The sequence below is a fragment of the Halichoerus grypus genome, chromosome X, assembly GCF_964656455.1.
Source record: "Halichoerus grypus chromosome X, mHalGry1.hap1.1, whole genome shotgun sequence".
Taxonomy (NCBI): domain Eukaryota; kingdom Metazoa; phylum Chordata; class Mammalia; order Carnivora; family Phocidae; genus Halichoerus; species Halichoerus grypus.
The window spans coordinates 94,755,874-94,827,962 of NC_135727.1; the positions used below are offsets into that span (position 1 = coordinate 94,755,874).

Below are 72,089 nucleotides of genomic sequence, written 5' to 3' on the forward strand. Positions count from 1 at the left end.
CATCAAGTGAGTTAATCTTTGGAAGGACAGCTTCATTTGTGACACAGAGCACTGTTGAAAAACAGCCTGGCCTGATTTTTGACCAGTCTTTCCTTGGCCACAAACCACTTGTGCCCTGTGCCCGTGAATGTTAAAAAGCTAAAGTTCACGGCTTGCAATCCCTTTGGTTTTCTATTTCTGTTCTGCCTTATTTCTCATCCTTAGGTCCGAAAATTTGGGAAACAAATGAGAAAACTTAACTGCTTTTCTTTTTCTTCAGTAAGTCTCTCTAAAATACTCTGATTCAGACTTCACTTTTTACCCCCAAGTGACTGTTTCCCTTTTTTTTTTTAAAGATTTTATTTATTTATTTGAGAAAGAGAGAGAGAAGGAGCAGTGGGGAGGGGCAGAGGGGGAGAGAGAAAGAGAGAAGCCGACTCTCCACTGAGCAGGGAGTCCAATGTGGGGCTGGATCCCAGGACCCTGAGATCATGACCTCAGCTGAAGGCCGACCACAGCCGAAGGCAGACTCTCAACCGACTGAGCCACCCAGGCGCCCCCACAAGTGACTGTTTCTAACTCTTAAAACTCCCATATGCTATTATAAACTACCCAAGCAACCAGTTGTGGAGAAAAATCGAATCTCAAGTCACAGAATTGGGTCCTATCCTTTAAGGTGTTCGGGGCCTGCCCTTTGCCTGCAAGGACTTTGACTTTGCTTTTATCTTACTGTGTTACCTGGCACATGTTTCTTTCCTTCTCAGTTTAAAAGTCCGTGAAAGGGTGAATTGTTTCATTCTGTGTGCCTGAGCTTCGTTAGACCCTGGAATTTTGCCGGACTTCTGTTTGTTTTCCGGGTGCAGCTTTGCTCTTTGGCGGTTTGCCCAGCTGCACGGCCACTCCTTAACACGTGAGGGCGCTGTGCGGCTGCCTTTCCCCTTGAGTCTCTCTGGGCCTCCCGGAAAGAGCTACTCTTGCAGGCAGTTGTGGGTAATATTAAGCCATCAGCACTTTCGTCTCACGACAGGGGCTGAGTTCTGCTGTAGCCATGTTGTGTTAGACCTGGGGGCTGAAAACCAGTGGGGGAACCCTTAGGGATAGAAGAGGCCTATGGGGTAGGATACCGGTGAGGGTGTGGAAAGCCTGGTTGGTTGTGGAGCTGAGGGTGCCTGGTAGGCCCGAGTGGCTCCACAAGAGGGCCAGATGCTGATGGAAGCCGAGGGAGGGCTGGACCCGCGAGCACCTCGTGCTGTGTCAGACTTGAATGTAAGAAATCTTAAAGGCCAATGGCTGGTTCCAAAGTCAAGTTGCCAAATCTGATGAAGGATAATGCACTCTTTTCACAAGGGTGATTAGTCCAGAAAGCCAGGAAGTCGTGAGCAATAGAGCCTGTCGATGTGAGGAGACTAAGTGACTGGGGGCTGCTGGGAACTTCTAGGTCCTAGGATACTGGGGAGGAGTCGTCTCCCCCAGGTACTGTCTCTCTGGTGAGCATTCACTGGTAGATGCCAGAGGGATAGAAGCTGTAGTTGGTGTGGAACTGTTTTGGGGCTGAGCAATTACCCCCTAAAGTGGAATGGGCGCAACATTCATGTTTGTGGGAAACAAAATGGCATGGGTATTCCTCAAACCCCACTAATGTACCTTAGATGCCTGGGGGTGATGGGGGAGGAGATATAGGTACAGACACTTTTTTTTAAGATTTTAATTTAATTTTATTTGACAGAGCGCGTGCATGCGTGCATGAATGGGGCAGGGGCAGAGGCAGAGGAAGAAGCCAACTCCCCACCCAGCAGGGAGTCCCCCCATGCGGGGCTGGATCCCAAGACCCTGGGATCATGACCTGAGTTGAAGGTGGGCACTTAGCTGACTGAGCCACCTGGGCACCCTTAGGTACAGACTTTTGAAGAGCCTTGAGCTTATCCTCAAAATATGACTTGGACTGGAAATGAAGTGGTTTAGTCCACAAGTGGTAAAGTTTTGCTAAGCAAGGTGGTGGTGGCTAGGGTCAATGTGGTACCTGTGTTAAGTCTGAAATAGGCCATTTCTTTGAAGATGTCCGAAAGGCTATTGCCAGGATAGCCATGAGAAAATTCATACAAGAGCCAGAGATGTTCAGAGCTTGGACGAATACCAGATCTTCATGTTCCTACGCCCTGTTCTCAGCCAAATTCAGGTGTCACAAAGAGTTTCTCAAAGGTTACCTATTCTGTCAAGTATAATCACGAAGGATCTCTTTATTCCAGGTGTGTCAGAAGGAAGAGGTGAGCGCAAGCCTCTTGGAGCTATTGACACTACCTGAAACAAGATCCTAAGGAGCCTACTGCTCAGGTAAATTGCCCTAATTTCCTCCATAGCCTTGCATTTTTTTCTTTGCTTTGGGTGTGCATCCATTTGTTGTTCAAACCAGGTTGTTCTCTCCAGTTTTAGTAATAGCTGAAAGCCCTTCCTGAAGGCTGGCAAGGCTAGGGGTATCCCGGAAGTATAGTTTAATGAAGACCTATGACCTTCAGATGTGAAAGATCAAGAGCAATTAAAGGATGGGTAATGCTTTGATCTTTTTTTTTAAGATTTTATTTATTTGACAAAGAGAGAGCAGAGTGAGAGAGAGAGAGAGAGCATGAATGGGGCAGGGAAGGGCAGAGGGAGAGAGAGAAGCCGACTCCCCACTGAGCAGGGAGACCGACACGGGGCTGAATCCCAGGACTCCAGGATCATGACCTGAGCTGAAGGCAGATGCTTAACCGACTGAGCCACCCAGGCGCCCCTGAAGAATTTTTTTTAAGGATTTTATTTACCTGAGAGAGAGAGAGAGTGAGAGAACAGGAGGGAGGGGCAGAGGGAGAGGAAGAGAGAGAATATCAAGCAGACTCTTGATCTCATGACCCCGAGATCATGACCTGAGCTGAAACCAAGAGTCAGATCCTTAATTGACTGAGCCACCCAGGTGCCCTAAGAATTTTGAATAAGGAGAAAAGTGGAAGAAAATAGGCAAAAGGGCTGGATTATGTAGAGTCTTGTGGGCTGTGGTAAGGAGGTGGGAATTTCCTTTTAAGTATACTGTCAAGTCATTGGGAGGGTTTAAGTGGGGCATGCTATTTGACCTACATGGTAGAAAGGTCACCCTGACTTGTGCAGGGGTAACAGTGGAACGGGACCAGTGGGGAGGATTTGGCACTAGTCTGTCAGATGGTGGTAATCCAGGCAGACGTGATGATTGGTAGTGAGAAGTGGATCTAAATTTGAAAACTCTGAAGCATGAACTTCCATGACTACTGATGGATTGATTGTGGCATGAGTGTTGAATCAGGGTAATGCAAATTTTTTCCCCAACAACTGGGTGGTTGGTGACATTGGCTGAGATGGGTAAGGCTGTGTCTGTTTTGGGGGGTATTGCATGGGGATCCTGGAGTTTTCTTTGGAATGTGTTGATTCTGATATGCCTACATATGCAAAATGGCATCCTACAAACTCACTGAGGTCAAGGGCATCATTTATCTTTGTATCTTCAGCAGGCACTAAAATGGGAGAAATAACTATTTCTTTTTTTAAAAAGATTTTTTTTTTTAAAGATTTATTTATTTGACAGAGACACAGCGAGAGAGGGAACACAAGCAGGGGGAGTGGGAGAGGGAGAAGCAGGCCTCCCACGGAGCAGGGAGCCCGATGCGGGACTCGATCCCAGGACTCCGGGATCACGACCTGAGCTGAAGGCAGATGCTTAACCGACTGAGTCACCCATGCGCCCTTAAAAAGATTTTATTTATTTATTTGAGAGAGAGAGAGAGGGAGCATGAGTGGGGGGGAGGGGCAGAGGGAGAGGGAGAAGCAGGCTCCCTGATGAGCAGGGAGACCATCGAGGGGCTCCATCCCAGGACCCTGGGATCACGACCTGAGCCGAAAGCAGACACTTAACCAACTGAGCCACCCAGGCGCCCCAAAATAACTATTTCTGCCCACGCACCATGCCCTGCAGTAGGAAGCCCTCTCCTCTCCATCCTTTGTTTTCAGATTATCTAGTTTTCCTAGTGTGTAAACTTTCATTCTTTCTTGACTCATTCTTCTTGTCTCTGAGACCACGGGATAGGGACCTTGTCAATTAAATCGTGGTGGCTTCTTTTCACTGTATTTGAAGTATCTATATGTATCGTCTGTGAGTCCAGATTCTGGGGCTTCCCTGAGGAATCGGCCCATAACTCCCAGCTGCCCTAGGCACAGAGCTAATGAACCCAGGATTGTCATGCTTTGCTCTATAAGTTTTTTGTTGTTGTTGTTTTTTTGTTTGATTTTTTTTTTTTTTTTACTTGAGTGGGAGCATTCAGTTAGATGCCTTCAATCCCAGGGACATTGGCTTCTATTTCTACTATCTGACTTAGTTGGAAAAACTCCTCTTCCTTACATCCATAAGACAGCAGTGAAGACGTACAGACTAGCATCATGTTTGCTACCCATAGTGGTGGTGCTAAAAAAGGTGAGAGATTTTTCTGAAAAATCACATGTAGCTCTGCAGACATTGCCATTTTGGGCTGATAGAAGAATCTGCTTTACAGACTTGCTTGGAATCATTACAAACAAGCTATCTCGGAAATAGCTATTTGGTTGCATCTTTAAAGGTGAAAGACTTTTCATGTAGAAGAGCTTCAACTTCTCCTTTGCTCCCAATCAAATTGGCAATATTGGCCATTCCAGTATACAACATGAGATCGAGGTTGGAAAAATCCAGAAGCTCATTGTCACTAGCTATATTTTGGTATAACATTAAGAAAAAAATGCCGTAGTGCCCCCTCCTGCCCTTCGGAAGGTTATGTTCCCCTGTGCAGTTGGCAGCAAGGGCTTGGTTTCTTTTTCCCATGGACCAGTTTGGCAGTCTGAGATCTGTTCAGAATCCTGTGTCTAAAGGTCTAAATAAAACACATGGGATTTCAAAGAAAAGAATTTGAAAGGTACCGATTTTAAAACAAGCTTGTGATAGAAAAATATGTGCCTGAATGCATTAAATAAGAAGATAGTACAGTTTATTTATTTTTAAAATTTTATGTATCTAACTAATCTCTATGCCCAGCGTGGGGCTTGAACTCCTGACCCCTGAGATCCGGAGTCTTATGCTCCTCCGACTGAGCCAGCCAAGTGCCCCAATACAGTACGTTTTAAGCAGAGGCAAATTAAAGTTGAAAGACACCAGTGTGAAGGCTGCTTAGCTTGAATCACAACATTAAATTGGGGTGGTCTTTGGATAAGACAATATGCATGTCCTATTGGACAACCAATCAGTTCAAATTTTCTTGTTTTAATGGACTGCAGGGTTGAAAAATCTCAATTTCACAAATTGTTTCCAAAGGAATTAGAGCTTCTCTAATTCATATTGCAGGGTAAAAACACTTTTTCTCCAAGGTTTTTTGAGTTAAATTCCAATTGTATTAAAGCATTCACACTAAGATCAATAGGCTCTTTTACAACTCAACAATAGAGAAATAACCCAATTAAGAAATGGGCAAAGGATTTGAATAGACATTTCTCCCAAGAATATATACAAATGGCTAATAAGTACATCAGCCATTTGAGAAATGGAAATCAAAACCCCAATGAAATACCACTTCACACCCACTAGGATGGCTGAAATTAAAAAAAAAAAAAAAAGACCACAACAAGTATTAACAAGGATTTGGAGAATTGGACCCTCATACATTGTTGCTGGGAATGTAAAATGGTGTCACTGCTGTGGAAAACAGTCAGTTCCTTTAAATGTTCAGTATAGAATTACCGCGTGACCCAGCAATTCCACTCCTAGGTGTATATCCAAGAAAACTTAAAGTATCTGTCCACACAAAAACCTGTACATAAATGCTCATGGCAGCATTTTTCATAATAGCCAAAAAGTGGAAGCAACCCAAATGTCCATCAAGTGATAAATGGATAACCAAAACTTAGCATATCTGTACTGTGGAATATTATTCACCAGTAAAAGGGATAAACCTTGAAAACATCATGCTAAGGGAAAGAAGCCAGTCACAAAAGGCCACATCTTCTGTGTTTCCACTTGTAGAGACAAATCCAGGAAAACAGAGTAGATTAGTGGTTGCCAGGGGCTCGGGGGTGGGAGGAATGGGGAATGATTGCTAATGGGTATGGGATTTCTTTTGGGGGATGATAAAATGTTTGGAAATTGGTGATGGTTACACAACCTTGTGACTCTGCTAATAAACCACTGAATTGTATACTTAATTTTTTAATTTTTGAATTAAATCTCAAAGCCATTATTTAAAAGGAAATTAATAGGTCATCTTTGGCTAGGCCAAATTCTTTGATATACTTTCAGATTTAAGAAAAGATTATGGACCCATGGTTTAAGTTTACCACCAAGAAAACTCCTTTTGAAAGAGTTGTGCAATGTTTCCAAGTATTAGCAGCTGTCTTTTGTCAAAGAAATAGAATTTTGAATTGCAGCTTCATCTTGGTTAAGAACTTCTAGCATTCCGGTAATGTGGCCTTCTGTGCCTTCCTGGAAAAATTGTTTCCATGTGATTGGTTTTCATGCAGAAATTATTCTTTTTTAATGTGGGGTATTTCCACAGAATAATATATGAATACCCTTCCTAAAATAACTCGTATTACTCTGGTGCATGTCTTTACTTCTTAACTGTGCAAAAAGGGGCGTTTGGCCAACTCAGTTGATAAACTCTTGATGTTGGGGTCATGAGTTCAAGCCCCATATGTTACACACATACACACCTACACACACACAACTCACACACACATACACAGTTGTGTGCAGAAAAAGAGTATAAGAAGAAAAACATGTGTTATTCAGCACATTTACACCATGCATGACCTCTATCAGTGCATAATCTGTTAAAATGTATTAAATTTACCTCAACAGTCAGATGTGTTTGAACTTGCCTAGTCTATCCTTATAGTCAATGTACTGTCTGTTAGAAAAGTCCTGCTGACTCGTGGGGAGTTGTATTTTCATTTGAGAGTGTTAGTTTTGCAAAAACTGAATGAGAATGACTCCCCACCTTCCATGTATGGATTGAAAAGTAATTGTAGATAGGGATTACTGGAAAGCAACATGGCAGTCTTGGTCAGCCATGAAATGGCTTTCTATTTCATTCTTTAGTAGCTGAAAATCTGCTCAACCCAGCATTGGGCAACTGCCCAGCTGCTTTGTACTAATATCTGCAGGCACAAAGATAGTGATCATGTGACATCTGGTGGCTAGTCTAATTACTATCGTAATTTTGAGGTGGTGATAAACACAGATTTGAGCTCTGCAGCAGGGTGATATGGAATGAAAATAGCTCATTTCTATTGTGACAAATTCATGGATTCTACGAATGGTGCGGTGGTTTGAGTATATGAGCTGAAAAGAGTGCTAAATTTAAGTTAGAGGTTAATAAAAATAAAGCTGAATGCTTTCCCAAATTAAGATTCCATGGATATTATAATATTTTGGGTCCTGAAATTAAGAATACCTACAGTAAAAGAGAGATTGCGTATTTGGGCCTACAGCATGTGGATGGGGGTGACCCCTACTCTGGCAGTGTATTTTATAAAGGCTAATTAATCAGATAAGTTATTGTGTCAGGCCTGGGATCTAATTACATGTTTTCAAAGGCTCTATGACCTTGGGAAAGATCTCTGAGACCCCTTTACTGCATTAAAACAATAACAATAAAAAGTTATGTTTTGAGGTCATTATAGATTCATGAGAAATTACAAAAATAGAACAATGTCTCATGTACCCTTCACCCTCTTACCCTAGTGGTATCATCTTATTTAACTCTAGTCTAGGGTCAAAGCCGGGAGAGGGACATTGGTACAATTCTTTTTCACTAGAGCACTCGGGATTTGATGGGCATCCTGTGCTTACTTGGCTGCAGCCTTGGACTTGCCCAATCTTTGGGTGGAACTTCGTCTTCCCCAAGAGGCAGGGAACAGCTGAAAGCAAGTAGTTGTGCCCCAAATAGAGCTCCCTGGGGCCTTGAGAAAGCCTGCCGCCTGCTTCCAAGATGTCCTATGAAAACGGACTGCTTAAATTTCTTGCTTTACTGACTTAAGTTCTGGTTCCTGTGACAGCCTGAGCTACTATCTTCTGGAGCATGAATTGCTCAGTAAGACTTTTCTAATATCTAAGTATATGCCAAGTAATACCTGGCAGCCTGTCCAGTCATTTGGCTTTGTATAGGGCAGGCAGAGACCTCAGGTGCCATTCTGAGTACCCTCTCCTTCATGTAGCACCACCAAACATTTGTTTTGCCTTGGTAAACACTTCATATGCCAGCATCGAAATTCAGTATATTAGTCTGTCTCAGCTACTGGACATAATAACTCTTGAGAGGCAGGGGACCATCGTAGTCATCTCTCTCCTTGTGTGTGAAAGCTACTTGAGGTCTGTGGGAATGCAGAGATGTATATTAGCAGAAAGCCAGAGTTGGGCCTTTCCTGTGTCTCTTTTTTCTTTTTAAAGATTTTATTTATTTATTTGAGAGAGAGAGAGTGAGCGAGAAAGCAGAAGTGGGGGGGAAGGGAGAGGCAGAGGGAGAAGTAGACTCCCCCCCACTGAACCACCCAGGTACCCATGTGTCTATCTTCTGAAGGAATATAATCCTTTTCAACTGCTTAAAGTATCTTCTGAGGGGGCACCTGGGTGGCTCAGTCAGTTATGCATCTGCCTTCGGCTCAGGTCGTGATTCCGGGGTTCTGGGATCGAACCCTGTATCGGGGTCCCTGCTCATTGGGGAGCCTGCTTCTCCCTCTCCTTCTGCCCCTCCCTGCCACTGGTGCGCTCTCTCTCTTTGTCTCTCTCTCAAATAAATAAATAAAATCTTTAAAAAAAATCTCCCGAAGCTGTTTGACCACATTTTCCAGATACCCTCGGGAATCCAGGCTGTGGCTGTGTTGTCCCATCCACTTGGTGTGACTATGACTTTTAACTCAGCTGGAGAAATTTGAGGGTGGGCTTGAAAGATGTGAGCGTGGTGGCCACATAGGCATGATGCTTAAACAGTCGCGTAGTTCATATTAAATGGGCCACGTGAGCCCGCCTAGGAAAAGTCCACTGAATGAGCCCTAGAAAATGGTATTAACCTTTGCCTGGGGGAGACTCTCCACTGAGTATTCCTGCGTCCTTTCCCGCAGCTCTTGGTGTTCCCTTTGTGAACCAGCAGCCTTCTCGCAAGGAGCCACATGGTACTTTCAGGTGTTCTGAGATTGTGCTTTGATCTAGGGCTTGCCATTTCTGTTTTTGTGATCTCTTTTGAGATGACCGGAGGCCAAACTCCTCTGCTGCCTTTGGTATTAATCATGCTGGTGAGAGTAGACCACCAACACTGAGCCCTTGTTTCACTTCTGTGAGATCACGGGATCCTGTGTCAGTGCTGTAGATTGGAAAGCCATGTCTGATTCATTGGTGAGTCTGACACTAGCTAAGCCAGCATTCTCCTAATGAAGGATGATGAACCTATTAGCTTTGTTCCACGAATAAACATTTGATATCCTTGTTCTTTCTTTTTTTAAGGATTTTATTTATTTATTTGAGAGAGAGAGAGAGCACCAACAGGGAAGGGGCAGAAGGAGAGGGAGAAGCAGACTCCCCACTAAGCAGGGAGCCCAGTGCGGGGTTTGATCCCAGGACCCTGGGAGCATGACCCGAACTGAAGGCAGGTGCTTAACCGACTGAGCCACCCAGGCGCCCCATATATCCTTGTCCTTTACATCAACTTGGTTCCTACTGGTACAAAATCGTAAAGGACATTACTGGTAGGATGAACATCCTGCCAGAATACTGTTATTTTCCTTAGTGCTGATCATTTTGAGTTAAGGATACTAAAAAGTACTACTGCATTTTAGTGCTTTTCCAATGCCAAGTGAATATTGGTGTGAGTGCCAAAAATTCGTAAGGTCTCTGCAAAAGCATTGTAACCTATTTTTTTTTTTTAATTCCAATAGTTCTAGGTCCCAAGGTAGTAATAGTTAACTCATAAGAGGATGATGACCTAATTAGCCTGTTGGTATTCTGAATGTATTGGACACACAATAGTGCTTTACAAATAACTAGTCCTCCAAAGCAAGGTTTACCATTTACCCAAGTAAAAAATGTCTAGGCAGTCGGTAGTTTAAAGTCTAGGAAGAATTAAAATACAAATTAAGAGTTGGGAAGAGGGCTCTCTAGCCCTCATGCGGAAAATCTTGGTACCAAACTGAGGTTTCATGTCCATGCATCTCCCATTTCTGAGTCCAATTTGTTCCTGAAAACGTGCTTATAGCAAAATTTGGAAATGAAAGATCGATTACTTCAAATGGGAAAAATATGTTATCATTCCATCCCCAAATCCTAATCTGTTTCCCCCAGTTCCACTAAAAACAAAATAAAGCAAAGTCCTGAATACTTGTAACAATTCATAAAGGATTTGTATGTAATAGCATATTCAACTGCTATTTCTAGTTACTGCACATCTAATGAATCCATTAGCTAGGTGTACTTATTTTCGGGGTTCAACAAATATGAGTTGCTTTCCTTCTACATCACAACAAACATCTAGGAGGAAGATGCATAAGACCTGGCATTATTTCCCATAGGCTTCTTTTAAGTAGGCTTCACGCCCAATGTGGGGCTTGAACTCATGACCCCGAGATCAAAAGTCACAAGCTCTACTGACTGAGCCAGCCAGGCGCCCCTCCCATAGATTTCTTGCCCTAGCCCTGCAGACTGCACTCTCTTGGCCTCTGTGGACGCTGGCTCCTGGCTGGGTTTGGCCAATGGGAGACATTGGTAGGAGATCAAAGATGGGCAGGTGGGGAGAAGCACCTCCCCTCTCGTTCTCTGCTTCAGGTGCTCCTTTGGCAGCGGTTCTGTCTCTTCCTGAAACCTACCTCTGGCTGTAGTTTCAGCTTCTGCCAGCTGACCTTGACCTCTGACAATTTTCTTCCTTTCTCTTGATCTTCTAGGCTAACGGTTGTTGTTGGTTCCCGGGTTTGCTCCTCTCCAGGTTCCTTCTCCACTCTCTTTGCTTCTCATTTCCTCTACCATTTGGGTGGACAGTTCACTGTCAAATTCCATCCACTGTAAATACTTGAAGTGGCTTCCATTTTCCTGTTTAGACTAATGTGCCCTCTGCTGCTTGGTGTTCATAGATGAGAAGGTGTGAGCCTGTGAAGGAATGAGTGAGACAGTAAATGCCTGCAGTTCAACCACGTCTGAATCAAAGGAACTAATGAACAGTCTTTTGTTTTCTTGGCGCTCAAGCACTGCGAGTAGATGGGGGTAAACCATCACTGGAACCATAAATAAAGTGACTGACATTGGACAATTGTTTGTATTTCTTTTGCTTGCAGTGACACTGCTCCTGATAACAAGATTGCATTTATAATTGCATCTTGGAATGTGTTGATTCTGTTTAGGTCATGATTACATAGAACTGATTGCTGTTGAAAATAAATCCTAACAATTTGGCATCAAGTATCTATGCCTCATCTTCCTTTAATTAATGGGATCACATTAAACATGTTCTTAAAATGCTTTTCGGCTTATTCAGATGGTGTTGTGGATTGAATTCTATTCCCCAGAAAGATATGTTGAACTCCTAACCCCGGGTACCTGTGACTGAGAATTTCTTTGGAAATCGGGTCTTTGAAGATGTAATCAAGTTAAGATGAAGTCATACTGGGTTAGAGTTTGCTTTTTCAACAATTTTCAAATTTTATTTTATTTTATTATGTTAGTCACCATACAGTACATCATTAGTCTTTGATGTATGTTCCATGATTCATTGTTTTCGTATAACACCCAGTGCTCCATGCAATACATACCCTCCTTAATACCCATCACCGGGCTAACCCATCCCCCCCCCCAAAACCTTCAGTTTGTTTCTCGGAGTCCATAGTCTCTCATGGTTCATCTCCCCCTTTGATTTCCTCCCCTTTATTTTTCCCTTCCTTCTCCTAATGTCCTCCATGCTATTCCTTATGTTCCACAAATAAGTGAAACCATATGATAATTGACTTTCTCTGCTTGACTTATTTCACTTAGCATAATCTCCTCCAGTCCCATCCATGTTGATTTAAAAGTTGGATATTCATCCTTTCTGATGGCTGAGTAATATTCCATTGTATATATGGACCACATCTTCTTTATCCATTCGTCTGTTGAAGGGCATCTCGGCTCTTTCCACAGTTTGGCTATTGCGGACATTGCTGCTATGAACATTGGGGTGCATATGGCCCTTCTTTTCACTATATCTGTGTCTTTGGGGTAAATACCCAGTAGTGCAATTGCTGGGTCATAGGGTAGCTCTATTTTTAATTTTTTGAGGAATCTCCACACTGTTTTCCAAAGTGGCTGTACCAACTTGCATTCCCACCAACAGTGTAAGAGGGTTCCCCTTTCTCCACAACCTCTCCAACATTTGTTGTTTCTTGCCTTGTCAATTTTTGCCATTCTAACTGGTGTAAGGTGGTATCTCAATGTGGCTTTGATTTGAATTTCCCTGATGGCTAATGATGATGAACATTTTTTCATGTGTCTGTTAGCCATTTGTATGTCTTCTACAGACAAAGGGCTGATATCCAAGATCTATAAAGAACTTCTCAAACTCAACACCCAAAAAACAAATAATCAAGTCAAAAAATGGGCAGAAGACATGAACAGACACTTCTCAAAAGAAGACATACAAATGGCTAACAGACACATGAAAAAATGTTCATCATCATTAGCCATCAGGGAAATTCAAATCAAAACCACATTTTTCAACAATTTTGTATTAATGAATCATAGACTATGCACTTTTGGGGGAGGGAGTCTGGCTTCCTCTCCTTAGAAAAATTATTTTGAGGTACATGTTGTTGTAATGTGTTGATTCATATATTGTGTATCAATAGTTCATTCCTTTTTATTGCTGAGTAGTATTTTGCTTTATAAGTCTACCACAATTTGTTGATCTGTTTACCCACTGATGGAGATTTAGGTTGTTCCCAGTTCTTAACTATTATAAATCTGTTATGAACAGTTTTGTATTCATGTACATGTCTTTGTATAGATATCTGCTTTCACCTCTTCTATTTAAGAGCAGAGTTGGTGGATCACAGGGTATGTATATGTTTAATTCCTTAGAAAACTGCCAAACTGTGTTTGACTGTGGATAGTTTTTATTGCTACATCTTCAAAAGTTTACTTTTTCTTTGGCAGTATCGAGTCTGCTGGCAATCTTATTCAGTGTGTGTTTCATCTCAGACATTGTATTTCATTTCTTTTTTTAATCTTTAATTTAATTTAATTTTTTTTTAGAGAGAGAGCATGTGCATGAGTTGGGGGGCAGGGGCAGAGGGAGAGAGAGAGAGAATCTTAAGCAGGTTCCATGTCCAGCATGGAGCCTGATGCGGGACTCAGTCCCACGACCCTGAGATCATGACCTGAGCCAAAATCAAGAGTTGGATGCTTAACTGACTGAACCACCAGGCGCCCCTGTATTTCATTTCTATAACTCGATTTAGGCCCTTTTTAATCTTATATGTCTATATCTTTTGAACATGGCACTGAGTTATAATAACTTGTAATGTCCTTTTTACCAATTCTAGTATTTGTATCATTCTGGGTCTATTTTGATTTATTTTTCCTCATTATGAGATGTATTTTCCTGCTTCCTTGCACATGTCTGGTAATTATTGATTGGATGCTGGACATTGTGAGTTTTACTGCGTTGAGTATTGCTACAAATCTTCTTGAGGTTGATTCTAAGATCTAGTTATGGTACTTGATAACAATTTACTCTTTTCTGGTCTTGCTTTTATGATTTGTTAGGAGGTTCTGGAGTGCCATACAGTCTTGGTCTAATTATTCTCCATTACTAAGGCAAGATTTTAATATCTTCCTGAGTATGCTTCCCCAGTGCCCCATAAATTGTTATTTTTCCAGTCTGGTAGGTGGAGTCAGGCAATGTTTTTGGCCCTGTCTGAGCACCAGGTACTGTTTGCATTCAGATGGTATTGAATATTCAAGAGGGACCCTCTGCAAATCTCTGTAGTTTTCTCTCTCTGAAGCGCTCTCCTCTGTGGTACTCTGTCTACAAACTCTAGCCTCCTTGGTCTCCCTGGACTCTCAGCCCAGTTTTTTTGTTCGTTTGTTTGAGGTTGGACGATAAATACAGTCCTTGTTACTCCATTTTGGCCGGAGTGGAAGTCTGGACCAGAGCTTTTGAATACTCGAGATAAATCTCTCACATAGTTAAGAGGGTCCTAGCCAGTGGTTCTCTCATGGCATGGGCATCAACTGTAGCTCACTCTCACCCTGGCCTCCCAGTTGAATACTTTTCTAAACCTTTCCCTCTTCCTTCCACAATTAATTAGACTAATAAACAGTGTATTGGAAAATGGTGAGAATTTTTTCTCCCAGATACCAAATATGGGGTATCTTTTCCAACCTCAGTCCTTCGGTTCTCCAACACCAATTGGTGTCCAACAATTGAATTAAGTTCTGATACTAACTCTTTTTAAAAAAGATTTATTTAGGGTGCCTGGGTGGCTCAGTCATTAAGCATCTGCTTTCAGCTCAGGTCGTGATCCCAGGGTCCTGGAATTGAGCCCCGCATCAGGCTCCCTGCTCCCCACAGGGAGCATGCTTCTCCGTCTCCCTCTGCTCATCCCCCTGCTTATGCTCTCTCTCTGTGTGTCAAATAAATAAATAAAATTCTTAAAAAAAATTAAAAGGGGGCACCTTGGTGGCTCAGTCATTAAGCGTCTGCCTTCAGCTCAGGTCATGATCCCAGGGTCCTGGGATCGAGTCCTACATTGGGCTCCCAGCTCGGTGGGAAGCCTGCTTCTCCCTCTCCCACTCCCCCTGCTTGTGTTCCCTCTCTTGCTGTGTCTCTCTCTGTCAAATAAATAGAATCTTAAAAAAAATTAAAAGATTTATTTATTTATTTCAGAGAGAGAGAGAGAGTGAATGTGTAGGGAGGGGCAGAGGGAGAAGAAGAGAAGAAGAGAGAATGACAAGCAGACTTCCCACTCAGTGCAGGGCCTGATGCAGGGCTCGATCTCACGACCCTGAGATCGTGACCTGAGCCGAAACCAAGAGTAGGATGCTTAACCGACTGAGCCACCCAAGCACCCCATCAATTCTGATACTAACTCTTGGAGTTAGGGTCAGACTCCAAAGATGAAGGGCTCAGTCCCACAAGACTGCCCCCACTTCAGATAGCAGCTATAGATGGAGTACACAGGCAGTTCACATTTCTGCCTAGCTAGCTACAAATTCAGAGCTTCCCCCAACCTTCACTCAGGTTTGATAATTTGCTAGAACTAGTTAACCGAACTCAGGAAAATGCTTTACTTACTGTACCATTACCAGTTTATTATAAAGGATACAACTCTGGAACAGCCAACTAGAATTGATGTGTAGGACAAAGTATGGGGGGAGGGGCACAGAGCTTCCACATCTTCTCTGGCATGCCACCCCTGCCAGCATTTCAGGCTGTTCAGCAACCTAGAAGCTCTCTGAATTCCATTGTTTTGGGGTTCTTATTGAGGTTTCATTATGTAGCTATGACTTCTTAAATCTTCGGCGGTAGGTGATTGAACACAACCTCCAGCCCCTCTACCTTCGTTGGAGATCAGGGGGTGGGGCCATAAGTTTCAAACCTCTAATCACAGGGTTGGTTCCCTTGGCAACCAGCCCCACCCCATCCTGAAGTTATTTAGGAGCCAACCAATAGTAACCCAATTAGCATAAATACAGTTCATTGTGAATAACAAAAGACACTCCTATCAAGAAATTGCAAGGGTTTGAGGAGCTCTTTGCAAGGAACTGGAGGCAAAGGCCAAATATAAGTTTCTCTCATACCATGGATGGAGAAAGGCATTCAAACAGAAAGTAAACTCAACAGTTGAAAAGTGAACTGAGTAAGGGCAGAGATTGAGTACTTTGTTCAATGCTGTATGTCTAGCCCTTGGAATGGTCCTTGTTTGAGTGTTGGACTACGATGGAATCAAGGCTCAGATCACTATGTACTGATGTTGACATTTTTACTACCTCAAGTGAAATGGAGAAAACTTACCTCCATTTTATTCTTTGTCTTCCTCCTTGATAATGTCATTGTTTTAAATATATTGAAAACTGCATCAGATAATACAACTTTTGCTTCAACCATCAAACATAATTTAACAAACTTAACAAGAGGAGGGTAGTCCTTTATATTTACCTATATTTTTACCCTTTCTGTCATTCATTCCTCCTGATTTTCTAAGTTTCATAGTTGTACCATTTCCTTTCTGCTTGAAGAACTTTCTTTAGCCATTCTTTCAGCGTAGATCTCCAATGACACATACTTTGTTTTCTTTCATGTAAGAAGATTCTTTTACTTTGATTCCTGAAGAACCTTCTCACTGTATATAGAATTCTGGGTTAAGAAGTATTTTTTTCTTTTATTACTTTAAAAAATGTTCCCATGTCTTTTGGCTTCCATGATTGCCAAAGAGAAATCCTCTGCTGTTCAAATCATTATTGCACTGTTGGTAACGTGTTATTTCTTTAGCTGCTTTCACCGTTTTCTTTAGAGTTCAGCTCACTATGTCACTACCCCTAAGTGGAGATGGAAGGCCATCCACGCTCTACTCCATCTCTGCTCACGTGGGGACAAGAGAGATTCATTTTTTTTCTCAGGAGTGTTTGATTGCAGTTGGGTGACTATTGTCAAAATGTTTCTGTCTTGTGGGGCGCCTGGATGGCGCAGTCGGCTGGAGGGTCTGACTCTTGGTTTCGGCTCAGGTCATGATCTCGGGGTCGTGGGATTGAGCCCTCACGTTGGGCTCCACACTCAGTGCAGAGTCTGCTTAAGGCTCTCTCTCCCTCTCCCTCTGCCCCTACCTGGTCTCTCTCAAATCAATCAATCAATCAATCAATCAATCTTTTAAAGAACATTTCTGACATGACAGAATGAGCACTAGGGTGTTAACATGCAACTGCTGAATTATTGAACTCTACATCTGAAACTAATCATGTACTATATGTTGGCTAATTGAATTTAAAAAGAAATACAAAACATTTCTGTCTTGTGAGACTACCTGTTACTGTTCTTTTGGCCAGAGACTGCAAACTTTTCCCGGGACATTTTTGTCTTGCTCATTTCTCTGTCTGGATTGTGGACTTTGGAGCCCAATCCAGTGAATATTGGAGGCAAAAACAAAACCCACGGAATTCCTGTCCTTGTCATCCCTCAACTCCTAAGGTCCTTAGATGGTTGTCTTCTCATTGTCACTCAGCACCTTTTAATATTTGTGGTTCCAGAATTTTTAGCTGTATTTATTGTGGAGAATAAGGTTATCATACCTCTTCCATCTTGTCCAGAATTAGACATCTAATTTTTTGTTTTAACGTCCTGATTGCCTAATCTTGGTCACAGTATATATATTTTAAAAATGTTAAAAAATGCATTTATATATAATGTGGCAAGTTCATGTCAAATATTTAACTCATTATTGAGGGATCTAGCAGGTGGTGATAAAGCTGGTTCAAAGGACAATTCAAGAGATTTAATATATGTAGGTCCTGAAAGAACGTTGGAATAAGATGGCTACATTTGATACCAAACTGTTTAATGGCAACAAAATGCCTGTGGGGTTATTTTTCTACTGGAAAAGAAAATCACTTGCATCTCTATAGGACAAAAGTCTGTATGTTAATGTGTAACTACATGGTCTTAAACCACAATATCAGTAAATGGAATTGAATGGTATGTTTTCCTAGCTAATTTTTTTTAATTCTGTTAGCCAATGTATAGTACATCATTAGTCTCAGATGTAGTGTTCAATAAGTCATCAGTTGCATATAACACCCAGTGCTCATCACATCACATGCCCTCCTTAATGCCCATCACCCAATTACCCCATCTCCCCACCCGCCTCCCCTCCAGCAACCCTCAGTTTGTTTCCTAGAGTTAAGAGTCCCTCATGGTTTGTCTCCCTCTCTGATGACTTCCCATTCAGTTTTCACTCTCTTTTTCCTAGATAATGAAATAATCAATGAATGGCTCTCTTAGAACACACTTCAGTGTGACATTCGAAAGCAACATGCATCCATTCTGCTGCATTATTTCCAAGTTTTGCCTAATTTTTCTCAACATCTGTAGACCTGTCCTGTTCTTTTTGGCGGTATCCTTAGAAGTGGAATCTCTAGAATGTGGATGTTCACTTTCACTTGGTTCTTATGCTCTTGGGGACAGTTCCCCTACAAGCCCAGACATAGAAGAAGAGGTGGGGTGGGGGTTGGGGAGCAGGAAAGCAAGTACAGCTGACAGTCTGTTCCTCTTCTTCAATGGGCAAGGTTTTGCCAGTAAATCATCCTTGGTTTCCATTGTTAACAATGCCCAATTAGAGTAATGGCTTTGTTTTCAGTCTGTTGGTGATAAGACTTTTTGCTTAATTTAGGACCTTCAAGTCTAACAACAGGGTTTGACTGCCACTCATTCACTAAAGCAGACCGTTCTAAAATAGAAATCTCCCCGACATCTGCTTGTCTGCCTTGGGCAGCAAAACCTCCTGCTTATGTAGGCTTGGCCCTGGAGAAAGCCTTTCAGCTCTCATTCGTCTCACTGACTGATGGGGTCCACGCTGCCGTTCACCTGCATCTGCAGTCTGCCCGGACTAGGCCTTTCACACTGCTGTCTCCCCACGGTTTTGTTTCCTTGCTGTTTTTTTTCATTTTCCTAATCCTAAGGGGAAAGGATATGAAACATCTTTGTTGTTAGGAGAGTATGCTTGATTAAATGATTTTAAAACTTTCTCTGGAATCAAGGGCTGTCTTTCCAAGGCCTTATTTATTTTTTTAAAAAAGATTTTATTTACTTACTTGAGAGAGAGAGAGAGCATGAGCAGAGGAAGGAGCAAAGGGAGAGGGAGAAGCAGACTCTGCACTGGGCACAGAGCCCGACGTGGGGCTCGATCCCAGGACCCTGAGATCATGACCTGAGCTGAAGTCAGACGCTTAACCAACTGAGCCACCCTCCAAGTCCTTCGTTAAATCAAAGAAGTGATTCATAGAGATTGTGGTACAATGACTGGGTAGATAGGGAACAGACAGAAGAGCAGGTGTGTGTGGGGGTCCCACAGACATGACTGTGTGCCTTAGAAGTGTAGCCTGATCTCTGGTGTTTCCAGTCCTATGTGCCTATACCCCAAGCCTGGAAGTAAATTTATTCTAATAACTGAATCCTCTTCCTCTTGTATGATGGAAACTTCTTAATTTCGTAACTCAAGGTAGGCATAATTGTCACATGGATGAGAAACTTCATTTACTGCCTGTTCTGATTCATGTGGGATAAATGCTACTCCTGGAAGATCTGAGAAACTTCCTTTGGTTTCTTTAAAGGTTCAGACTTCAGAAACAGAATTTATCTTGCTGGTTTGAACAGCAAATATAGTGCTGGGACAAATTGTCACTTCTAGTATTAACAAATTTAACCTTGTTTTATCCCCAGATGACGAGGGTCATGAAAATTATTTACTGTACATTGAACTTGCAAATAACTTGCTTGGGTAGCAGCAAAGCATTTGTTACAATATTGATGATGTGCCGGGAAAATCCATCTTTTCCTAGTAATGGGGATGGAATATTTTTTTTAAGTAGGCTCCATGCTGGCTTGAACTCACGACCCCAAGATCAAGACCTGAGCTGAGATCAAGAGTCAGACGCTTAACCGAATGAGCCACCCAGGCACCCCACGGAGGTGATATTTTTTAAAAAATAATATATGCAAGTTCTGACTTTTCCTATCCAATATTGACTAGGAACACACTCTGGTAATTAGCTGCTCATTTACCATCATATTAATGGGAAACCACAATGTTTTACGTCTTTCTTAAAATTTGGGGATGTCTCATGAGCTCTTGCTAGTCTTGGTTCTGGTATTATTACTTCCTTGGATAGAATGTCCTTGGATAATAAGTTGATTGAGGTTTTCAGAGAGGCCGAAACCAAGAAGGGATTTATCAGGAGAAAGGCATGTGAGGGATGAGGCCTGAAGGAGCCAGGAGTAGAGGAGGAGGAGAGACTTCAGACCACAATGCAGGTCTGATGCCTGGAAAGGAACATAAAAGAAGGATTGGACAGGAAGAGCCTCAGACTACGGTAAACTCTGAGGAAGGTTTGGTTGGGCTAATGAAGAGTCACAGAGCAGAAGTTGTCCATTAGGAGCCTCGTATTGGGCAAAAATGGCGCAGCTCTTCTGTGGCGGCTGTGCTCGGTGGGGAACAGCCCCAGAAAAGCATGACCTGCTGTGAATTCCATGGTGGATCCAGCTGGAAACTGTCCATCAACTGTTCCCCACCACAGGCTCTCTTGAAGGGAGTTGTGAGCAGCACACCTCCCCAGCCACCTCAGAGAACAACTTTGCAGAGAACTGGTAGTAACTCCATGTAAACCACTCCTGCTATTTCTCCTCTTTACCTGAGCTCAGTCTTGGAGGAGGAATGTGATCTAGCCAGGTACCGTACCAGGCAGGGTCTCAACAGGAAACGGATGGCACACAAATGAGGATCATTTAAGGAGGGTTTATTTAGAAAAGGTTTAATTAAAATACAGGTGGAGGGAAGAGGACTTCAGGAGGTAGTGCAGGAAGCCAATCAGAAGCTGCCGTTCCTTCCACCAGATCAGAAGAGCTGAGGGGACGAAGCCGTTGTCGAAACTAGAATGAGAGAGAATCCCATATTGCAGGTCCTGTGAGAGGAACTGTGACCTTCTGCAACAGGACAAGTCCAAGGCAACCTTGCAGGAGAGAGTCATGGGAATAAAAGCCCAATGGCAGCCCTCTTTTCCCTTCTGATCTTGCTGCATTCACAGACTCCTGTGTCCTCTGGCTTCTCTGCTATATACCTCAGCTTCTCAGGGGGGGTGTGTGTGGGAAGAGCGGTGAGGAAAATGGTCGGAAGTGGATCTGGAAAATAACCCAACCCTGGTGACATTCCGAATACCTTAGGCATTTCGTTTTTCTTCATGTAAGTACATGTGGTTTACACCTCCCACTAGACTGAATGTCTCAAGGGAAGAGATTCTGTTACCCAGCTTTGGATTCCCCAAGCCTAGGACCTAGAAGTTTGATGGGTTTAACTGATCAGGTTCTCCTTCATCTTTCCCAAGTCTTCCTTCCCCTCACTTGGCAAGTGTCCTTTCTTGAATGGTTGGATTTTGATGCCCTTGTGCCTGGTGTGACTCTCTTGGCCCCAGGTATGGTGTTACTACACAGTGACAGAGCATTAAGCTCAGTCCAGAATTGAGGTGGGGACCTAGCGACTAAACCAGCTTCCCACTTCTCCCCATTCTCCTGGGCATCTGGCAGAAGGACTTTCCCACTAGATAAGCTTTTGCTGCCATCTTCTGGTTGTCCTGTCACCGTGGCCAAGACTCATCTGGAAATTGTAGTCACACCTCAGTTGCTGAGGGTGGGGCTCGGGGGGAATGAAGATTAGACCTTGTTTAAAAACCAGCAGGCCCCAGTGGGCCCTAATCTGTTGTTGGTAAGAGGGCAGGAGAAGCTAGTATTTCAAGGAGCAGCAAAATAAAATTGTTCTGGTCTTGCATTATGGTAACCCCAAATCTTGATTTTTATCCTATTATTACTGTAGCTTTAATGAAAGGCTGAAATGTTCGCTGCAGCCATCCTCTCATTCCTACCCTGACTGGTATCTGTATTATGACTGTGAGCCTGGAGAGAGCATCCTTCTCTGCCACACTTCAGTGGTTACCCAAAGGGCAGGAACTGGCTTACGAGTTAAAAAAAAAATTTTATTATCGTAAAATATACATAACATAAAACTTACCATCTTAATCGTTTTTTAAAGTGCACATACAGGGGGCGCCTGGCTGGCTCAGTCGGTTGAGCATCTAGGTCATGATCTCAGGGTCGTGAGTTCGGGCCCTGTGTTGGGCTCCACACTGAATATGGAACCTGCTTAAGATTCTCTCTCTCCCAGGGCACCTGGGTGGCTCAGTCAGTTAAGCGTCTGCCTTCGGCTCAGGTCATGATCCTGGAGTCCCAGGATTCAGTCCCGCATCGGGCTTCCTGCTCAGTGGGGAGTCTGCTTCTCCCTCTGCCCCTTACCCCTCTCTCGTGCTCCCTCTCACTCTATCTCTCAAATAAATAAAATCTTAAAATTCTCTCTCTCCCTCTCCCTCTGCCCCCCCTCAAAAAAATAAAATAAAAAAATAAAGTGCATATACAATTCAATGGCATTAAGTACATTCAGATTGTTGGGCAACTATCAGCACCACCCATCTCCAGAACTTTCTCTTCTTCCCAAACAGAAATGTGTCCATTTCCCCATTTCCTCCTCGCCCCAGCCCTTGGCAACCACCATTCAACTTTCTGCTTCTATGACTTCAACTACTCTAGAGACCTCATATAAGTAGAATCCTACGGTATTTGTCCTTTTGTGACTGGCTTTTTCTGCCACTCAGCATAATGTTCTCAAGGTTCATCCATGTTGTAGCATGTGTGTGAATTTCCGTCCTTGTTGTGGCCGAGTTATATTCTGTTGTGTAGATATAAATATGCACAAAAGAGAGAAGAATGTAGTAAACACCGATTTATATAAAAATGCCAGAGAAAATAGGCAATTTTGAGAAATGAAACATTGCAGATAGAGTTAAATTCCTTTTTTCCAATCCCATTCTCTTTCCTCCCTCCCCAAAGGCAACCACTGTGCTGAAGTTGGGTCTTCTTCCATTGTAGATATTTTTTTAAAGATTTATTTATTTATTTACTTGAGAGAGAGAGAGAGAGAGAGAGAGAGAACAGAGGGAGAGTGAGAGGGAGAAGCAGACCGCCTGCTGAGCAGGGAGCCCGATGCGGGGCTTGATCCCAGGACCCCGAGATCATGACCAGAGCGAAAGGCAGATGCTTAACTGACTGAGCCACCCAGGCCCCCCTTTCCATTGTATATTTTAATATTTTATTACGTGTTTAGTTTTCTAAAAACAATATGGAGCATTGTGCTTTTATAGTCCTAAACAGTATACTGTATGCGTCATTCTGAAGTTTGCTTCTTTTTTGCCATTGCTTTGAAGATTCATCCATGTTGATACATGTAGCTCTCATTCATTCTGTTTTTCTCCTTTATGGTATTTAAGTGTGTGCATATGACAAATTAGCCATCCTCTTACTATGGAACATTTAGGATGTTTCCTTTTATTTTTCAAAAAAAATTTTTTTTTTGCCGTTGCAAATAATGCTGCTACAAACATCCTTCTAACACCTCTCCTTGAGACCTTTTGATCTAGAATATAGCCACTGAAGTTGTACTGATGAGCTATAGTCCACATACACCTTCAATTTTACTAGATATTGCCAAATTCCTGTCAGGATGACAAAATACCACTTCCAATTTGGACAGTAGGTTTGGAGAGTTTCCGTTTTTCCACATTCTTGCCACCAGTTGGTATCAGACTTCTTAATATCGGACAGTCTGTTTGGTAGCTCATTGTTTTCATGTCCTTGATTTTAGAGACCATATCATCTTTTTACATGTTCGCTGGTCATTTGGGATTTCCTTTCTATAGAAAGCTTAGGACTGGTTTATATTTTAGAACTTGAAGGGATTCTCAAATAGGTGACTGCTGAAAGCTTGGGGTGTGTGTTGACTGATGTGATTCCCGAAGCATTCAGTTGAGAGCCTTTCAGTTGCCTGTTTCAGAGCCAGCCACCACCAGATGCCAGTACTGTACCACAATCCTAAAGTCCTGCTTTGCTGGGAACTTGTTTTCCATAGGATTCAAGATGGTGGGTCTTAATCACAGAAGGTAAATACGATTATGGATTTCTGGACATTTGTGTAAACAACTTGTCAAGCTTAGAATAAGCAAAGGCTATTATTCTTCAGAACAGAATTTCAGAGCAAGTTAAGCTCTGAGTCTTAATGTCAGAGTCATTGGTAGATTTCCGTTCTCTCCTGTGCCAATCTTGAAATGTTGAGAGCAAACATCTTTTGAATGATGATGTGCCGGGAACTGTGCTAAGCACTTTTCAAATGCTGTCAGGTAATTCTTCTGCAGCTGTGTGGGGTAAGCCTTTTTACTTCATCCATCAGATAGGGATACCTGAGTTAGAAGGGTTAAATAAATTGCTCACCAGCAGACAGCTAGTTAAATGTCACAAGCATGGTCTTTCCAAACAGGCAGACCGGTTCCAAAGTTTGTATTCCCCACTATTATGCTACTCTGGTTCTCAGCATATGCAATTCCGCAATCAACCCATGTCCAAATCCCCCAGGCGGTTTGTGCTTAGGAATAAGAATAAACTTGAGCTAACAAGGGGGAATCCTTTCTAAAACTGTCTCCGGTGGTGGAGACACATCTGCTTATTTCTGAGGTCAGCTGTATCTTCTAGTAACAAGCCTTTTTTTCTTTTTTTGAAAAACAAACAAACAACAACAACCAAAAAAACCCCACAAAAAACAAAAACAAAAAACTTCTTCTTTTCTAAATCAGTTTCTAAGAATAACCCAAATTTTCTCTCACCCTGCCGCTTTGCAAACTTTCTCTGAATTTTACGGTGTACAGGAAGAAGACCCTTGTTTGCTAATGTTGCGTGTCTTTGGCATCTCTGTCCCCCTGCTCCCAGGTTTTCATTTCTGTTCTCTCACTGGAGTTGGGCCCTCAGTTTATAAACTTATTTACTAATTTTCATTAATGATTGGGTTTCCTTTAGAAATTTTGAGCTGCTGTGTAGGGGAGAAAATGTCAATTTTCCCCTACCTTTCTGAGTTTGTGGCTGAGACCACTGTGATAAAAGGAAATTAACAAGAGGGAAACAAAAACATTTCTTAATATGTACACGTGGGAGATACCTAGGGGAAAATGAGTAGCTCTAAGAGGCAGCATAGAATTCAGACTTCAATGCCATCTTCAACTAAAGACAAGAGAAAAGAAAGGTGTGTCTGTGGGGTCCCGGGAGGCCAGTTATGGGAAGTTACCAGAAAAAGCACAGTAAACAAAGGAAGGTTGTCAGGCAGATAGAAGTTTGCCTTCTCCATTCCTAAGAGTTTCTAGAGAGTTAGCCTCATCCTCCTCTTGCTGATACAGAAAGGGAGACATCCGTGCAAGGGGAGATTTCCCTTATAAAGGTAAAAGTTTCTGAGGAAAGGGTAACATTTTACTCTGTTTTAATAGTTTCTCCTGTGTTTGCTGTTTCCCAAAATAATCCACTCAAAATAATCCTTATGCCAACGAGACATATTTTGGGGTGGCGTATTTACAACCCTTCAGCTGTATCATTGACAGTTTGGCGACCCTACTTCTCACAGTAGAACTGAAGTTTGGTAGAATAGAAACTTCTTGGGGCACCTGGGTGGCTCAGTTGGTTAAGCGTCTGCCTTCAGCTCAGGTCATGATTCCAGCATCCCGGGACTGAGCCCTGCGGCAGGCTCCCTGCTTGGCGAGAGTCTGCTTCTCCCTCTGCCCCTCACCCTGCTCGTGCTCTCTTTCTCTCTCTCAAATAAATAAAATCTATAAAAAGAAAAGAAAAGAAACCTCTTGGACATCTTTCCAAACATTCTTGGCTCTACCTCTTGTTCTAGTAACTGCTGTGGTGGCCAGTTCTGACAAGGCAGTAGCCATTTTGTGGGGGGGCTACGAAATAGCCCCTGGCCCTGGGCCCACGGTGGATCTGCCTTGCTTTATGCCCTGGGGCTTTTCTGACTCCTATTCATATCCTACAAGGGAATTAATACGAGTAGGATGTCCCTTGATTCAAGGAAGACAGGAACTAATGGGCAAGTGCTTCCTTTTCTTCCCTAGACAGATAATTCTCAGACCCATTTCCTAAGTTTCTAAAGAAGGTCCTGAAGCCAGGTATCAACAGTTACCCTTAGTAGTGGCCAACTTGATAACATGTCCCTATGTTCAATTTCCTTCCTTCTATCACCCACCTCTTGTCCCACACTCCTGCTTCCTGGACAGTACCTCCAAATAAGCTGCTGTTAGGACCCACGACCAAACACCACTAGGAATACACCTGTAATAATAATAATAAAAGATAGGTCTATTTGGCTTGCTTGTTGGAGCAAGGGAGAATATATTCCAGGTACCTCTCAGTAACAGGGAATAGAGAGGGGCTTCTTACAGGGCTTGGGGATTGTATTGGTTGATCCTGAGGAGGATTTAGCAAAGTGGGGATCAGTTCTGATGTGGATGTCGCTAGGCACCAGGGGTAATTCAGTTATTGGTTCTTTTTTTTAAAGATTTTATTTATTTATTTGAGAGAGTGAGAGAGAGAGAGAGCAAGAGAGAGCACAAGTGGGGTGAAGGGCAGAGGGAGAAGCAGACTCCCTGCTGAGCAGGGAGCCCCATGTGGGGCTCGATCCCAGGACCCTGGAATCATGACCTGAGCTGAAGACAGACGCTTAACAGACTGAGCCACCCAGGCGCTACTTTTTAGATTTTTTTTTTTAAGTAATCTCTGTGCCCAATGTGGGGCTCGACCTCATGACCCCAAGATCAAGAGTCACATGCTCTACTACTGACTGAGCCAGCCAGTGCCCCTGGTTTTCACTTTCTTATTACCTACTCACAAACCTTAGCCCGGGTCCCTCCAAAGCAGAGCCTGAGAAAAAAACCCCTGGCATTAAGGTTGGACTAGTTACTTTTCTAATCAAGCAGTTCTGCCTCCTCTCTCATGCCTGGTCTGCTTTGGTGCGTGTTCTTTCTTCTGAGGATGTCCTTTTGTTGTGCCTGGTGAAAAGCTGCCTACTCTTGGGTATTTAGCCTCGACATCACTTCATCCATGCGGCCTTACTGGACTCCACCAGGCAGAGCAGCAATAAGAAGATTCAGCTCTGTGCCCGGACAATGCCCTGCCTACCTCTCTGGTAACACTTCTCGCATTGTTTTATAATTTGGTCTTCTGTAACAAGGCAGGAGAGACGAAGTTCTTCGAGATCAGAGCATACGGTGGATCATCTTTCCGTCACAATTACACTGGAAAATCATAGAAACAAATATTCATCAAAATTGGCATTTAAAAATAATTGGAATTTAATACTTACTGTAGGTACTAGATATGGTTCTAGGACACTGGCTACAAACAAGACTGTTAGGTTAGGAATCCTGTAGATGATTTAAAAAATACCAAATTGAAGTTTGGTAGCCACCCTTTGGCCACAAGCTACATTTCTAAGGCAAATTCTTCCACACTTTGCTTATGTCATTTAACCTGACCAACCTACCGTTCCTTCAGCATATCGGCCACCTTCCCATCTTAGTTCCTTTGCACACAGTCTGCCCCTCAACTGAAAGGAGTGTATCGCCCTGTCTTTCTGCCTCCTCAACAGCAGATGAGTGCCATGCGGACAACAGATATGAAAGGGTGTGGTCTGAATGCTTACGAGAAGTAGCGACATCTGACCCTGCTGTCAAAGTGTTGGGACACTTGTCCCTCAGTTTTCACTGCCTGCTGTCCCAACACTGCATTTCACTGATTATGGGACAATGTGATCTCTGCATGCGTAGGGACGATCTCTCATGAGCTTCATGCCTTCGCTCATAGGGCTCAGGGTCACCAAGTTTCTTCTTCAGTAAGGGACCTAGAAGTCTCTTGAGAAATAACTCCTCAGAACAAACTGGATGGTCTCAACTAATCCTTTTGAGAAACAACACCCCTGGCTTGAATGGTTGGGATGATCCTGAGTATCCATATGGCCTACCACTCCTGTCAGTCCTCTGGAACAGCCTCCACTGACCAGTGCCTGAATCTCGGGGTGAGAGGCTGCAGGCAAAAGTGGGTAGAATGGTCACACTCCGATGTCTGCGACTCAGGAGTTAATGGTAACCTTGAAAATGCAAAGATGAGGGGGGAGTAATTGTCCTCACTTCTGAGGAAAATACAGCACACCTGTGCTGGGGCAGAAGCTCTATATAACCTACTAAGTTCCACCATTATTCCCCGGGCCCTCACCGATGATGTCAGGTTTTTTATAAACTGAAGGGTAGTGCCTCACGAGGGCCCGAGCACGGTGACATCTCAGCTCCAGGGAAGCACAGCAGGAGGAGAGAGAGATGGCTGATGCCATGGAATGGCAAAGAGAAATAGACTTGTGAGCTTAGGCGAGGTGTCCCTGGAGATGCCCAGAAATAGTGCCTCCCTGCTTTCCTCTACCTCCGCCCAAGCCTGAAGATCCTGCTGGAGCAGGGGTGGGAAACAGATTCAGAGAAGTATCACTGATGATTGTGACTTGTACAGTTCCATCTCCACATAGGATCCCCAGGAATCAGGACAGGCCATTTAAAAACAAATTAGAGAAATTTGCCCTCAGGGGTTCTTATTGGGATGTAAAAACATAGCTTTCTATATTACTGTTTCCGAATCCCATTAGATGCAGGGAAAGATAATGTCCCAAGATACAACGCCCTGAGTTTCTTTTGTCTTCCTATATTCATAGGAGCAGAGAGCTCAGCCTTTCTCTCTGGGTTCCCGTTTTTGTAATAAGCCAAGAATAATGGTTTACTTAGCCCTAAGGGTCCATCCTGATTGCTGTACCTCAAAGAGGAGAAAAGCAAAGAACTTGCTCGGAACTCCAAGGGGTACCATTTGTCTTGCCATGCATTTCGATTCTGCTTCTATCACGTGACCTTTGGTGATTGAGGTGCTTGATCTGGAGGTAGTACTTCCGGGGTTGCCCACAGTTATAGACTATCTCAGACTTGCCTGGGGTCTCCAAGTTACAGTCCTTTATCTACAAGGGCTTTGTTACTTAGCACCTTCACCCACAGGCACTTCCCTGGTCAGATTTCACGAGCAGGAGGCGCTTTGGGGCAGATTCCTCAGTTGGCTTTTTCACAAACCCATAACCATATTCCCCTTCAGCATTGGAGATGGCGGCAAAGGAGCTACCATCCTGGTTGTGCCACTTGGCATGAAGGTTTTAGAATCAAGGCATGGCGATCTTTTCTATCACCAGGTCATAGCCAGAAACACCTCTAACCACCAAAATGGGTTTCAGTAACTTTGAGTCTCAGGAAATAGTTTGTGGTCTTAACCTCCTCCCTCACAGAAGGTCTTTAGCAAAATCTCCCATGGCTTTCTCAAAAAACGTAGTCTTACAATGAATGGAAATGGGCAAGGGGTGTGTGTGGGGGTGGTTGGGTGATTCTGCCCCAATTATCGAAAGGGCTAGAGCTCCAAATCTTCTTTCCCCTAACAGTGAGTTCCTATTTACCATGCTTCTATGCAACCAAAAGGGAACTTCTATTTCCTACAAAACGAGGAGGGTTGGCTCCAAAGTGATTTAATGTCTCCATTGCTATACATAGAGATGATTCTTAGTACAATGATTACTTATTAAGTTACCAGGAAAAGAAATCCAAACATTTGGCCTTATTGAGTACCCCACAAATTGTTCCTTTGTTGTTTATGTAGAATGTAAAGGAGACTTTGGGGAGTTCACCATTTTGTTCACTGTTGTGGTCATTGTTGTTGCTCCTTTCAGGCTACTTTCTGGATCCCGGTAAGATTGAACTTCCTGCCCCTTTGTTGTTAGGTGGGATCATGTGACCCATTTTGGCCAAGGAATTATGAGCTCTTACTAGTGTGAAGCCCTCTAGAGCTATCCTTCCACCCCAGCTCCTGGCAATGCTCCCAATGATGGCTGCTCTCTTAGCTTGGGTCCTGAACTCGAGGACAAATAGAATAAACCCATGAAGAAGATGTGATCAGGGCGCCTGGGTGGCGCAGTTGGTTAAGCATCCAACTCTTGGTTTTGGCTCAGGTCGTGATCTAAGGGTCGGGAGATGGAGCCCTGTGTCAGGCTCCGTGATGAGCGTGAAGTCTGCTGGGATTTCTCTCTCCCTCTCCCTCTGCCCCTTCCCCCTTGTACACACACACACACACACACACACACACACACTCTCTCTCTCTCTCAAATAAATAAAGAAATCTTGAAAAAGAAAAAAAGATGTGATCAAGACATGAATCTTTGCCGTTTGTTTCATATTCCCTATAGACTGGGTTCTAGTGGCAACCGTGGCAGAGGGTTCCTCGGATGGCTCTTCAGTAAAGAACTTGCCGATCACCTGCGAGGCCAGGAGTGTGTATAGCTGCTGGCCTCCAGCTGGAGTGCCTTTGGGATCCATTGCAGCATTTGAGCCAAGGCCATGTTCTTCTGGAGTAGCCCCCAGACAAGGACAGAGCATGGCGGTGGGGGCGGGGGTGGTATATTAGAGCCTGGCTGTTTCTGCCCAACGTGGACAATCTTTTTTTCATTTCTCTCCATTGTGTGGGTCAGACTCATCACACCACTGAATCCCGAGGCTCTGCCTGTGGGAGTCCTCTTTCCTTCTTTCCTTTCACTGGAGTCTGGCGGTCTGAAGTCTTTTCTCTCCCGAATCCTGCCTTGTCCCTATTTATCATTCACATTACTCTGCAACACATGTCTTATACTCTGGTGTCTATTTACCAGAGGATCCAAACGGATACCATTCTGCTATGGTAAAAGCCATCAATTTTGTGTCCAGAGTGCGCAAGGCATATGTACTGTAGCATAGAGGATGCTAAGGGAAGGAAAGTATGAGAAATGAGCAAGGATGAACTAATATCCTTAGGGGTAACACATAGCTACCTTTAAACAACATCAGTGCCTGAAACTAGCAGAGCCCTTATGAAGGCTAGAAGTGCTGGTTAGATAGTTGCTCTGTCCTTGAACGTGTCTCCCCCCCATTATCAGAAGGCTACTCCTCCAGCTTTTGTTTCCAAGGTCAAACCCAACCTCTCTCCTTTCAATGGATGTTACATCTATGGACCAGAATGTGTGGCCATCCATCCCTCTCCCCTACCCCGAAGTAAAGAGAATCCTTTTCACAGTTAAAACAGAAAGTTAACTCATGAGGATAAAAGAGGAAAGCTCCTACCCTGCAAGTTTCCTGTGTAGAGAAACATACCGTGGACGTCTAATGTTCCTTAATTATGAGAAGAATCATTTGTTTCTTCCACTCCTGGATGGTTATTATTTAGCCGGGAACAAGAACACAAAATAGGTCAAAAGGACATAATCTGTAGCTCCCGCACATGGTGATAAAAATAATATGCTTTGGGTTTTTATAATCATCTTTGGCAGCTACTGACTCATTAAGTATGATACGCCCTACAGGTTGTCCTCACTGACAATGAACCAGAAGTTACGGCCCCGTGCTTAAGTGTTCCACAATTACCTTCCTCAGGATGTTAATTATCAACTTGGATTTCTCTCCTGGATGGCTCAGTGGGCTGTAATAGCCCTGAAGGTAAATACCTATGGCAGGGCTGTGAGGCAATCTTCTCCAAAAAGAGGGACTGGATCACTGAGACAGAAATGGTCCCATAAATATTAGCACCTGACAGGTCTTGAGGAGCCGCTCCTTCCAGCTAAGAGAAGCCATGTGGCATATTCAGCACGATCTGCTTTACTGGACTAGAAGTACATTGCTGGGGCACAGCTGACTTACCCGGAGGAAAAGAGGTCTTGGAAAGGATGATTTTCCCTTGAATTCTACTTCTCTGGCTCATTCACTCACTGGTTAGTGTTCCAGTGGGGTCTTCCAGGAAACAGAGGCTGAGGCGGAGTTAAAAATGCAAGTCATTTTATTGGGGGCAGGGGACACATGCCCGTAGAAAGTAAGCCAGAGGAAGCAGGATTTCCCTGGGCAGAACCTTCGGACAGTGATGCCCAGCTGATTCCTGAGGAAGGGGCCCCAAGATGCAGGATGGGGCAGGATGGCTTCAGACCTAGATGTCTATATGAGCAGATCTTGGACAACCCCACGGGGAGCCCCAGGGTGAAGGCGACTCATTGGAGGAGTCCCACCGTCCCACTGGGCAGAAATGCTTAGGCTCTAGGGCCCCTGCCATGCTCAGTCAGCAGCTGGGGCTTCCTGGGAAGCACAGCCTTGGCTCAAAGCAGGGAAGCCGTCACGTCAGCTAACTGCAGTTATCACAGCTCCGTGACGCGTACCTTCTCGAAGGGAGAGCGAAAGGGTGCGCCTCCATGGTTGTTACATGTGGTGTCATCTTTCTGTAAGTGCAACATGGATTCATCTTGGGGTTCCACCAGTGCAAAGATAATGACAGGGTGGTAAATAGGACCTCAGTGTCCTTATGGTCAGGGATTGAGATAAATGACGCTTGGGGGAAGACTGGTGCTATGGGATCCTCTGTGGTTCTACCTTTACTGGTGGCGGGTAACCTTTGGCAAGGCTTTTCCTAACTTCTCTGAGTCTCGGGTTTCCTGATATATGAAATGGGAATGTCTACGTGGAATGATAATTGTCAGGGTTAAATTTCAGTTTAAAAAATTCGCTGTGTAAAGCAACTGACATAATTTTTTAGTGCATCATCTTTCTCTTTTTTAGGTGAAAGCTGACCTTTTAATTAAGCTCAATTAGCCTGATTAAGGCCAGTTTGGGAGCTGGAGGTTCAAGAAGAGAAATGCCTGATGATCTCGGGATTATTAAAATATTTTAATCAGTATTCTCACGTTGGGTTTCTTTCACTTGCAACCAAAAATGAGATAAGGCAAAAGAGGAATTTATTGGCCTATGTAAGCAATCTGTAAGAAGGCCAGAGATAATAATGGATTCAGAAGTCATTGGAACCAGGGATGGAAATGCCACAGGACCCTAGTCTTCACCTTCCTCCTTGGCTTCTTTGTTTCAGCTTGCTTCTCTCAGGCTCTCATTTTCCCCAAGGCAACAAATCAGGTCTCCTGTTTCTCTGGTGGTGGAGCTGGGAAGGCGTATTTATGTGAATCATGGCACTGCTAGTGAATTGTCTGTCCTTCATTCTAATTCAGAAGATCTTATTGGGGCGCCTGGCAGGCTCAATCAGTGGAGCATGAGACTCTTGATCTCAGAGTTGTGAGTTTGAGCCCCACATTGGGCATAGAGATTACTTTTAAAAAAGAAAAGATCTTGTTAAGGGCAATCTCCACCCAAATCAGATAGAGTGAGGGGGGTGGAGTAGTCAATTGAAAGTGTGATTTACCCAAACCCACTTCCTTTAAGGTCAGTACCCCTGAACTAGAGATCTCCACTATACCAGATTGGAGATGAAGCCGACATAGCCTCTGTGTTGTCAACTTTTCTTTTTCCATTCCAACCTTTAGCAGTGAGCTGTAGAATTTATGGTGGTGAGGGGTACAGTTGCACTGTGGGGTTAAGAATGGTTCTTTTGTCTTTCTTTTAAAGATTTATTTTTTAAAAGATTTTATTTATTTGAGAGAGAGATCGAGAGAGAGAAAGAGAGAGCATGAGCAGGGGATGGGCAGAGGGAGAAGCAGACTCCCCGCTGAGCTGGGAGCCCTATGTGGGACTTGATCCCAAGTGGGATCATGACCTGAGCCGAAGGCAGACGCTTAACTGACTGAGCCACCCAGGTGCCCCTAAAGATTTATTTACTTGAGAGAGAGAGAATGAATGGGGGTGGGGGTGGGGGAAGGGGCAGAGGGAGAGGGAGAATCTCAAGCTGAGTGAGGAGCCTGACTCGGGCTTGATCTCAAGACCTCGACATCATGACCTGAGCTGAAATCAAGAGTTGAACTCTTAACTGACTGGGCCACGCAGGCGCCCCTCTATTTTTTATTTTTTTATTTTATTGAGGAATTTCCATGCAGTTTTCCTTAGTCTCTATACCAGTTTATGTTCCCATCAACAGCACACAAGGGTGTTTTCTCCCAATCCTTTTCAACACTTGTTATTTCTTGTCTTTTTGATCATAGCTCTTCTGGCAGGTGTGAGATAACATCTCATTGTGATTTTGATTTGCATTCCCCTGATGATTAGGGATGTTGTGCCCCTTTGCATGTACCTGTTGGCCACTTGTATATATATATATGTCTTCTTTACAAAAATGTCTGTTCAGATCCTTTGCCCATTTTATTTTATTTTTTAAAGATTTTATTTTTTTGACAGAGAGAGACACAGCGAGAGAGGGAACACAAGCAGGGGGAGTGGGAGAGGGAGAAGCAGGCTTCCTGTGTAGCAGGGAGCCCGATGCGGGGATTGATCCCAGGACCCTGGGATCATGACCTGAGCTGAAGGCAGATGCTTAATGACTGAGCCACCCAGGTGCCCCTGCTTTGCGCATTTTAAATGGATTATTTGGGACTTTCGGCTATTGAGTTGATGAGTTCTGTATTTTGGATATTAACCCCTCATCAGATATGATTTGCAAATATTTTCTCCCTTTTTGTAGGTTGCCTTTTCATCTTTTTTTTTTCTGTGTGAAAGCTTTTTAGTTTGTCATCTTACTGTTTTTTATAGTTTGTGCATTAGGCGTCCTATTCAAAAAATCCTTGCAAAGACCCACGTCAAGGAGCTTTATTCCTATATTTTCTTCTATGAGTTTTAGTGGTTTCAAGTATTAAATGTTTATTATTTGTAAGCCACTGTTTCGGTGGGTCAGGAAGTCACCTTAACTGGGTAATTCTGGCTCTGGTTTCCTCATGAAATTTCATTCAAGATGGCAGCCAGGCTGCCGTCATCTGAAGGCTTGACTGAGGCTGGAGGCTCTGCTTGCAAGATCACTTACTTACAAGGTGCTTGGCAGGGGGCCTCACTTCCTTGCCACAAGGGCTATTCCTTAGGGCTACTTGAGTGTCTTTAAGTCCTAGCAACTGACTTCTTCACAGTGAGTGATCTGAGAGACAGCAAAGAGGAAGCCACAATGCCTTTTATGACCTAGTCTTGGCAGTTACGCACCATAATCTATTTTTGCCATATTCTATTTGTGTTAGAAGCAAAGCACGAATTCCAATACATGCTTAAGGGTAGGGCTGTCAGTCTCCACCTTTTGAAAGGAGGTGTGTTAAAGAATTTGTGGATATATTTTAAAACCACCAGAGTGAATATGGGAGGCTATGAGCTAGGCACCAACAGCATCTGCTAATGATGAGTCTACATCATATTTTTTGCATGTTGCCAATCTGGGTTCTTACAGTTCCTGGCAGAAGGCACTAAGGATCAATTAATCTGTCAATTGCTTTTTAATGCTCACTTCATCTCTTTCCAAACACATATATATTCTCTTCCTGACTCTCTGTTCTTCTTTACCCTGTGTTTCCCCCAAAAGATCAACAATTGTTTGTTTGTTGGTTGGTTTTTTTTTTAACCACTAGACTAATGGATCTTAAACAAATTACTTCTTCATGTCAGAGTCTCTATATTGTACTACTCCAGAGGCACCGTCACATTATAATTTAAAGACTATGATGCTGAGTACCTTGGTGGCACACCCCCACCCCCGTAACCCTTTTTACTAAGAGCTCTAAGTTTGTGTATGTGGTCTGCCTGAGGATTGGTCCTTCAGTCTAAAAGGACATTGATAACCTGGGCCTTGGACTTTCTGTCTGCATATAAAATTCCTTGTTGTGCCTAATATCACCATTTCTCTATTTTATTTTATTTAGTTTTATTTAAAGATTTTGTTTATTTGACAGAGAGAGAAAGCACAAGCAGGGGGAACAACTGGCAGAGGGAGGGGGAGGAGCAGGCTCCCTGCTGAGCAGGAGCCCGATCCGGGACTCGATCCCAGGACCCCGAGGTTATGACCTGAGCCGAAGTCAGATGCTTAACCCACTGAGCCACCCAGGTGCCCCCTGGAGAGTAGTTTTAGATGAAAGTGTGAAACATACTATCTGACTATCTTAGACTCTGCCTGGGGGAGCCAAAACTGAGATGAAGACTCAAGTGCAAGTGGTTTATTTGGGAGTTGATTTCATGAGGCAAGAGTGGAGAAGTGGGGAAGTGAGATAGGGAAGGTGGAAAGTGCAATATAAGGGTACATAATTGAGGCCATTGCTATGAGGGAGAGGGTCTTAATTCCACCTGGGCCTCCTAGGAAGTGTAAAGAAACTGATGGGAGGCCAGAACTATTTTTTTGTTTGTTTATTTTTTTAAATTTAAATTCAATTAATTAAAATATAGTGTATTATTAGTTTCAGAGGTAGAGTTCAGTAATTCATCAATCTTTTTTTTTATAAAGATTTTATTTTTTTGACACAGAGAGAGAAAGCATGCAAGAGCACAAGCAGAGGGAGTTGCAGAGGGAGAGGGAGAGGGAGATGCAGGTGCTCGATCCTAGGACCCTGAGATGTTGACCTGAGCCTAAAGCAGATGCTTAACCAACTGAGCCACCCAGGTGCCCCTCATCAGTCTTATATAACACCCAGTGCTCATTACATCATGTGCCCTCCTTAATGTTCATCACCCAGTTACTCCATCCCCCCACCTCCCTCCCCTCCAGCAACCCTCAGTTTGTTTCCTATGATTAAGAGTTTCTTATGGTTTGTTTCCCTCTCTGATTTCATCTTGTTTTATTTTTCCTTCCCTTCCCCTATGATCCTCTGTTTTGTTTCTTAAATTCCACATGTGAATGAGATCATATAATTTGTCTTTCTCTGATTGACTTATTTCGCTTAGCATAATACCCTCTAGTTCCATCCACGTCATTGCAAATGGCAAGATTTCATTTTTTTTGATGGCTAAATAATATTCCATTGTATATATATGCCACATCTTCTTTATCCATTCATCTGTCGATGGACATCTGGGCTCTTTCCATAGTTTGGTTAATGTGGACATTGCTTCTATAAACATTGGGGTGCGGGTGCCCCTTCAGATGACTACAGTTGTATCTTTGGGGTAAATCTCCAGTAGTGCAATTGCTGGGTTGTAGGTAGCTCTCTTTTCAACTTTTTGAGGAACCTCCATACTGTTTTCCAGAATGGTTGCACCAGCTTGCATTCCCACCAACAGTGTAGGAGGGTTCCCCTTTCTCCGCATCCCCGCCAACGTCTGTCGTTTCCTGACTTGTTAATTTTAGCCATTCTGACTGCTGTGAGGTGGTATGTCATTGTGGTGGTTTTGATTTGGATTTCCCTGACGCCGAGTGACGAGCATTTTTTCATGTGTCTGTTGGCTATTTGGATATCTTCTTTTTTTAATTTTTTTTAAAGATTATTTATTTATTTATTTATTTATTTGACAGAGACACAGTGAGAGAGGGAACACAAGCAGGGGGAGTGGGAGAGGGAGAAGCAGGTTTCCCGCGGAGCAGGGACCCCGATTTGGGGCTCAATCCCAGGACCCTGGGATCACGACCCGAACGAAAGGCAGACGCTTAACGACTGAGCCACCCAGGCGCCCCTGGATATCTTCTTTGAGGAAATATCTAGTCGTGCGTTCTGCCCATTTCTTGATTGGATTATTTGTTCTTTGGGTGTTGAGTTTAGTAAGTTCTTTATAGATTTTGGATACTAGCCCTTTATCTGATATGTCATTTACAAATATCTTCTCCCAGTCTGTCGATTGTCTTTTGGTTTTGTTGACTGTTTCCTTTGCTGTGCAAAAGCTTTTTATCTTGATGAAGTCCCAATAGTTCATTTTTGCCCTTGCTTCCCTTGCCTCCAGAGATGTGTCTAGCAAGAAGTTTCTGTGGCCGAGGTCACAGAGGTTGCTGCCTGTGTTCTCCTCTAAGATTTTGATGGACTCCTGTCTCACATTTAGGTCTTTCATCCATTTTGAGTCTGTTTTTGTGTATGGTATAAGGAAATGGTCCAGTTTCATTCTTCTGCATGTGGCTGTCCCCAATTTTCCCAACACCATTTATTGAAGAGACTCTCTTTTTTCCATTGGATATTCTTTCCTGCTTTGTGGAAGATTAGTTGACCATGGAGTTGAGGGTCCATTTCTGGGTTCTCAATTCTGTTCAATTGAGATAAGTGCATCTATTACATTATTCTCCTGCCTAGGGTAACTCCTGATCTTTTTTTGATAATTAGGTTAGCCACCCCCTATTCTAGGAGGCCCTGTCCCTAACCTTTGAGCTGGATGAGTCTCCCTTCTTCTCTTTCTACAGCACCTGGTTCTTACCTGTACTGCATTATCCACAATATCCTGTAATTGCGTGTTTGTATCTGAAGACCATGTCATTGACTTTCTGTCTCTAGTTCTTATTATATTCCCCGAAATAAAGAAGCCTTCACATTTTAAAATAACAGAAAGGCTCTACTTCTCTCCCAAAGATGCTGCAAGACAGCCTTTCCTTCTTCTTTATAGGTTTTCTTCCCTTCTCTTTTAGGGTAAAGAAAAGGGCATCCATGGCTGAGTCTCGCTGGCAAGATTCACAGGAGCTGGCCCGTGGTCCTGTTCGTAGGGCCTAGGGAGTCGACTGTCAAAGTGATTACTTGGGGGATGCAGTGCAGCTCTGTCCGCCCCCAACCACCCATCCCCTGTCTCTAACACGTGGCTCTTGTAAACTATCCTCTTTAGACTGTTTGCTTAAGACCATATTCTTAAGAGTCCCCTTGAAAATATTTATAAAACTCTTAAGTATAACAAGGTAAGCAACTAATATCTGCTACCACATCAAGCTACTACACCTCTGCTTGCAGAGAACAAGGCTCTGAAGGGAAGGGATAGAGAACAGCGTCTTTATAGGAAGGAGAGAGGCATGGTGGGGGATAGGGACAAGTGGTCCCCAAGTGTGAGCCCTGGACTAGCGGCATCAACATTTAGAATGGAGTAGAAACGCAGTCTCAGGCTCCGCGCCAGACCTGCTGACTCAGAAACTCAGCCATCTGTTTTAAACAAGTTCTCCAGATGATGTTGACCCTGGCTGAAAGCTTGAGAACCACTGATAGAGACATACCCATGCGCATGCGCACGTCCCACACACACCAAAGCTAAACCAGGGTGCTGAGTCTGATCACCTCCCTCCCCCCACCCCGCCTTATTGCCGAGTTAGATTTCGTTTCACAATTCAGGACAGTGTTCCAAGTGTCCACTACTGATTAATCAATTAAGGACCGTCTGCCTGGGCTGTGCAGGAAGGGGATGGAGGTTGCCCATGTCAGGTACAAGGGCATACCCAGGTAGGCACAGTGGATCCCAGGCAGAGGCAAGAGTACAGATGAATAAACACTTGAGATGTTAGCATGTCACTTTTATTTTTCTTGGCCCGGGCTACTCAAACTTTCATCTGCGTGGGAATCCCCTGGGGATTTAACTAGTATGCAGATTCGGATTCAGTGGGCTCTGGGTCCAAATTCTGCATTTCTTTTTTTTTTTTTTTTAAGATTTTATTTATTTATTCGACAGAGAGAGCACAAGTAGGCAGAGTGGCAGGCAGAGGGAGAGGGAGAAGCAGGCTCTCCACTGAGCAGGGAGCTGGACGTGGGGCTCGATCCCAGGACCCCAGGATCATGACCTGAGCCGAAGGCAGACGCTTAACGACTGAGCCACCCAGGCGGCCCCAAGTTTTGTGTTTCTAACTGGCTCCCAGGTGATGCTGGTGCTGCTGGTCCCCGGGCCTCCGTTTTAATACCCAGCCTCTGAACTTGATTATCTGCCTTAGTTTTGCAATTCCCTGCCACAATATTTTTAGCAAAAAGAAAATATTATACCATTTTACAAAGAAAAATTCAAAACAGAGCGCTACCTGGCAAAGGACGCTGCAGGGCAATTAACCGCAGAATCTGAGCGTATCTTTTGTGCAGTGCTCAGCCCTGCTCCTTTGCCCACTGCGTCCGTCAGACCTGCAACGTCGCGCCGGGAGAAACCTTGGGAGCCTTCCCAGTGTTACATGTGTTCGTTCTCTCACACTGTTTTCTACCTTTGGTTCGGTGCAACATGGGAGCCAAAACGGTAAACAGCATTTGATGACTGATGTCTTTTCCCTCCTCTCTCTCTCAAATAAAATCTACCTGCTGACAATTACAGAGTGCTCCTAGGCAGGTTTAGAAATGTCACTAAAAACAGGCCAGCAAATACTTTGGAACCTGTTCTCCCTGGGGTGCCCTTGCCTTATAGCAATAATAATACATTAAAGCCTCCTCATCTTCTCTTCTTCAACCTTCCTTTTCCTGTATGTGCGTGTTTCTTCTTTTCCTAGGCGTGCCTAAGTCATTCTACTTGGTTTTTATCTAAAAAAAAAAAAAAAAATGCTCTGTCACCATGGAGTATAGCCAGCCACAGCAGTGACAACCAAGATCCTCTCTGCATTAAGAAGCAACACACTAAAAAACAAAACAAAACAAAACAAAGACCCTTTATGTTATTGTTTTTCTTCTCCTAAAGTTCCAGTTCTTCTTTTTTCTCCTTTCTTTTTTTTTGGATTTTATTTATTTATTTCAGAGAGAGAGAATATGAGCCTGGGCTGGGGGAGAGGGAGAGGGACAAGCAGACTCCCTGCTGAGCAGGGAGCCCGATGCGGGGCTCGATCCCAGGACGCTAAGATTGTGACCTGAGCTGAAGGCAGACTGAGCAACCCAGGCGCCCCTCTTCTTTCTTCTTTTCCTCTCTCTACCTCCTCTTCCTTCCTCCTCGAAACTTCCCTCTCCTCCTACCCCTTCCTGTCTCCCTCTTCTTCCCTCCTTCCTTCCTCCCTCTTCTCTTCCTCATATCCTTTCTGGTTTGTCCCTCTCTCTCTCCTCTTCTCCCTTTGTCTCCCCCACAATTGCTGCTGCTGGAATATGCAGATATTGGAAAATTCTCTGCTAGTGAGGTTGACGCGTGCCTCCCAAGTCTGTCATTGTGGACTCCTCTGATCCTGAGCTCTGCGAAGCCTGGAAGGGCTGTTTTAGGCTTCGAATGTAGTAGCCACCCTTCAAATGAGTGCCCCAGTTGTCTGTTTTAAATTAATGAATTGTTATTAAGGGACAACCTGAAATTCAGTACTTGCAACTGGAGCACAGAGTTGTGATTAAGGTGGCACAGACCCCACACGGTGAAGGTAGCAGGGTGCTTATCCCTTTTCATTTGAAGGGATGACGTCATGAGGTGGGGCGTGGAGCATCTGCCATTTCTGTCTCTGGCTGGAATCCTGTGATGCGAGGCCCAGTAGCTCTGTCCAAGTCAGGGGTGCGGATGGACATCAACCCCCTACCCGCCGCCTGGAATGTCCTACTCATATGGTGAAAGTATGGGCTGCAGCTTCCTTGACGGAGAAATATCCTGAGCCTCCGAGAGCTGCATGGATGTGACGTCATCACGGCCCATCCAAGCACTTTACCAGGTCCGGGGCTCTGAAGCCATGTGGTGGTATTTTATTTTATTATTTTATTTTATTTATTTATTTATTTTAAAGATTTTATTTATTTATTTGAGAGAGAGAGTGTGGTGAAGGGCAGAGGGAGAAGCAGACTCCCCGCTGAGCAGGGAGCCCAACGTGGGACTGGATCCTGGTACTCCAGGATCCTGACTTGAGCCAAAGGTGGAGGCTTAACCGCCGGAGCCACCCAGGCGCCCCCATGCGGTGGTATTTTAGCAATACAACTGGGGCTGAAAGAAACTGGAGAGCAATCAGAACACCCAGTGCCTTGCCTCCGACAGTAGCCTTGCTGGGAGGAGTCCTCCTTGAAGTTCGGCCTCCTTCTCTCACCCTCCTGGCTGTGCTTTTTCCTCCCGAGCTTGCTAGAAGCACTGCCCAGCACTTTTCTGATTGCATGAGGCTTCAGCGCTGCCTGCAGAAATCACATTTTGTAATCACGGGCTGAGTAGAGGAAAACACGGGCAGGTCTTTCTCCATCTATTCTCTTAGTCATTATACTTCGAGTCCTTTTGGAAATGTGTACACCGTGCTTTGTTTTATACACAGTGGCCTAGCCTTAGGCGCACATTTAACATACATGAATTTTCCTGTATTTGTGCGGCAAAGGGAGATTCGGAGGAGGGATTTAAATACTTCAAGAGACTCTGCCCGTCTTCCACTCGATGGGAGTGTGCTCCAGATTGAGACTTCCTAAGGGGATAGCAGATTGAATGTTTCCACCTTCTGCCCCCACAGCCTTTCCTGCCTCACTATGATTCTAGTATTTCAAGACTCAATGTGCATTTTTTAAAAATTTTATTTATATTTTTGAGAGAGAGCACAAGCAGGGGGAGGGGCAGAGGGAGAGGGAGAAGCAAACTCCCCACTGAGCAGGGAGCCCAAAGCGGGGCTCGATCCCAGGACCCCAGGATCATGACCTGAGCCGAAGGTAGACACTTAACCAACTGAACCCCCCAGGCGCCCCTCAGTGTGTATTTTCAATACGAGGTGACCCCTCTGTGAAACTGGGCCGCATGGGAGAATTCTGTTTTTTCAAACTAAAATTGCAGTGGAGTATTGAAGCAAGAGCACAGGGATTAAAAAGAAGAGCATAGGGACTGGAATCAGACTGCCTGGTTCCATACCCTGGCACTAGCTACTAGCTGTTTTGTCCTCAATCTCTCTGTGACTCAATTTCCCATCTGTAAAGTGGGGTTAGTGTTTGTACGGGGGGGGGGGGGGAAACTTTTCTTCTCCCTCTTAGGTTCAGTAATGGAGACCTGCGAATTAAACTGACAAAAGAAAGATTAACAGGAGAAAAGACTTATTATGCATGCACACAGGAGCTTTACAGGAAAGAAGTAAAAACCCTAGTTTAGGAATGGTGAGGCTTGAGAGTTTATATGCCATTTTTCTCAAAGGGCAATATATTGTGGAGAAGTGACTGGATAAAGGAAAAGGGGTTTGGGCTTCTAGGGGCTGTAAATCGTGGGAAAGTAAATAGCTGGGGGGCTACTAATGGCAGCTAAGGGTTATTTAGTAAGATTTGTTATGCAGACTCAAACTGATGCCATCTCTAGGTCCATCTCTTGCTGACATGGGAGGGGGATACCTTCACAAAAAGTTTATGCCCTGCTTTTAGGCAGAAAGGGGGAGGGCAGAGAGTTCTTATGTCTGCTATTTACTTGCTTTCAGCTCAAAATAAATCTTTTTGCTAAAGTGGCATATTTTGGGGTGCATAGGCTGATCCCTTTCCATGTAAAGTGTAAGAAACTCCAAGGGTTGTTACTGAGGATTAACTCTAGTAAGCATTTAATAAATGCTACTTTTCCCTCTTGGTGAGATAGGGGAGCAGGTCTTAAACCCCATGGCTCGGGAAGTACATGCATGTTTTTTGGGGATCGTCGGCTAATGGGAGTGCCTTCCTGAACCAGCTCCCCACAGAAGCCAAGGCAGGCAATCCAGTAGCCATGGGGAGCAAGGCCTGGCCTTGCTGAAGACCAAAGACCTTTCCTTTACCCACAGGGCTTAGAGTGGGCTGGTGGCTGGAGGGCCTGGCTGGTGGTTAGGAGGGCTTGTGTTGGGCTGGGCAGACTAGGAATGATGGCTGCCTAAGTCATCTCTCAGGGCCACTCCTCCTGCCCTCAGTGCTGGCTCTTGAGCTATATTCAAGCTAAGGGTCACAGTCAGACGTAAGCAAAGCTGGTTTTCTTCCTAGTCCTCTATTTTGCTCTCCAATCGATGTTTTCTCTACCCATGCCCGACTATATATTCCATGTGCCATTTGTCAGTATTATCATGGTAACCCAAGCCTCCCAGAACTCCCTTCCTGAGCCAAATCCAGTTAGAGTTCCTTCTCTAGGGGCTCAGCTCTAAAGCCAGCTAGTAGGGTAAACTAAGGCCTGCTGCCGAGGTGTTAATGAGGGTTAACGAGTTTGTCTCACCCAGGCCCAGCTTGACGTGATACAGTTAACCGCTACCAAATGATTTGATGGTGCAATTTGCCCCTTCTTCTCTTCCCTCCCCATTCCCATTGGCCTGTTATAATTTGGAAAATGTCCAGCATGAGTTACTTCTCTGGGCGAATAAGCTAGTGTGTGGCTCGAAAGTTCTGTTCTTAACTGGGGATGTACTGGAACGACAAGGAGATATGAGAAGCCCCTCATTTCTGACAGAAGCTACTCCCCAGTTTGGTTTCCATGGGCATGGGATTCAGGGTGGGAAGAAGAGAACACAGGAAGTGTCCTCTTTGTACTTAGAAAGGAAAGGAACTTCTTTCCCCCTGAATCTCATTCCTCTCAAAGGAATCCCCTCACATCAGATCTGGAACTTGGGCAAAGTCCCTCACCCCGGAGCATCTGCTCCTGCGAAATATTTGTAGCTTGTCACCTGGCCTGCTAACACTGAAGTCTGTTTTCTACTCCTGTATCTTGGAAGCTCTTCCTTCAATCATTTGTGTCCTGAGCCTCGGACCTGCTCTTTTTGTCCGCTCCTGCCATCCACCTAGATGTGTCTTAAAAGCAAGTTGGTGTAGTTACGATGCCGAATACGTCCTCTGTAAAGCCAAGAAAGTGCTTGGCTGGCTTTCTGAAACTCCAGGTTTGGGTCCAGATGCCTCAAGACGAGGCAAATTGGTGAGGGGTGCGTGTTTGGCTCTCTCCCATTGGTCCTAACTTGGAAGCGGGGACAAAAACTAGGGAAACTGCCAGTGATTTAGCCAACTCTGGGCCATTTCGAGCCAATTATTATAGGAGTTACTGTTGGGCCTCCTGGATTATTGCTGGAGACAGCAATCGGACACTTCCAAGTCTGCCTTCTAGCCCGTAGGCTGGCTTTCTGGGCCGGTCACTGCCCATCATGTGTTGGTTTCCTGCCCTGGTCGCTGTGCATTATGGGTGAGAGTTCAAGGTTTATGTACGGTCCGGCCATTGTCCATTATCCATTTGGTCTCTCAGTGGCGAGGTCTGACACTTCATATCTCTCAGGGTGAATGAAGTTCTCTGATAATTTTCCAGACACTGTGCATGTGCCTTGGGAAGTAGTTTCTTCAAGAGACTCTGTAGTGGCCACTGTGCTGTGTTGCCGAGATCCCTCTTCAGGAGAGGGAGGACTGACTCCACTAGACTCTCCTTTCTGGAAACTGCTCTCTTCTGAAGGGGCTGCCTCGCCCAAGGTTATGCCTGCCTTTTTCCCGTGGGCAGCCCATCGCCAGTGACTGATCAGGGCAGGGGGCATCGAGGCCTGGCCTCCTCAGCCCAACTTGTGACAACTCTGGAGGACCCTTCCGGCTCCAGGGCTCCCATGACACTCTCCCAAGACATTGGCTGGGATGGCTCACCTTCTCCCTCTGCCCAGTTCTGCTTCCCTTTCTTCCCGGCGTATTTCTCTTCAGAGCGCTTCACGATAATCTTCCCGTCTGAGAATCTCCATCTCAGTCTGCCTCCCGGGGGATATTACCTATAACAATCCCTCTTTAAATTCTCCTAATTTGAGTGTGCCATCTGTTTCCTCCTGGGACCATGACTGACACCGGATATTACATTTATTATTTCTTCCGTTAAATGCAAGTTTATGATTCACAGTAGGACTCTCTTTGTTATTGTTACTGTTTTTTCACGTAGATTCTGGTCTGTTGGATTTACACACACACTCTCTCTCTCTCTCCTTTTATAATGCCCAGTGTATGTATATCTAGGATTCAGAACTTAATGGAAGTGAGGTGTACTACACAGAGAAGGGACAGGTGCAGCATGTCTTGGTTTGGACTTGCTCGAAGATTATCAGAGGCAGCTGGGTGCCCTGATTAGGGTATGGAAATGACAGAACAGCTCATTTGTTGCTAAGCTATACACCTTTTGTACTGTGCCTGACATAACTACTCTGCAAGAACAGGTACCCAGAATCTGTGCAGTTCGGATTATGGCAGTTTTCACAAACATTGGCCACTCCTGGTTCTTGAGCCAAGTTCAGCACCCCCAAGACAACATCATCATAGGGAAGAAAGCAGGATCGGTACTCAGGTGGCAATGGAACATATGTCCACATGCTCTGGAAAGTTCTTTTTCTGCAGTTTCTGTGAGAGGTAGACTTACAGCCCAGAGCTTTTTTTTTTTAAGATTTTATTTATTTTTGCGAGAGAGAGAGAGTGAGTGATCAAGTGCACGAGCGGGGAGGAGAGGCAGAGGGAGAAGCAGGCTCCCTGCTGAATAGGGAGCCCTACATGGGGCTAGATCCCAGGACCCTGGGATCATGACCTGAGCCGAAGGCAGACATTTAATCGACTGAGCAACCCAGGCACCCCAGCCCAGAGCTTTAAAGCATGGGCCAAAGTAAGATTTGAACCAGACTGCCTCGGTTCAAATCTTACTTTTGCCATTTACCTGCTCTTACTTCCTTGGGCAAGTACTTAACCTCTCTGTGCCTATTTTCTCATTGTCAAGTGAAGAAGACAATGATAATGTCTGATCACAAGTAGTTGTGCTGAATGAACAAGTTAATCTAGATGAATTTAGGCTTGTGCCTGGCAGGTAGTAAGCATCATATGACTATTTACCATCTCCTCTTCCTTGTTTTCCATGTAGAATTTAAATATTCCTGTGTGCTTAGATCTGTTCATATTTTCCTGTTTATTTTTTTCCTTAAGGAAAGAAATCACAGAGGAAGAAAAACAAAAAGACTTTCCAACCCTGATATCATGATAGCCTTCACCTATATTTTCCTCTAGCACATTTCGTTTAAATAATGAAAAATGTGTTATGGCAAAAAAAATAAAATAAGAAAGTTTAAAGACAAGAGATATATACTTCATTTCCTCCTAGTCTATCAGACCAAGTTTTAATATTCATAACATATAAAGAGTACTATAAATCAATAAAAAAGACAAAACACCCAATAGACATATGGGCAAAGTATATATACAGGCAATTTTCAGAAGAAATATGAATAACCCAAAAAACATATGAAAACATATAAACATATGAGTAACTTACCAGTAATGCGAAAGTGCAAATTAAAAATAAGATCCCTTGCCATCTGTTATTTTTGGCAATAATGGCCAATGAGCAAACAAGATTCCTTTATTCCTAACCACCCCCCCAAACCGGGCTTAACCTCACCCTACTGCTAATATTTTGGAAACTATTCATCTTCTATCCATGCTAGTGTTTGCTATTAAGTTGAAATTTTTTTTTTTTGGTTATGAATTAATGTTTTTCTTTTTTTTTTTTAAAGATTTTATTTATTTATTTGACAGAGACACACAGTGAGAGAGGGAACACAAGCATGGGGAGTGGGAGAGGGAGAAACAGGGAGCCCGACGTGGGGCTCAGTCGCAGGACCCTGGGATCATGACCTGAGCCAAAGGCAGACGCTTAATGACTGAGCCACCCAGGCGCCCCTGAATTAATGTTTTTCTATCAACATTTAAAATTGCAATATCTGTAATCCTACCCCCCCATCTTTCATTTTCTGCCTTTACACTCTCAACATCTTTTTGCTGAATTAATTGTTGCACTGGAAGATGGAACAGTGTGATTCTCTCAGGTAATTTCTTTAACTATGTCCATTCTGCTCCTCAGCCCATTTATTCGTATTGCCATAAATCATGTTTTTGGTTTCTGAGAACTGCTTCCGTCTTTTTCATAGCACTCTGTTTTGCTTTTCTAGGTTCGTTTTCTCTTGAATCTCATGAGCTGTGACTTTGGGACTTTGGATTTTATGATAGCCCCTTATGTTTCAGATGAACTGTCCTTTTTCTTTCAACCACTTGAGCAGGTTCTCTTACTTGCAATCAAAGTAATGCCTAACCAGGACAGGAGCCTTCTTGAGAATGCTCAAGTGGGAGAGATCACATCTAGTTCGTTGAATCAGCAAAGGCTTTATGTGGCCGTTTGTGACATTTACTTTCACGGATGGCTTAGATATAAACTACCAAGAATGGGTAAAGTGTTCCTGGTTGAAGGAAGAACAGTAACAAAAGCAGACCAGTGAAAAGTTAAAGAAGCAGTATGATTTGGCAGGATCCCAGCATAGAAGGGCCAGTGGGAGAGTTGGAAAGGTGTTCTGGAGACCTCACATGGAGGGCCTCGAATGCCAGGGAGAAGACTTTGAAACTAGTCTGACATTGAGGAGATATTCAAAGGGTTTGAATGAAAGCATGACAGCAGATGTCGTTCAGAAGGATGAATCTGGTGACGGTATGCAGAACGGATTGGAATGGTGCCTCGTAGCAAGACAAGTGGAGGAGACTACTGAATTAACTCAAAGTGTAATGAAGGTTGGAACGTGTGGGAATGGAAATATTTCACACCCTAGGCAGGATTTGGGTATAGTTGTATTTTTATGTTCTAAGGCTCAAGCATTAACAGATAATAGTGATAAAATGCGGACTGGCCGACAAAGTAACTCTTGCTGCATTAAAAACAAACTCACTCTTTACTCCCCCTTAAAATACTAATTGAACAGTTTTTCCTAATACTTCAACCAATGACATTGACAACATGTGTGAGATTAGTATTGCATCCTTTGATAAGGTCTTTGAAGAACTCAATCTTTAGAAATGTGTTTCCGAAAATGAATTCCTAATTTTTCCTCTAGAGTTCTCAGCTAAACAGTCTCTCTCTTACTTTTCACATGTTTCAGAATAATTGTATTGATCTGGCTCCTTGAGTAGTTTCAGGGAAAATCTGCACTCTGAAGCTTTTCTTAACTTCAGAGACCCAGGGGAATGGAGGCTCGCCCCTCCCAGTAAAGCCAGTAAGCTCAAGAATGCTGGAATGAGAATAGGATAAAAGAATTTAATTTGCTTGGTAATAGCACATCTAACCAAATTTGTTTTCCCTCCTTGGAACTACGTATCAGTACTGTAAGAGCTGGAGGTAACGATGGGGACAATACATAGACTTTCCAGGTACAGGGGATTCCATGGTATGCTGTCCAGATCTACCTTCTCATCCTTCCACGACTTAAGTGCTGATACCCCCCACTTCTGGGAGTGCTGTCAGCCCTCTCTGGGAATTGCCTTTGGTTGGAAACACCACCTTGCTAGGGGCATCTGGCTGGATCAGTTGGTAGAGCATGTGACTCTTGATCTTGGGGTGGTAAGTTCAAGCCCCACATTGGGCATAGAGTTTACTTAAAGATAAAATGCCTTGCTCAAGGTCACACTTTTTTGGGGGGTGGTGGTGGGGTAGACTGCATCCAGTGGATGGTCTCTTTGGGGGTACAAAGGGCCCAGCTCATCAGCCCAACTTGGGACAACTCTGAAGGTCATCCGAGTTTCAAGGCTCCTCCTGGAATTGGCTGAGACCTTTTGTAGTTTCCTCTTACTGGGTGTAACAAATTAACATAAATCTAAGGGCTTAAAACAACATAGATTTGTTCTCTTATGGTTCTGGAAGTCAGAAGTCTGAAATGTCTTTCTAAGAATATGAATATTCACAAAAATGTTTAAAGCATAATGGGAAACCAACAAAAAAGCAAATGAAAAAAAGAATTATGATGGGAAACATCAATCTGTTACAAAGCTCATTTCTTCTGCATTTTACATTCTCAATAACAAGATAACAAAATGAGACATTTCATTTCCCAACGTCTTAGTGTCTGTTTTCACTCCAGGGTTTTAGTGAAAACAGTAATTTGCATGAGAAGATAAAAGCAGTATATAAAAACTAAATAATATTGCAATTTTCCCAGTCCTTTCTATGTTTATGTTATTAGACAAGGTGCCTCTAAGTGAAAGAATAACAGGAGTAATGAATTGCCATTCTATGGAATTTAGTAAAGCCTTTAAAAATTTTTTTTTAAGATTTATTAAGTAGTCTCTATACCCAGCATGGGGCTTGTACTCATGACCCCGAGATCAAGAGATGCATGCTCTTCTGACAGAGCCAGCCAGGAGCCCCTAGTAAAGCCTTTTGTACATGCTTCCCAGAAAATGAGAAAGTGAATGACTTAATTGACTGTATAACAAATCCATGTGCAAATCACCTGCTTTGAGGGGCACCTGGCTGGCTCAGTTGGTAGAATGTATGACTCTTGATCTCGGGGTTGTAGTTTTAAGGCCCACATTGGGTGTAGAAATCACTTTAAAAAAAAAACCCACATGCTTTCTGGCTCCTTCTTTTCAAGTTATTTGAAGGAAGACCTAATTATGTTATCGACTACTACATCATTAAAAAATGCTTTCTTTTTTTAAGAGTTTATTTATTTGAGAGAGAGAGAGAGAGTGCTTTCACGAGTTTGGGGGAGGGGCAGAAGGAGAGGGAGAAGCAAACTCCCTGCTGAGCAGGGAGCCCGATGTGGGGCTCTATGTGGCACTTGACCCCAGGACCCTGGGATCACGATCTGAACCAAGGGCAGATGCTAAACTGACTGAGCCCCCCAGGTGCCCCTAAAAATGCTTTCTGATGATATAACCACTGTTTGATTTTGAGCATATAACTTGGATTGGAGTGACTTTGCTAGAATAAATCTATATATTCATTTACTCAAATAGGTGAACAAGGTTTCCCAATTCTTACATCTGTAAACAATACAAATTGACTGTAACTTTTTAGGATCCCAGGTACATTATTTACTTCCTCTCATGAAAGGCTCATTTTGTGCACAGGTCTGGTATACTCTCTGGAGATTGCAGAGCCACCCCTGTGCTATACATTTTTTTTTTTCCCGTTCTTCTTTTCCTTACCAGTTAGACAAGAAGGCACGACCTGGGTTGTCTTTCTGCTACCTCTGGGCCACAGGGCTGCTGGGGACCTGTTCACTAATTATTGAAAAGAAGTGGCAGAGGGTCCTTTTATAACATTCTTCAGACAAAACGGTATTCGCCCCATCACTTCAAAATTACTTGGCAAGATGCTTTCAATAGAAGGCCAACAGTGTTTGCTATATCATTAGGGATCTCTAAGGCACCAATAAAAATTTAGTAATGCATGTATTTCCTTGAAAGATTTTGAGTGTCTGGTACTCTTAGCATCTTCAATTATACATTTTCTAGGAAAACAGTCTTTAAACATGCTATCCGTAATAACCAGCCCTACATTAATAGATTCCATTTATCCAAATTAGGAGTTAGGATTTTTCAAGACTTTACTTATCCTTAACTTATCCTTTTTGCTATACTTCAGACAAATGAGACAGAAATGTAATCATTGTATTCATTGCCCATGTTAACATCTTAACACTATTAAAACCAGAAAAAAAAAAAAAAAACAGTGAGAAGTGGCTTGCTGTTAGAGTAAATTTTAATTCTGAGAAAATCTTGCAATCATTGCAAAGAAAATGTTAGAGTTAAGTTGATGGTGAACTAGACTGTTTGATTTTAAGTGCCCCTGAGAGATTGAAGAAGAGAGAAGGGAAAAAAATAATCATGCCACATTTGACTCCGGAAAATAAGCAGCTTCATCATACATCAGTGCCTAAAATATGAGTGAACATTGGAATTGCAAATGAGTTGGGGGAGGCAAGAACTCTGCCTCCTTCTACATGATTTTGTTTTGCATTGGGCTAAGGGATTTTTTTCGTGTTACAAACTAAGAATGAATTCCCAACCTCAAGCAATGGCATGGACAAGAATTACCCTCTTGCAAGTTGCAATAATGAAATGGATGCTTTGTTGAAGATCTGCCTCTTTTTAAACCATATAAGTGGAATCTAAGGAAATTGATTAATTAGAAGAATAGGTAACATTCACGGCAGAGAAATATCTTACCACAAACATATGCTGAATTCCCAAAGCATGATGCTTTGTGTGTGAATATGCTCAGGTTCCGGAGTCCTTGGGTTTTACATCCAGATGAGGAGCCAGATCCTGCTGGATTAAATGATCCAGTCTTAGGATGCCGACCCATGTGATTTGATTTTAAGTGCTCCTTAGAGAATGAATAGTCATCTGTAACTCCCTATTTCATGGTGCTTCTCAAGTGCTGATTCTTGCTTTTTATTTTATTTTTTAAAAATTTTATTTTGTAGATTTATTCATTTGAGAGAGAGAGAGAGCGTGAGGGGGAAAGGAGCAAAAGGAGAGGGAGAGAGAGAATCTGCAAGCAGACTCCCCACTGAGCACAAAGCCCAATGTGGGGCTTGGTCCCAGGACCCCACGATCATGACATGAGTCCAGTTCAAGAGCTGGCCACTTAAACAACTGAGCCACCCAGGCACCCCTAAAATTTTTATTTTTAAGTAATCTCTATACCCAACGTGGGGCTCGAACTCAAAACCCTGAGATCAAGAGTTGCATGCTGCACCAACTGAGCCAGCCAGGTGCCCCTGATTCTTGCTTTTTAAACAGAAACTAAATGGGGATTTCTACCTTGATTATTATTACTATGTTTTGGGATTTGTTTTCCTCTACCTTTGTTTTGAGTGTGAGCATGATGTACCTCCTCTTCTGTCCAGACAGGAGACCACAATCGGAGTTAGGCAGAGGCAAATCTGAGTGTAGAATCCAGCTCTTCTAAATGTGTGACCTCAGGCAAGTTACTAGGATTTGGGGCTTGGATTTGGAGCTTTATTACCATTTACAAAAGATGTAATGTTCTTACTCACCCCTAATGTATCAACTCTGTAAGTCCTAGAAGAACGCTTGCCTTTTTTTTTTTTTTTTTTTTTTTTTTTTTTGGTAACACAGTTGTGCACATACAAGGACTTAGGAAAGTGAGATATGTATGCCAATAATTAAACCCTCTTTACATGGATGAATAAAGCAGCCCAAGGTCAATGTGGGAAACCTGGCATCTGTCCCTGGGCTCTGGTCACTCAACTTTAACTGCTTCATGGCAGGATGAACCCACATGCTATAGAGTCTAGGGTTATCTCTCTTGTGATTTTTACCTTGAGTAAATCTTGATGACAATGAGAGATGAAAAAGGATGGTACCTAATGACAAGTTTAAGGCGAAATTCCACAAAAGTATAAATGTGCTGTGTCTGTGTATGTGAGTATCTGCTGGTCAGTGGGGAGAGAAGAAATGTGAGACCCAACTTTGCATTCAGAGGGAGAACCGCTAAGTTGTGAATACGGACCTGGGCAGAAACACCCAGGCACTTGTCTCAGGGTGGTTGTGGCTCTTCTCTTGTGTGAAGAGCCTGTATTAACCTCGTTGGAGGAAGTTACCTTACCAGGGGATGCCAAGTTTCATCAAAACCCATGGCCACCACCTTCCATTCAGTCAGACCCATAACTGGAGTCCCGCCATAGTACGCTCAGTAAGGAACAAGTTCAAAGGCAGAGTGGGGAGGAGATAGCTTAAACATTAGCAGGACTAAATTGTACCCACGATAGTCTGGGAAGTCTATACGAGACTGAATTCTAAAGGTACTACACCAGAGAAGGTGAAAGGTAACATTGGCTACATCTACCTATTAATAAATAGTTTCTGCTTCATCCGGAAACTCAACAGTCTGGACAGTCCAGACAGATTTGGTTTACCTGTATTACCTGAAATGGCTGGGATGGTTGACTAAGACCTAACACAAGAGTGGCCTCTAAGGTTGAGATGCCAAAAGTAGCCTGAAGGAACTCAAGAACTTGGAAAAATGAGTACGTAGGAGTGAATTTATTGGGTGTGCCCATTCCCCTACTTCTCCCACTGTATCCACTGGCAAGATGAAAATGACCTACACCCTTTTTCACAAGGCACTGAGAAAGGCATGGCGATGGGGACTTGAACACTCTGTCAGAGCTGCCTTCTTTAGGTTCGCAATGATGGTGGGAGAGGCTCCCATCGAGCTGGACTTCCTCATTTCACCGGGAAGGATGGAATCTCAGAATGGTAAAGGCCAAGGGGAGACATTTAACTACTAGAGACAAAATGGGTCCAATTACTGTTACGGGCAGCAGAGCCAGAGTGGCAATGAGGATGTTTTGTTGTGTAGGGAGCTCTGGGGATGGCTCCTTGATTCCCTCGTCCCTCACTGAAAAAAAAGTTATCAGTTCATTGTCACAGTTCAGCTTCCTCAGGACCAAATTCTGAGGCAAGATGTGCACTGTGAAATTTTACTGCGGACTGCTGTTGGGATTAACACCCACAGGGCAGTGAAGGAAGCAGGATTAGGCAGAGGGAAAGGCTGAATTGTGACATGGTCACAACAGAGGCTACGGCTAATCCTACAGTGAGCTCTAAAGCTCATTCCGTGGACCTGCAGAGGGTTCTGATCTGGAGCAACGTTGCCTGGCCTTTATGCATCTTCAGTGGCCAGTCATTTGGTACAGGCTGCTCCTCAAAGGGGACATGATATTCGGCAAGGCTGTTCTTTTTTCAGGCCCAGGCAAGCCTCAAAGAGGGACTCAGTTGAGAACTGTTGGCTGTCAACCCTCAACAACGAGGGGGAATGAGTGCCCCGGTCTTAAAAGGAGTGGGTGGGTTTTTGAGGGATGCCCTAAAGTACCCACAACACCTACTGAAGTAGTGTAAGATCTGCATAATTTGGGGGTGGGATATCTAGGTCGAGTAAGGAGACTCTCAATGAGAATCATTGCCTCTGGCCCTGTCCTCAGACCTCAGCCAGGTCACAGAAACAGAGCCCCTTGAATAAACAGGTATTGGGTCCCCTGGAAGGAGGATCCCTGTGACATTGTCCTAAGCATATGCTACCAATTTGCCTCAGAACTTTTCCTCCAGGGATGTGGAGCCATTTATCAGAGTGTTCAGACTGGGGAATGGGAAATAGAGCCTCATTAGGGATTGTCAGTTAGAGGCTCACCTAATCCTGGAATTGTCAGATGTTGCTGTAGCTTCCCAATCAGATGATAGCCAGAAGTTAGGTGACAAGTGGAGTTTCAGGCTGAGACTATGGTTATTTCCCAGTTTCTGGAATTATGGCTGGGATAGACATTCTCAGCATCCGGCAGAATCCCTGCTTTGGCTCCTGTATTCCTAGAGTTGACTGCCATTGTGGTAGGCATGGCCAAGTGAAAACCACTGGGACTCCCCCCCCCCCCCCCCCGCAACGAGGAGAATAAACACAAAGCAGTATTTACTTTCCCAGGGCAACTGTAAATATTGGTGTCACCATGAAAATTTTGAAAGATGGTGGGAAGGATGATTCTTATCACATCCTTACTTAATTTGACTGTCTTAGGCAGAGGCCATCCGAGGCTTGGAGAATGGTTGTGGAGAATCACACAGTAAATTGGGTGTTGACTCATTTCATCAATTGCTCCATATGTGATCTCTTCCCTAGACTAGTCAACATAGTGCTTGGAATCTACCTGGGCAGGAGAAGCTTCTTCCTGACCTCTGAGGAATAAACCCCACCTTCCCCTCTTTACTCCTCAGACTATCCAACACTTTGGTAGCTTAATTCTGTGTATGAAATCTCTCTTCTTGAAACACCCACAGTGGTGTTGCAGGTTGAATTCCCTGGGAATCAAGATAAAAGACAGATCAGCACACAGGGTATTTATTATACGCAAGGAGAGGATGAAAGCAGGCTTGGGCAGAGGGAGAAGTTGGGTTGCAATGCAATCTCAACTGACTTCCCAGTCAACCCCATATGGAGCTCCGAAGCTGGGATGGTCCTTCAGAGTTGTCCCAAGATGTGGTGTGAGTGTACAAGGCCTTTATACTCCTATGTTGGGCAGTTACTGGATGGGTAGCGGGGAGGATCTTGGATAGGGGACTCTTTCTAGCTGAAGCAATCCCCAGAGGGGTTCTGAAAGCAGAGGGCTATCTACCATCAGTACTCCCTGTAGCTGGAGATGTCCTTCAGTTTTCAGGTGGGATGTGGATTATACCCAAATCACAACCTCCACTAGAAGTGAGCAGTAGAAGGAAGGAGAGTGTTAGGATGAAGGAGACAGCACGGATGATAATGTGATGCTCCATCGTATGGTCAGCTCCTCTTGGGTGACCGGAAGAGACTCGGTCAGCTTCCACACTGGCCAATCTCATGGCGGAAAGGGTATTTCTTCACTCAGATGGTCAGGTCTCTGTATTTCTCTTCTGTGCAAGCTCATATTATGCATAGCCAGAGAATAAAAAGATCAGTATTTATGCCCACACTTGTTACACATTTACTATAAGCTATATGATTGCATTAAGTGTTCTCTACGTTACGGAAACTATTTCAGAGGGAAAGCTTCCAAAACAGCTCGTTTATGGCTACAACAGACATCTCCTTTGCAATTGCACTTGTCAAAACAGCCTGTCCCACATCCTATCTCCCTGACCCTCACTCTTCAGCTTTGCAAGGGAAGAAATGAGAGCTAATGAGAGAGAGAGCGAGCAGCGAAATGGAGTTCAGAAAAAACGTTGAAGAGATGCCTTGAAGACTTCTTGAAAGCAAGCTTGACCATTTTGCACCCTTTCTTAAAAATGCATGGGGACGATCCAATTAGTTGGAGAGCTGAATTTTTCTCTCCTCCCCTTCCCCCCCACCACATGTGTAAGAAGATGAACAGTGAGAAAGCACTGGCTGGTGTCTTTGGAGCTGAATATCAAGCACAATCCTCGAAAAGAAGGGGTAGTATTATGGATGATGGGAGGTGAGGGCGTGAGGAATTTCTCAGGAACGTTGCGACAGATTTCAATGATGCAGTGAGGGAAATTTACGAACAAGTGACTGGTAGAAAGAAAAACTCAGAATGAAGAATGATATCGCATTTGCTGGTGCCTGAGCGGACAGGGGAATGGAGGAAGAAAAATAGCACATGTGTGAAGTCTGTGCCTCAGAACAGGAGTGCCAGGTGAAGGCGGCTGGGAAAGTCTCGTGGGAAAGTCTCTCCTACCCTCTCTCCCCGCCGCCCCGCCAGCTACCTTTGAAATTTGCTCTTAGAAATGACTTGGTTGTCCGTTCTTGCCTTGTAATTGTATTTTGAAACCTACAGCAGCTAGCACGAGCCTGCGTGTTTTGGCTGTATTCTGTTAACCCTTTCTGATTATTCTGAAAATGTGAATCCTCTTAAGAGTGGAAACTCGACAGCTCATGTTTCGTGGGGAGTGCCTACATGTGATACATTCCTTCCTTATCTATTTGAAAGCACGGGGTATGCACCTGAAATGAGGGACATTCGGAGGAAGGGTGCCAGAAAAAGAGAGGAAAAGCCCATCAGTGGTCCCCAAAGATCTGCATTGCCCATTTTGCAATGCATCTTCAGGCCATGGGAAGATGGCATGGTGGAGTCAGCATTGTGAGTTCAAATCCTGCCCTGAACTTAACTTGTACAGTTAAATGTTGCAGTGTTTCTAACTGTAAAGAACAAGTTAAAAGTTATAATATTTGTAACCATTTAACTAAATCATAAGTTAAAAGATGTTTCAAGTAGAAAATATCTTTCCCTTAATTGTACCACACTCATGGGGCAACGGCTTTCATTGTTCTGTGCCCCTTCCAATATTTGTTCTCATATGTATTTTAAATAATTTTGTAGTTATAGATTATTTTATATTCTGATTTTTTCACATAAAGATAATTTTTTCCTGTTGTTAACGTAGTTTTAATAATTATAATTTCTCATGGATTTCTGTGCCAAGTTTTACTCAATTGTATTTCTTATTTTTCAGATTTTATTTATTCATATATATATATATATAGAGAGAGAGAGAGAGAGAGCAGAAGCAGGGGGAGGAGCAGAGGGAGAGGGACAAGCAGACTCCCCGGTTAGCGTGGAGCCGGATGCGGGGCTTGATCCCACGACCTGAGCTGAAATCAAGAGTCGGACACTCAACCAACTGAGCCACCTAGGCGCCCCTACTCAATTGTATTTCTATAAGACAATTGTGCTGGTTTGTAATTTTTGCACTACAGAGCAGACTCAAATTTGAGAAGAAGGACTACTATTCAGAGGGTTATGAATGTTTAGACAGCTTTTGAGATATTGCTAGATTGCTTTCCAAAAGCTTGTGGCAATTTAAAATGCACCAAACATTTCCACCTCACTTGCCAGTCTTGGGTGTCAACATTTTAAGTGGTTCTATTATTTTCATGGTGTAAAATGTGACTTTACTGGGTCACCTGGGTGGCTCAGTCGGTTAAGCGACTGCCTTCGGCTTGGGTCATGATCTTAGGGTCCTGGGATCGAGCCCCACATCAGGCTCCCTGCTCCGCGAGAAGCCTGCTTCTCCCTCTCCCTCTGCCCCTGCTTGTGTTCCCTCTCTCGCTGTGTCTCTCTCTGTCACGTAAATAAATAAAATCTTTAAAAAAAAGTTTTTAAAAAAATGTGACTTTACTGTTTACCATGTATTTCTTTGAGGATTGGCAAGGTTGAATGGGTTCCCCTCCATCAAGTTTGAACTTTTCTCAAAATAAAAGGTGAAAACAATATGTGTAACAAATTTATGATTCGTTCCAGGGAGAGTACCAAGATTTCTGTATACCTTTATCCTCATGCACCACCTGGAAACCTCTTGCCACTTTGTTTTTTTTATCATTTTCTCTTTCTTTCTTTCTTTTTTTTTTTAGAATTTATTTATTTATTTGAGAGAGAGACAGTGTGAGTGGGGAGGGGGAGGGTGGAGGGAGAGGGAGAAGCAGGCTCCCCACTGAGCAGGGAGCGCAATGCGGGGCTTGATCCCAGGACGCTGGGATCATGACCTGAGCCGAACGAAGGCAGATGCTTAGCGGACTGAGCCACCCAGGCGCCCCTCTCTGTCTCTATTTCTCAGTATAATTTTTCCTGAACCATTTGAGAGCATGCTGAATACATTGTACTCCTTTCCCCATTAACAATATTGTATTATATTTCCCGATTTTGATAATTACACCATCGTTATGCAAGAAAGTTCTTATTCTTAGGAAATACATTTAAGTTTTATCTAATCTCCAATTCATATTCCAGTTTTACAAATTATTTCAATAATAACGGGGAATAAAATGTCTTTCTTGCCCAGGAACCCATCCATGGTTATGCATGCACTTAGCTGTTGTGTTTCTTTTGGAATATTTCTCAGCATTATTTGCCTTTCATGATACTGGCATTTTTGGAGTACAGGGTAATTATTCTTCAGAATATCCAGCAGTGATCAGGTAAACGTTTAACAGATGTCCGTCTGGAAAAGTCCTGCTCTGTAGCATTTGCCAATTTCCATGGTGTCAATACTCCCACCGTGGCTGACGTCAGGCTACCAACGTGATGTTGCTGAATGTGCCAATGGAAAGAACCGTGCGTGGTCAGCTCTCATGAGCTGTATGCATGAACCAACTCCAGCACATCCCTGAATATCCCTCAGTTTGGGTTTGCTACTTGTTTTCTCACGAATAGAACAGGTTATGCATTTCTGTCAGGAATGCCAAGGAAGTAAATACTACGTTATGCTCAGGATGTCATGTCAGGAGGCACGTGATGTAGATACATCCTACCTGTACCTATCTTAGAGTAAGAAAAAAACTGTGTGTGTGTCTATGTTTATCTATCTATCTATAATGTAATTTCATTTCCTCCTCAATATATGAAATGAATGGAAGTGAGGATAAAGGGATGTTCTGGTTGAAGTAGAGGAAGTCCATTTCCCAAAGTCTCATTATCCCCACATTGTGGCCCTGAGAGGGCTCTGAGTTGAATAGTTCGAGAATCACTATCCTAAATGGAGGATGAGGGTTTATTTTCAAAGGGTATGACATTGTAATTACACTCGAAGGTTGTGCAATGTTAGTAGGAAGGATTGGTTCACGTATTAATATCATGCCTGTTCAGTGTGCTGACCTAAATGTACCAGTGGGACACATTTCCATCTATATTTATTTAATATAAATATATATGTATATATGTACATATATATAATAAGAAATATATATAAAATATAATATAATAATATTATATAAAATATATAAATATTATATAAAATATATAATATTATATAAAAATAAAAAATAATAAATATATATATATATTTAAAGTAAGCTCTACCCCCAATGTGGGCTCAAACTCATGACCCCAAAATCAAGAAATGGATGCTCTACCAACTGGCAGTCCAACCAACGTGGGGCTTGAACTCCCAACCTTGAGATCAAGACCTGAGCTGAGATCAAGAGTTGGACATTCAATTGATTGAGCCCAGGCACCCCAAATATATTTTTAAAGAGATTTGCATATCAAAGTTTAGTTTCTCCTGATTTAATGATCTCATTCTTATTTCTTCAATAGTGATAGACTTAGTTTAGCTCCGTGACAATAAATGTCACATAATTTGCTGGCATCTATCACCTGTGAAAGGAGAAGGATGTTATACTCCTTGATCCCTGGGTCTGTGTGGGAAGGGACATTAAAATTCCAGATCAGACCGTTCCCAGGGAGAGAGAGACTAGCTTAGGTCACCATAGAATAACTGCAGGATTTTCACCCCATACTCTCTCAGCCTTCTCTTCCTCAAGTTGGAAATCTTTTTTTTTAAATGAATCTTTTTTTAACAGGTTTATTTATTTAAAGATTTTATTTATTTATTTATTTGACAGAGAGAGAGAGAGAGGAGCAGAGGGAGAAGTAGACTCCCTGATGAGAAGGGAGCCCGATGAGGGATTCCACCCCAGGACCCTGGGATCACGATCTGAGCCAAAGGCAGACACTTAACTGACTGAGCCACCCAGGTGCCCACACCAGGTATATTTATAAACACAATCTTATTTTTATTTTTTTAATAAGCTCTACACCTGATGTGGGGCTTGAACTCACAACCCCCGGATCAAGAGTCACATACTACTGAGTAAGCCAGTCAGGTGCCTCCTCAAGTTGGAAATCTTGATCTAAGTGGACTTGGACCAAGTGACAGCACTTCTTCAGCACTTACCTGTGGAAATCTGTCCTTCCCCCAGATCCACACGTGTTACCCTCTTCAGGTATCCATGATTCCTCCTGTGTTTTTAAGACTTTTAACAGAAAAACAGCAAATGGGCAAAAAGTAATGATTGTATGAAATTTCCCATATTGGGGGTAGCTCAATTTTACAGATGCTGAAATATTAGATGAAATACAGTGATTAAATCTTTAAAAAATTATATTACATTTTACTCTCATAATAAGCACATATTTATACTTTAGTGGACTGATAGAATTTCAATATTATAAATCTCATTAAGTAGATTTTCCTTTCAGGTTATAGGTTATTTATATGTTTAGAAACAAATACTGAGATGTTAATGATAAACCTGAACAAACAACATGCCTTTTTAATATTATGGGCATTATTCAAGGATGCCAGAAGTGACGTTAATGTGGGTATTTGGCTGTTCAGCCTTTCAGAAGTTGAGCTAAAAACAGAATATGAAATTTTGGCTCAATACCAAGGCGAAAGCCAACTTTCAACTGTCCCTAGCAGTCTGCCACTGCTCCAGCCTTTCAGAAAGGTTTTTTGAAATTACTTTTGAAATGCACTTTGGCTGAGAATGCCACCAAGGCCCTTGGCAGAACCAAAGCCCCTCTGGTACCCAATCACAGTGCTGGTGTGCTAGGCTTCGTCTCCCCTTGTTGCTGTTGACACACTTTCATCTGCCCTTCCCCGCTGGGAGAATATGCACATTTCCTAGTGTGCATATTTGCTGTCGATTTTAGGTGTGTTCATCACACATTCACTTTTTTCTTTTTTCTTTTTTTTAAGATTTTATTTTTAAGTAATCTCTATACCAAAAGTGGGGCTTGAACTTACAACCCTGAGATCAGGAGTCACACACTCCACTGACTGAGCCAGCCAGGCGCCCCCACATAATCGCTTTTTATTTATTTATTTAAAAAGATTTATTTATTTATTTGAGAGAGAGAGCAGAGGGGCCGGGGAGAGGGAGACAGAGAGAGAAGCAGACTCCCCACTGATTGTAGAGTCCGACACGGGGCTCGATCCCATGACCCTGAGATCATGACCTGAGCCGAAATTGAGTTGGATGCCTAACCGACTGAGCCACCCAGGCACCCCCATACATCCACTTTTTAAATGGAGTCCAAAAAGTAAAGAAGCTATTGTTAGAACCAAGGAAGGCATTAGATAAGTTTGACAACTCTTCTGGATCCCATTTTGGAGGAACAGGTAGCTTGAGGTACAAATAGAAGCCATGGAAACCCTGGCTATTATGCTTGTCACATAGTTCTTCAAAGTATCTTGGGGCCATAAAAGAAAACAAAAGCGAAAACCAAGGTGAAGAGCTACAACAGTCCTATACTCTCTATGAAAGCAGAGGCCCTGTTTTTGGTTTCTTTTATGATTTAGCGCTGGACACGCTAGTATGTAGGTAATTACATGCAAAGTTAAGCTAGACTGCAGCAATCCAGTCCCTCAGGTGTAACCAAAGATCTGTTTTGGTCTACATAGAACTAGGGAAGGGAAGCCTCATGCTTTTCATGTTTTCCCTCTTCCATGTCCTCTTACTGTGAGGTTTTGGTGACTCATCATTAATTCTTCCGACAAATATGTATTGTCTTCTATGTGGCACTTACCATAACGATGAACAAGATAAATGTTATCCTTGCTTCAGGGTCTAGCTATAGTTCAAGTCCTGGTCAACCTAACTTTGCTCCTTGGCCTAGATCGAGCAGCCTCTGCCATGTGCAGAGGGCGAATCCAATGCTCTGTTAGATTTTTCGGGAAATGGTATTGCTCACATGCTTGCAAATCCTCTCATGTTTTTCCAAAGAATCCGAGTTCCTTGGGATATAGAACCCAAGATTAAGGTTCTATTCACTTAAAATACATCTAAGTAAGATCGTGAAATAATCAGACTAATTTCAGTCTGTGCAAAACCAAGCAGTTCTGGGGGAATTATTTCTCGGGTCCCCCCACTTCTTTCCCCAGCACCATACATTCATTACAAACCCAGGAAGAAAAAAATGTCACCAATAGCTCCAGGCAAAGAACAAACTGGGTTATTATAGATTTTTATATCTTTCCCGGGTCTCTAAGTCTGTGGTCTTTTTCGGATTAGTATGTTATGGGCAGATTGATCATGCATGCAAAAGGATATGTTTGCAAAAAATATATCACTGGTTTGTCTTTGCTGTAGCCATCAGAAACATCTGCAGAAGAATTCTGTAGATAAAATATAATCCTCTTCTCATATGAATATTTGTCTCCTTTGCTCCTTAGATGATTTCTAATGAAAATCCATTTTCAGTGAACTGTAATTTTTAGAGGCCAAGATGCACATTAGAGGGATTATTTTTGAAAAGAGCTCATTTGAATTAGTCAGGGCCCCAACAGGAAACGGATAATGCTCTTGAATTAGGATGATTTAAGGAGGGATTACTAAGGGCACTATTTATAAAGATGTGGATATGATATAGGGGAACCATGAAAGATACTTCAGGAACCAAAGACTTTAGTGCCAGTTCCTGTAAAGATGTTACTACTGCCTGGCCTGAAAGGACATGAGAAAGTACTTACTGGGACCCAGAAGGTGCGAGTTTTGTAGAGATGGTTGCTTTTGGTTGAGGAAGTCATCCAGCTTGAGGCAAATTGGCAGGGAGGGAGATACGGAAATACATACCCTGGCCTCATTTAATTTCCTCTCTGATCTTCTGGCAAGGGTCTTCATGAGCCAAGCCCACTGGACAGTAAAGGACAAGGAAGACATTGATAGGGTTTATACAGATCAGGCTTTCAAGGCGGAGAGCAGGATGGAGAGCAGATTTGAAGGGACAGATGGAAGATAAATCCTGGTGCACCTTCCCTATTAGTTAGAAACCCCTTCAACGTAGGGTGTAGCGCAAGGAGATGACAAAGTCATCTATTTGCTTGAGTCATACCTCCAACTTTGTAGATTTAGGTATGCCTCTACCGAGCCCCCTGTTTAGCACCAGGCTGTAGTTGGTGTGAATAAAATAGACAAAAATTCCTATGCACATTGAGCCTACATCCTATTGGTGGCCATTTCTATTAGGAGTTGTTTAGTTACAAGAGAAAGTCACTCAAGTCAGAAATTTAAAAACGATTGCTTATAAGAAATCCCTCTCAATTATAAATCTGCCAGGTAACTACTCTTTGAGTTCTCTATTATACCTTTCTTCTTTTTCTTCTCTCTCTCAGTATCTCCATCTCTCTCCCCATACCTCTTGTCCACCAGGAAAAAAAAAATCTCTTCTTCTCTACTCTGTATTGGGCAGGCTTCATTTTAAGGCTCTTACTTTCTACTTACCCATGTTTTCGATTTGCATGTACCTTGGTATCTGCTGTTCCCTATAATTTAAAAAAAAAATTTATTTATTTATTATTTGAGTGAGAGAGAGAGAGAGAGAAAGGGAGGGGCAGAGGGAGAGGGAGAAGGAGAGGATCGCAAGCAGACTCCCCACTGAGTGTGGAGCCTGATGTGGGGCTTAATCCCATGACCCTGAGATCATAACCTGAGCTGTAATCAAGAGTGGGATGCTTAACTGACTGAGCCACCCAGGTACCCCTCCTGTAATTTATATGAAAGTACTCTCTCAGGTGGTGGTCATCCTCTTCCAGTCTACATTACCTTCACCCTAAAAATGTTTGTTCATGTGAACAGATGGTCTTCTGTGCCCTATCTATTCACCCATTTGTTCATTCTCTAAAAATTCATTAGAATATTGAGTACCTTTTTACATCAGAGGTCAAAAGAAAATCCCCCTGCAATGGTGCACATTTCGTTCACTCAGATAGGTATTGGGACTGGAGTAGTCTGGGCATATGACAAATGATAGGCTATTGGAAGAAGCGGCTAGCAAGGAGAACAAACCAAAGCCAGAGTTCAGAGTCCTATCCTATCTCCGTTTGAAGCACAGTGCCTGAGAGATAGGAGTGCAGACCAGCCAGTCTGCAGAGTGGTTGCAAAATGGTGGAGGGACTGTTAATCTGGAACGAGAATCTAGGTCCCACAAGGGCAGGAACTGCATCTCAGATTGTTCTGCACTCAATGAACACTTACCGAGTGGTGACTCTTACAGAGGGGGATAGACCTGCTTCCTGCCCTCAAGTGTTTTACTCATTTACAAAGGTAGAATAGGCTGTTGTTGATGGTTTCAATGCCCCCCCCCCCATTTTGGGGTTTCTCACTTCATCTCTTCCATTTGCCCGGCCTTTTCTTTTCTTTTTAAGGTTTTATTTATTTGAGAGAGAGAGAGAGTGAGAAAGCACGAGCAGGGGGGAGGGGTAGAGGGAGAGGGAAAAGCAGACTCCCCGCTAAGCAGGGAGCCTGATACGGGGCTTGATCCCAGGACTCTGGGATCATGACCTGAGCCGAAGGCAGACGCTTAACCCACTGAGCCACCCAGGTGCCCTGCTCTGCATTTTCTTAACATTTACATATACTGAACACTTCCATTCTATTTTGAAATAACAGGTTAATGTGCTCTCTTTTCCAAGCATCACTTTATTATTTATTTCACAAGGTATAACTGATTATATATACATACATATATGTATGTATATATCCGCATGTATGCACACATGTTTTGATAGAGACTGAGAAAGTACAGGGGCACTGTGTGCCTTAATTGATCTACTCTGCTCTTTGGTTTTGGGTGTGTGTGGGGTTATAGTTGTACTCTGTTCCTTCATGGTTTTTCTCGCTTCTGGTTTTGAGGAACAGTCCTGGCCTAAACTTGCTACTTGAGTTGACATTTGAAAAGAGAATTCCCTACATCTGATATGGTTTGGCATCCAGTGTGTTTTAGATTTTCAGAGGAGTGTGTGGGTGAAAGCATGCCCTTTGGATTGACTTTCCCTGGGGTGCATGGGCACAGGTACTCCAATACTTCACTCTAGATTAGGTTTTATAAAAATGCAGTGTTCGTAGAACTCCCTGTAGACCTTGTTAGAAATGCAGAAGTGTAGATGATACCTCTTCAGACCATGGTCCAATAGAGCATGGATTTATTCAGTTTCCTAAGACCGCCTTAACAAAGTATCACAAACTGGGTGGCTTAAACAACAGAAATGTATTGTTTCACTGTTCTAGAGGCTGGAAATCTGAGATTGATGTGTCGGCAGGGCTATGTTCCCTCTGAGGGCACTGGTGAAGGATCTGTTCCAGCCCTCTCTGTTAACTTCTGGTACTGCCTTGGTTTGTGGCAGGATAACTAGGGCCTGTACATGGTGTTCTCCCTGGGTGTCTGTGTCCAAGTCCCCCCCATCCTTTTTAAAAAAGATTTATTTATTTATTTATTTGACAGAGAGAGCATAAGCAGGGGGAGCTGAAGAGGCAGAGGGAGAAGCAGGATCCCCGCTGAGCAGGGAGCCCAATGTGTGGCTCGATCCCAGGGCCCTGCGATCATGACCTGAGCCCAAGGCAGACACTTAACTGACTGAGCCACCCAGGTGCCCTGCAAGTTTTTCCTTTTTATGAGTTTACCAATCAAATTGGATTTGGGGCCTACTGTATTCTAACTGAAGAATTATGTAACTAAACCCTTCTGAGATGATCCTAGTTCCGAATAAGGTCACATTCTGAGGTGTACTGGGAGTTAGAACGTCAACATTTGAATTTTGAGGGAGACAAAATTCAACCCATAACAGTGGATGGGTTACTAGGAAGTGGCATTTTTAAAAAGATTTATTTATTTATTTTAGAGAGAGAGAGAGAGAGAGCAAGCACGAACGGGAGGGGCAGAGAGATAGGGAGAGAGAATGCCAAGCTGACTCCACGCTGATCGCTGAGCCCAACATGGGGCCGATCCCATGACCCTGAGATCATGACCCAAACTCAAACCAAGAGTTGGATGCTCATCTGACTGTGCCACCCAGGCGCCCCCAGGAAATGGCATTTTTACATATTGTTTTGACAACTTCTTGAGCTGCTGCTTATTAATTTTGGCTCCATCTTAGACTCCAATATCCTGATGCCAACCAGTTCTAAGCAGATTTTGATCCATTTCGTACGGGGGCACCTGGATATACCTCTGCCCTCCCACAAAGACAGTAGCTCTTCCTTCTTGCTCAGGTTTCTCCAGTGCGATCTCGTGGAATGCCTGCTACAGCTCACTCAGTAGTGACATGTCAATGACTCAGAAGTATGGGGCAATTAATACCCCATGGGCAGCACTTGACCAATGGGAGATGAAATCGAACGAATCAAAGCTTCTTTCTCTCATCCTCAGGTGAATAGGTCTAAAACCCTTTGCAATTTGGTCTTTAGGGATCTCGCTAAAATCAACCACCAGTCACCAGTGGCAGTGGCCAACTCGCTGGTTGCATTCTTGTGTTGTTTTGTCCTCCTTCCCTCTTATTCCTTCAGTCCCTTACTCCTGCTCCCTGTGTTCACTCCCCAAATAAACTACCTATATCAAAACCTTTGTCTTAGGTCAGGTGTCCAGTGAGCAGAGCTTAAGATCCAAGCTTCCTGGGTAATCCTGTTGTAAGTGGTCCATGAACCAGTCTTGGAGAAATTCTCCAAAATTCTGTGCAAAAAAGAATGGGTTAAAATCAGATGTTGATGTATTTGTTTGGTAAGGCATTCCCCACACCACCCTCTTACTTTAATCCTAGAAAAATATGAGAGATCCTGAAGTTAGGGGCTATATAAGCAGAAGTCCAAAACCACAGGAAATCTCAGAATGAGAAACAAACCACCCTCTGTACCTGAAGCCAGCAAGTACCCAGATACTATGGCTAGTACTGTCTGACCTCAGAAGGTATCTGGGTGATGATTCAATGTGACTCAATTCTCAAAGCCTCATTAACTCTGTGCACTGAGAAAATTTAGTTTGGGGCCCTGTAAATCTGTGGGTCATATGTTGCCACCCCTTCATTAAGCAGGGTCCTTTGGCGCTCTGGAGGTGGTCAAGAGGTGGAAAAGCCAGCAGGCTAATAGCCTGCAGGAGGTTAGGATGTGATATTTCCCTGCTGTATCCCATATAAACAAGACTTGTGCCACTGAGAACCCTATTCCATTCTTAAAGCTTCATTTGAATAAACCACCAATTTACAGTAGCCTTTAATTTGGCAGAACAGATGTTCTAACCTGGATGTTCTGTGTCTGCTACTGGTTCACAGGAGGGCAGGTTCCGAGACTGACTTTGGGCAATTAAAAACAAACAATTACTTACCAGAATGGCCAGCTCGACAGGAAAGATGACAACTCTGTGCTCTGAACATCAGGATTTACAATCCTGCCAGGGTTTGTTAGGCCTATGTGTCCAGACACAATTGGGGAAAAAATATCCCTGGGGGAGAAGAGCAATAGTAAACTAAGGAAGAGAAATGCAAAAATTATGTGTGCTTGCGTGTGTCTCTGTGGGTATAAAATGATAACATTATCTCAGCCAAGGAGTGTATTATCTTAGTCTTTGAGTGTTCAGAAGAATGGTTTGTGCATGGACGATTCAACATGGAGGAAGAGAACGAATAAAAGAACATGGCAAGGCCAGACCACCCAGGCTGTGCCCATGCAAAGACCCTAAATCTACTGGTAATGAGGCCAGCCATGGAACGGATTTCATACTACCCATGTTGCACTTGAACGGGTTTGAACTTGGGGAGATTTGGGCATATCCCACATCTCCCTCATTTACCATCTGAGTGCCAGCCAGTTACTTCACCTCTCTAGTAATACTGCCTTGCAGGCCTGTGAGGACTAAATGAGAGAATGAGAGAATGTAGAAAAGGCACCCAGCTTAATTATTAGTACACAGTAGCCATTCAGTGAATGGTGTAAATTATAGTAATGGGTATAAGAAAACTATTTTAGTGGACTGTAATTTCATGCACATGGGTTACGTCTTGGGATTTTGTGTACACAGTCTTAGTGCCTGAAGTGTTTAAAGAACCTTCTAGCCATCACTGGGTGTGTCCTTGTCCACAGGGACAAGACAGAGGGAAACCTGGTATGTATTTGAGACGACTGAGTATATGCATATGTGCGTATACTTATCATGTAACATATACGTGTACTAACATTTTTGATTTTCAAGAATCCGCTTAAATCTCTGTTTCTCTTTGTCCTGTTCTTTTTTTTCATGAATGCTATATCTTCTCAGCTCAGTGAGGTATCGATAGAGGATTGTTCAGGGAGAAGAAATGTCAGACAGAGAATCTGTTTCCTCTCATTGCCTTTTTCATCCATATCTGGTGATCCTTGGCTGTCCATTTCCATTTACAAGAGGGACACTAAAAAGCTGATTGGAAGCTTGTAGCACCTGTGGGAGTTGTCAACTGTAAATATCCCTGTAGGGTTATCTGGCTGGGCCATTTCTTTGGGGGAACTTTGATTAGGTTTACCTCTTTCACTGGTCGTATTCCCGAGCAAAGGCTTTTTCAGTAGCTTCCTTTGAGGGTAAAGGCATAATGACCTGTATTTCTGGGAGCAGAGTAGGGCAGACGTCTGGGGAGAGCTCACCATCTAGTATTGATCTACTCGGTCTGTTTGTATCTTGACTGAACTGGAGGTTACCAGGCACAAAGACTCTACTTTTGCCCTTTCTAGAGGATCAATCTTCAATGATGTTCTGGGGTGAGTGGAAGAAGTTTCAACGAGTGAAGGAAAGGATCTGGGGACCTAATTGCTGCCTAAATAGATTTTAGCTCATGTTCGGTATTTCGGATCTTTCTTTTCCCCAGCTGTCCTCCCTTCTAGAGGTATCTAATGCTGCCTTTGAGGATTTTGTTGTGTGAACTGATGTACTTCAAGTTGTTTCCTTGCTGCTGGCTTAAGATCAAGTGTTCGTGTCTCCTAAAATCCTTTACCCTTGCTTGCCTGTCAGCTTTCTAGTTTCCAAAATGTTGTTACTGTTGTGTGCTCTCCTGTTTACCACATCCTTGTGGTTTTGTGCCTTTAAGTTATTGAAGTGAATTTGTTCAATCTATTATCTTTACCTACTCTTACATACTTCTGTTATGATCTTGATTAAACTTACTTAGCATAGAAGTTTTATTTTTCAACCTTTACATAGACAGTATTCAACAAAGCAAAGTTCTATAACATAAAGACAGAAGAATAGCTAGGTAAAAAAGGAATGGAATGAATTTTGTGTCTTGAGCCATCTATGGATTTGAACCTGGGCTTCCGTCCTGCCATGTCCATAGTCCCATATCTAGTTAGAACATTTCTGAGTGTTCCCTCTTGCAGGTCTCCCGTGTGACTAGTTTAATGAAATATAAACTGTCTTCTGGTGTTTCTCCTCGTGAATATGTCATACAGAATACTTAAGTCCATGCCTCAGAACGACTTCTTAAATTCTGCCTCCTCTAATAGTGCAAACACACAAATATAATAACCAGGAAGGAAAAGGCATTGGTAAATACATATGTGTGTGTGTGTGTATGTGTATACATAGATATGACTGCTTTTGGAGCCTGGTATAGGCTATGCTCTCAATTCTTATTCTGTTCATTGATGTGAATTTCATTGGTCATAAATAAGGTAGCCTCACACTCCCTGATGACGAACTTGGCTGTGCAAGCTCATACTTTTAAAAAAATATTTATTTATTTATTTATTTGGGGGGGGGCAGTGAGAAAGAGAGAGTGGGAGGGAGAGAGAGAGTACTCAAGCAGATTCCCCGCTGAGCATGGAGCCCTACATGGGGCTTGATCCCAGAACCCTGAGATCATGACCTGAGCCAAAACCAAGAGTCAGACCCTCAACCGACTGAGCCACCCAGGCACCCCTGCCAGCTAACACTTATTCAGGCACATGTGTTCTAGTTTCTCCAGAAAGCACAGCAAATACAGCTTTCGGTCCCTTCTGAAACCTGTGATCCAGACCCTTCCTCTTGGGGATGTGCCGCCTTTGTTTCCCCTTCCCACAGTACATTGAAAACTCCGAGGAAGATAGGGAAAACAATCCCTATTCATCTCTTCCACGGTTGCCACCATATCTTTCCATTTGCACTGCCAGCCTGTCTTGTCTCCTCCCTCACATCCAGAACAGAAAGAAATGAAAGATATTGCAGATGGTTCTGAAACCCGAAACTTCTAAGACTTGTTTACCCATTCTCCTTGGGTCTGATCCAATAAACTCCACCACATAACTCTTGAGTCAAAGAAGCTATCATTGAACCCCTCTTGGCCTCAGTTTCTCTCTTGATGACATCTGGAGTGGAGGATCTATGACCTCTTCTGAACCTTAATAATTGTTCTCTCTCTTCTTGTACACCCAGAATATCCCAGGGAATATCTATACTTAAACAAATTCCATGTTGGGAACTAAATGGAGAAGCAAGTTGTCGGAAAAGTCCTCTGATTAGATTTCACCAATAGGGAGGAGGGGAAATGGATTAATCAAGCAGAGAGAGAGAGAGGTGTTCTTTTTTCCTCCATGGGGCACAGGCTCCTGCCTTTGGGAAAATAAATTATTTGAAATCAAAATGGGGAAGAGCAATCCTGTGACCAGACCCATGGATTATCCAAGAGTTGTGCTAGGGCACAGGTAATGGGAAAAGAAAGAACTAGAGCAGGGAGCTGCTCTAGTTAGTTGACCGAATGGCCTAGGTAAGTAAGAGTTGAGTTCAGGAAGGGCAAGACTTACCTTTCTAGAAATAGGCATGATCAGGAGTAAGACCCAAAGGGGCTTTATCCTCTCCCTGGAGGAACCTTTAGAAGGTGTAGGGGAAAGTAGAGGCCTTGATACCAGGACACCCAGACTGCTGGGCGTTTCTAGTCTGGGAATAAGGCAGACCAGAAGTGGACCTGGAGAGGGATATAGCAGGCAGAGCTGAGGGCCAGGGAGCCAGGCTTCCAGTTCTGGTTCTACAACTAACTAGCTGGGTGATTTGACCAGGTCTCACGTTCAGATTTCTCACGTGTAAGGTTAGCAAATTCAACTACTGTTGGCTAAGTTCAAGTGTAGAAACCTAGATTTTAAACATTTTTATCATTCTGTAAAATGGAAAAGGTTTCTGTATATTAGTGAAAAGGGAATTATGTTTTTTTATGATCTGTTGCTGCTATTAATTGGTTGCTCTGGGCTAGGCACTGAACTTCATATTTTCTGTACATTATAACTGATAAGTGAGGTGGTTCTTTATCCGTAAAAGCCACAGATAAATATTTTAACAAAATTTATCGCCAGTAAGAGGCAAAGTCGTGATCTGAACTCAGTCTACCAACCAACAGATTTAGAATTGTAGAATAGAGGTTACCTTAACTTTAAAGAGTATTCAAGCAAATAATTCCTTTGAACACATGAGGAAACAGAATCTTTGTCCCAGTACTCATTCCAGGTGTAAATTGAAGGAAGTCACTCTCTTTCCCCAGTTTTTTGGGCCTCTTAATTCTAAATGCAGTTTTTTTTCCAGTGCCCTAGGCCGCTTTGCTGGAGAAAAATTGCCTCAAGCTGGTCTCCAGCTGTGTCTTTCAAGAGATAACTGCCTTGGGTGCAAGGGAAGTAACCTGAACCCCTTGGAGAAATACAGCCTTTCAGACATGCTTGGCTCAGCATATCTGAAAGGTCCTTTGCTATGTATGTGACTTTCAGACCTGATTGGATGTGACTTTAAAAAACAAAAACAAACAAAAACCACTGTTCTCCAGAACCTTCTACTCTGGGCCTCATTCCATTCAAATTAGAGTCTGTAGCACCAATTTGTAGTGAGCAGGCTTTGCCAGGTTAGATCTGAGAAGAGAACCTGCCTCACCTGGTCAAAGTTGACACAAAGTTATTTAATCGTGGATGGCGCGGGGCCATTTCTAGAGTGTATAGCAAAGTAGTAAGAGAGACAAAAGCCGTTAGGTAGGAAGTAAGGAGGGGGAAAGAAATACAATAAAAC

At 43.4% G+C, this 72,089-nt stretch overlaps 1 long non-coding RNA gene across 1 annotated transcript; it reads left to right on the forward strand.

Moving 5' to 3' along the window:
• Positions 1-985: 985 nt before the first annotated feature.
• Positions 986-31,190, forward strand: LOC144380465 (uncharacterized). Its single transcript, XR_013444624.1, has 3 exons — positions 986-1,245; positions 2,226-2,310; positions 31,096-31,190. It is a non-coding gene; the product is annotated as an uncharacterized LOC144380465 (long non-coding RNA).
• Positions 31,191-72,089: the final 40,899 nt, after the last annotated feature.